Consider the following 72,089-nt stretch of genomic DNA (forward strand, 5'->3'; position numbering starts at 1 on the left):
ATATTTTGGCTCACTGGAAAGAAAAGTGAGAGCAAATCCAGAGTGGAATGGATTCAGGAAGATGAGAATTTTCCTTTTCCTGGAAGTGGTCAAAGAAAAGTAAGATGCCCACTTGACATTCATATTGTAGAGTAGTTGTTATAGGGTTTTTTTTTTTTTTTGGCATGGTATAATTTTATACTACAGGTCTTATGAGGTCAGTTACATTCACATGTGACCTTATGATTTCTGTTGAAAAATACAGTCCAATCTTCAGTCAGGCTAGATCAATGTCCTCTCTCTACTGTTTTCTGTAGATATGATCTTACCCTGCCCACAATTTCTTTATCTCAGTGTTCTGTTTATTGATGGTTAGAGAAAATTTGTGATGTTCATAAAATATTCATTTCTAAATGTGTGTGTTCAAATTACAAAAACGATCTGAATTGGAAGGAATATTCGAGGTCATTAGCTCAAAGTGCTTTGTCTTGCATTGAGGTAGAATGTGGAACTAGTGACTTGTCCAAGATCAGAAAGGTAATAAAGGGGAAAGGTAGGAACAGAACCTAGAAATTCTAATCCAGAGCTTGGTCAGAATCAGAGTTTTTCTGTTTTATATTCAGGGATACTTGTATCTTTATGTCTTTTTCTTGTTTTTCTTTCACAGCAGAAAAGTCAGACCCATGGTACCAGGAAACCAAACAAAATTCAATGAATTTGTGCTCCTGCGATTTTCTGAAAAAACAGACCAGCAGGGGCCCCTCTTTGGGCTATTCTTGAGCATGTACTTGGTCACAGTGATTGGAAACCTGCTCATAGTGTTTTCCATTGGCTCTGACTCTCATCTCCACACCCCCATGTACTTCTTTCTTTCCAACTTGTCCTTTGTGGATCTCGGTATGGTATCCACTACAGTACCCTAGATGTTGGCAAGTATTTTGACACAAAACAAAGTCATTTCCTATGCTGACTGTCTTGGCCAGATGTTCTTATTTATGGTTTTTATTAGCATGGACCATTTCCTTCTCACTGTAATGGCCTATGACCGTTTTGTGGCTATCTGTCACCCTCTGCGCTATACAGCCATCATGAACCCCAGGTTGTGTGGCTTGCTGGTATTGCTTTCCTGGATAATAAGTCTCCTAGACTCCCTTCTTCACAGTCTGATGGTAATACGGCTCTCCTTCTGTACAGAACATGAAATTCAGCACTTCTTTTGTGATCTTCCTGAAGTTCTGAAACTCTCTTGTTCAGATACTTTCATCAATTTTTTCTTGATGTATTTTGTTACTGGACTTCTGGGTATAGTCCCCCTCACAGGAATCCTTTTCTCTTATAGCCAGATCTAGTCTTCCATTTTAAAAGTCCCATCTGCTCAGGGGAAGTATAAAGCTTTTTCCACTTGTGGATCTCATCTCTCTGTTGTTTTCTTATTCTATGGCACAGGGCTTGGAGTATATTTAAGTTCCTCAACTACTGATTCTTCATGGAAGATCACAGTTGCCTCAACAATGTATGTTGTGGTCACCCCCATGTTGAATCCCTTCATCTATACACTAAGGAATAAAGACATAAAAGATGCCCTTAAAAGGCTCATTAGCAGAATTGCCTCCTCTTAGTGAAAGGGTTAGCTCCAAGTACAGGAGAGCAGAGTACTTCTGAGGAAAGTATTGGGAGGCAGAACTGTTTTCCCAATCAAATCCATCCTCTATTTGATCACTAGAGTAATTTTCCTAAAGTACTTACCATATCATCCATCCTGAGGAATGAATGTCAGTAATTCCTTATTCATCTACAAATAAATATAAAATTCACTGTTTGACATTCAAATCATTTCATAAACCAATTTCCTTTTACTTTTCCAGTTGTCTAATACCTTATTCTCAATGATATATTCTTATATCCAGCAACACTAGCCTCTTAACAGTTCCATGAGTAAAACATTCCACTTCTTGATTTTAGGCATTTTCTAAGGCTGTCTCCCATGTCAAGAAGACTCCTACTCCACTCCACTTCCTGGCTTCCTTTCTTTTGATTCAGAGACTTTAAAAAATAATCCCCTTTTTACTAGAAGCCTTTCTGTCTCTCTTAATTGTAGTTCCTTCTTTCTTTTAATATTTCCTATTCATCTGTATATAGCCTGTTTGTATATATTTGTTTGCCTGTAGTCTTCCCAATTAGATTGTAAGATTCTTGTGGTCAGGGATCATCTTTTGTCTCATTTTTAATGCCCAAAACTTAGCAGAGTATCTAACACATAAGTGTTTAATAAATGTTGGTTGATGAATCTCAAGGTCCCCACTATCCTTGCTCTGTCTTTCTTGCTGACCATATATGATCATTATATTATTCTCTTTATTACTGGAATTTCCCCCATAATTATAGTAGACTGAATCTCTCCTGCTTCTTCATGACATTTTCCAGCTCAAAAAATTTCTGGAAATGAAGCAAAAAATATGAGATTTAAACTTCAGCCTAGCATTTATAAGTTGTATGCCTTTGTGAATCAATTTATATATTTATCCCTCAATTTCATCACTTCTGAAATGGAAATTGGAAGACCTATGACCTGATCATATGAAATGTTTTTTTTCCTCTATGAATCAAATCAAATATTGCATACAAAAGTATTTTGTAAACTGTGAAATATACATAGGTGTAGGAAAGAAAGAAAAATAGAGAAAATGAATATAGGATTTCATCAGTATGAGAATCTAAATCCCATCTCCTACAGGCCTTTGCAGATGACTATTATGACTTACAGTGCTTAATTAAAAATTCATCACATGGTGGCCAGCCCTCTCATGGTGAGCTTCTTTGTCCTTTGCCTGACGCAATAAGTAAATTCTTTCTAATTTAGTTGGACTTGGCAGAACTGGAATGCTGATACCATAGCCTTTGATCATCTCCATTTGACAATAAGACATTACATGGGTACATTTGTACCAAGTCCTATGGCTTTGTGATCAGCTTTGCCATCATTACCCTTAAACATGATTCTGATCTTTTAACTACTTACCTTAAGATGCTTCACTGGCTCTCTACCATAGGTAGGATAAAATGTCTTCTCCTGTGACATTTAAAACTACCCATAATCTAAGTCCAACATGTGTTTGTGGTCTATTTTCATATAACTGTCTCAAGATACTGTACATTCCAATCAAACTCATCTACTTGTAAGGATGTGCCATATGTCACCTCATAGTCTTTTAAAAGACTTTTGCCATGTGTGGAAAAGAGAGAAGCCCATATGCATTTTTCTATTTTCCATTCTGAGCTCTATAGCTGAGTTCAAGTGCTAACATCAAAAACAGCTTCTGATCCCCCCATTTGATTCCCCAATTCCCCAATTGTTATACCCCATTTCTATCAAATTTGCTGCATATTATTTATCTCTATATACATCTTGAATTTTTCCTGCCCCCAAAGAATATAAACTGTTAGAAAGTAGAGACTATCTTATATTTGTCTGGTATGCAAAGTACCTAGTTCAGTACCAAGACAAAGTAGGCATTTAATAAATGCTTGACATGAATTGAATCATCCTTGGCTCTCTTTTTAATGAATTTCAAAAATCATAGGAGAGATCTGGGATCTACTCCAGTTTCTTACATAATGAGATAATCCTTTTTAGATCTAAAATGTCACTCAACATTTGAATTCTTTCAATTATAGGGAACTTATTATGCTAGTATTATATTATATAATATAATATGCTATTATATGCTAATATGATGCTATTATGCTATATGCTATATATAGCTATATATATGCTATATGCTAATATACTAATATGCTATGCTATATTATTATATAATATAATATGCTAATAATATGCTATGTTTGCATGAGTTTTGTTTGTACAGAAGCTTTTTAATTTGATGTAATCAAAATTTTCTATTTTGTGATCAATAATGGTTTCTAGTTCGTCTTTGGTCACAAATTTCTTCCTCCTCCACAAGTCTGAGAGATAAACTATCCTATGTTCCTCCAATTTTTTTTATAATCTCGTTCTTTATGTCTAAATCATGGACCCATTTTGATCTTATCTTGGTATACGGTGTTAAGTATGGGTCCATGAATGATGGCCTATTTAAAAGAAGTAGTATATGTAAAATGTGGGGCATTTCATCAGTGTCTATTAAGATATAGTCTTGCAAAGAAATCTAGGTGTCAGAATGAAGAAGGAATGTAGAAAGCATTGAGATGGACATCAATGAATGCATAAATAAAAAGTTTTTTTAATTATATGCATTAATGACTGATTGGACAGAAAGAACAATTAGATGAATCCTGAAACATATTACAGTATATGAATGTGGTATGATAATAAGGGCATATTTCCATTCTTTGAGCTGCTTGAGCTTTTGTATTTTCCAATCCCATCTACTTTCATTTAGTCTTTTCTTCTGCTTCTGTATACAAACTTGTTTAATTCACCACCAACCAATAGAAACCTCTTCTGTTCTATTATCTTAAACTAAGTACTGCCCATTTTCTTTAAAAAGTAGTGTCCATTCAAAGGGTATGCACAATTATAGTCCTTTAGGAAGAATTCCAATTGCTCTCCAGAATGGCTAGATCAGTTCATACTAAAAATGCATTAGTGCCCCAATTTTCCTACATGTCCTCCAATGTTCATTACTGTCTTTTCTCTCATCTAAATTATCTAACTCACCTAACATTTTAGGTGGTACCTCAGAGTTATTTTTAATATCCAATTCTCTAATCAATAGTGATTTGGAGCATTTCTTCATATGACTGTGGATTGTTTTAATTTCTTCACTGAAAATTGTCAGTTCATGATCCTTTGACCATTTATCCCTTGGGAAATGATTTGTATTCTTATACATTTCTCTATATATTTTCAAAATGAGAAGACTGAGTTGTTTAATATATTTTTGTCCCTTACATTCTATCCAAGAAGTTTCCTGTGACTCTTTAATTCATTCATACTTGTCTTTGATCCTTCAAAAGCTCATTTATAACTTGTACTTCACAGTCTAAAAGATATTTTTGTTGTTCAGTTCTGTCCAATTCATCATGACTACATTTTAGGTTTTCTTAGTGGAAACATTAGAATGGTTTTTCATTTCCTTTTCCAACTCATTTTGTGCATGTGAAACTGAGGCAAGCAAATTTGAATGGCTCACTCATTGTCACACAGTTCATAGGTATCTAAAGCCAGATTTGAACTCAGGAAAATTAGTCTTATCTCTCCAGGCTCAGTACTTTGTCCACCAAGTCATCTAGTTGCACAAATGCTACTTATATCTTCTAATTATTTCTTATATTTTTTATGTAGTATCTGTATGGAAAAAAAAAACTTCTTGAGGGCAGTTTTTATCCTATCTTTAATAAATAAAATTGGATAGAATAAAATGATGCCAGTTTTTAGAAAGACCTTTGAAAGAATTTCTGTATTAAAGAAATCAGGATTACTGAAGAGTTTAAGAAAGAGAAATGTTAGAAAAAAATTTTAATACTCTGTTTACAGATAAGTGGGGAGAACTAATCCTAAAATCAAGTAAGTTAAGATGATACTTTGATTGGATTGTTTGCTGTCTTGGAGGAAGGTGGGGTAAAAGAGGGAGGGAGAAAAATTTGAAATTTAAAATCTTAAATAGGCAAGGATGTTGAAAACTATCTTTACATGTGGCTGGAGAAATAGAATAATATTGGAGTATCAAAAAATTTAGTGTCCACATACTTGCTACCCATTTATTCATTCTCCATGCCCATGCAATCCAATTTTTTATGTTCACAACTCTATTTATATTCCTCTCTCAAATACAGCATATGTAAGCTTTTTCTTAATCATTCCTCAGAAAGTGTCTTTAAAGCTTTTTTGACATGGTTCTATTGGTTCTCCTTCATCTCTGACTGACTGATCCTTTTCATTTTTTCTCTTGGCTCCTGGACTCTCACTTCTTTATGGACATTCTGCCCAAGATTCTGTGCTTAGACCATCACTACTCCTTCCACTAAGACTTGAGAAAGACTTTATCTTAAAAGAGTCATATTCTCCCACTATACCTGAGGCTATTAATCTTGAGCTATATCTTGCACTTAGCTCTGAAAACTCTGGAGGAGAGACTGAGATTGGTGACTTTGCATTGCTTTGAGTCACTTAAATCTACTTCATATGCAAGTCAAGACATCACCCTCCTCTTGTCCTTGGTCCTCTTCAAAAAGGAAGGATGAATAAAACAATTTCTTTCTATGATCTCTCTGTTGGTGAACTCATCCACTCAACAGCAAAAAATTTTGGAGTTGGAAGAGACATCAAATACTATCCCATACATAAAATGAGTAATATCTTCTACAAATATCCAACAAATATTCTTTCCTTCTATGATGAAAGCTTCCTAATGGAAAGTCTACTTTGAGTTGGTCACCCATTCCACTTTCAGAAAATTTTTAAGAAAATCTTTCTTAAGAGCAAGACTAAATTTGCCTCTTTGCAATTTCCAACCTTTGCCTCTGATAGCCTATGATCCTTCCCTTTGGGGTTAAACACAGCAAGTTATAACCTTTTCTTTATGGTAGCAATTCCAATACTTGAAAATGTCTATTATTCTTCCCTTCAACAAGCAAAATATTCCTAGTTCCATCCATCACTTCCCATATGACATGGATTCAAGGTCTTTCACAATCTTGCTTGCTCTTCTCTTCATGCTATCCAACTTGTCTAGGTCCATCTAGAAACATGGTGCCCAGAAGGAAACATAATATCTGTGATGAGCCAGAATACAGAGATAGCCAAATCCTTAATCTTACAATTTATACAGTCTGAAGGAAACCAAAGATTGCATCAGCCATGGCAGTTGTCACATCATATTGTCAAATCATATTGAATTTGTAGTCCACTAAGATCATAGTCTCTTTCTCAGACTACTTACTATCTATCTGCGATTCTTCCATCTTATATTTGGCAAACTGAAATTTTGTACTCAAATTTTAGTTTTTACATGTATCCTTATTGACATTCATCTTAAGACGATTTAGCCCAATGGTTTAAACTGTCAGAATCATTTTTGTCTATTTTCATCCTATGTGATAGTTATCCTTCGTCACTTTGTAAATCATCCACAAGTTTGGTGATTTTTATCCAAATCACTGTTTTGTTTTTTTTTAAAGCAAATGGCACAAGGCTGAAATAAAAGCCTGGACAATCTATTGGAGAGCAATGAATCCAACCATTCTGGAGAGCAATCTGGAATTATGCCCCAAAAGTTATCAAACTGTGCATATCCTTTGATCCAGCAGTGTTTCTACTGGGCTTACATCCCAAAGAAATGTTTGTGGCAACCCTTTTTGTAGTGGCTAGAAATTGGAAAATGAATGAATGCCCATCAACTGGAGAATGGTTGGGTAAATTGTGGTATATGAATATTATGGAATATTATTGTTCTGTAAGAAATGACCAACAGGATGAATACAGAGAGCCTTGGAGAGACTTACATAAACTGATACTAAGTGAAATGAGCAGAACCAGGAGGTCATGATATACTTCAGCAACAATACTGTATGAGGATGTATTCTGATGGAAGTGGATGGATATCTTCAACAAAGAGAAGATCTAACTCAGTTCAAATTGATCAATGATGGCCAGAAGCAGCTACATCCAGAGAAGGAACACTGGGAAATGAGTGTGAACTATTTGCATTTTTGTTTTTCTTCCCAGGTTATTTTTACCTTCTGAATCCAATTCTCCCTGTGCAACAAGAGAACTGTTCAGTTCCGCACACATATATTGTACCTAGGATATACTATAACATATTTAACATGTATAAGACTGCTTGCCATCTAGGAGAGGGGGTGGAGGGAGGGAAGGGAAAAGTCAGAACAGAAGTGAGTGCAAGATATAATGTTGTAAATAATTACCCAGGCATGGGTTCTGTCAATAAAAAGTTATAATAAAAAAAGAATAAAGTAAAAAAATGCATAGCAGAAAACAAAAGAACAATTTATGAGGAAATAAAGAAAACATGGACATTCATGAATATAATTTTTCTACTAATATATGTACTCTCTTAAGTTGATAATTTGTTGCAATGTATTTTAAACAAAATATAAATAAATATTAATATCATTATAAAACAATTTCATTTGTCTTTTTACTGAGCCAAAAATCCTACATCTCTCTTTACTTTTGCTTTACTTGCACTTTACTTTTATTGGAATTCAATGCTGCCTACTTAGAGATGGATGAACTATCCTGCTGATAAACCCTGTAGAATTCTTGTTTTTATTTTTAGTAGCTTCTTAATTTCCTTATTATTTTCATCAAATTTAATGTTTGTAAGTGTTCCAGCCCAGATAAGAAAATACTGTACTATACACCAAGACTCTGAAAGCAACCCACTCCTTTTCTGCTCTACTGTTACCAATTATGTATTGTCTCAGTTTTCCTTCCAAGCTTGCAACAAACTGTTCATGCACAGAAAAGCACTCTTATCTATTGATGCTGAATGTTCTGATAGTCAAAATGCCTTGGGGCCACCACTTTTGTTGAATGTGAATGTTTAGTTTGGAAAAGATAAGTCTATGAGTCTATGACCAGTCCAGCACTTTGCACCACACATCACCATCACTCTCACATCCTGTCTCTTTTCCCCACAATGAAATAAACTATTAAATGCCAATGTTTGCTTTGAGGGTGCATCCATGAAGTGTTTTTGCATGTAGATAACTCAAGTGAGGAGATCATAAGAGCGACAAGTTTTCAGTAGTAAGTGACCATTGCTATTGTTCTTCCCTTCTAAAAACACTGTAGCATGTCTGATAGTTTGTACCTACTCAGCTATCAAATTCACCCAGAATTATACATTTGTCCTTTTTTGGAATATTGATGATGGGAATCTCCAGGTCTTCAAAAAATTCTTCTTTGACCACATCAGGGTTTATCACAGTAGGAGCATATGCATTGATGATGATGGAATGGTACCTTGCAGATGGCAATTTCATTGTCATGACCCTCATTCATTCCTTTGGGAAGTCATGCAAGCTTGTTGACTAGATTAGATCTGATTGTGAAACCTGCACTACCTTCATGGCTTTCTCAAACATGGTGGCCACTAAAAAAATATGTATTCAGTTCCAAACTTTGGTAAGTTGGCCTGCATTTGCCAATCTGATTTCACTCGATGTTCTCTTGAAACAATACTTGTTCATATTTCAGATACCCTGGATTTTGTATTGTCCATAAGAACATGTATATTCCATGGACCAATAGTGAGTAGATTCATCTTTGCAAAACTTATACTTTTTTGTGCTCTGACCACAGGGGTAGAATACCTACCTTCTTTGATAAGCAGACCAAAGATAGATTAGGTGAAGCAGATTAAGGCAATTTTTCTAGCACCTTTCTCATTCCAGAAGGTGAGCAGTGCCAGTCTTTAAAAAGGCTATTTTGTACTATTTTCATTTTGTTTTTTCTTTCTTGTGGTTTTTTCCCTTTTGTTCTGATTCTTCTTTCCCAACATGTCTAATATGGAAATATAACCTATATCAGCTTTCTTGTCAATTTGGGGAAAGGGGAGAAAAGGAAGAAAGGAAGAAAAATGGAAATCAAAGTCTTATAAAAGTAAATGTTGAAAGTAGAGAATTTTTAAATCCAAAAATAAAGTTAAAAGACTGCTTAGACAGCCAGGGGTTTGTCAAATTTCATTGCTACTTCATTGTATTGAGATGACCCTATTGGCTGGGGTGCAAGGTTGTGACTACAGGTCCAAGTGTATCCACACCTATTGCTTCATCACTTATCTGTTGCTACATGATTTCCAGGCAGATAAAAATGGTAAAAATTGGTATGGATAACATCTTTTGGCTTGTGCATGAATTGGATTTAAGTGAAACAGAGTTGTGAGAAATCATCAACTTCACTCTCTCTTCCAAAATGTAACTAAAGAATGGCCATTTCAAAAGCAGTGAGGGCTGTAACACCATATTTAACAGCTTAAGGATCTAGTCTCTGTTGCCTATAGTCACCCTTAACAGGGTACTAAGAAAAGATATTTTTCTCTTTCACTGAGAAGTTCCCTTAATCTGGAGAATTTCCAAACTCCTCTGATTTAGATGCTAATCCGTCCATTCAACTCCAACACTCATTTCATAGTAAAACAAAACAAAACAAAACTCACAACTCACAATAAAAAATTCAAAGTCTATCTCCCCCCATTAGTCCCTCTACAATAGATTTTCTTATGCTTTCTCTGTCATGAATCTCTTTGGCATTCTGATAAAAATCCACAAATCCCTTTTTAAAAGAATGTTTGTTTCCAAAATTCATAATTGAAGTAAATGTTACATTTCAGTTAGCAATCAGTGAAAATAAGTATTTAATTTCTCCCAATCTCCTCTTTACAGGCTATCTGATATCTATCCATATTGTCATTGTAGATCCATGTGCTCCAGGTTAAGAAGCCATTCTCACTGAAGAGGTTGTGAGAGATCAGTTAGTTTCCCTCCTATGAACCTTCTACTCTGTAAATCTGTAGGTGCCATGAAGAACCATAAGATCTAATAGCTCCTCACAAAATATAAAGATTCAATGCTCTCTAATGACCTACAGGAGTCTGCAGCTCCCTTGACTTTCTAGTCATCAAGGCAATGGTTTCTTTTCAATGAGAAAGTTTTTAGCAAAGATACTAAAGAATCAACTATCTCAGATGAAATCCTTCTATGTTTTCAGCCTCTGGCTTCTTGAAACGCCTCTTGTTCTAAGTTTCTCTCCCTCCTTCTTCTATATCTTCTGAGATTTTCTTTTTAAAACTTCTTCTCTGATCTTAAAGAAGGGAAAGGGATCTGTATATGCAAGAATGTTTGTGGCAGCCTCCTTTGTAGTGGCCAGAAATTGGAAACTGAGTGGATGCCCATCAATTGGAGAATGGCTGGATAAATTGTGGTACATGAATATTATGGAATATTATTGTTCTGTAAAGAAATGACCAACAGGATGATTTCAGAAAGGCCTGGAGAGACTTACACGAAATGATGCTGAGTGAAATGAGCAGGGCCAGGAGATGATTATATACTTCAACAGTAATACTATATGATGATCAATTCTGATGGACCTGACCATCTTCAGCAATGAGATGAACCAAATCAGTTCCAATGGAGCAATAATGAACTGAACTAGCTACACCCAGAGAAAGAACTCTGGGAGATGACTAAGAACCATTACATGGAATTCCCAATCCCTATATTTTTGCCCACCTGCATTTTTTATTTCCTTCACAGGCTAATTGTAATTTCAGAGTCCGATTCTTTTTGTACAGCAAAATAATGGTTTGGTGATGTATAATTATTTTGTATTTAATTTATACTTTAATATATTTAACATGTATTGGTCACCCTGCCATCTAGGGGAGAGGATGGGGGGAAGGAGGAGAAAAATTGGAACAAAAGGTTTGGCAATTGTCAATGCTGTAAAATTGCCCATGCATATAACTTGTGAATAAACAGCTATTAAAAAAAAAAAAAAACTTCTTCTCTGGAAAAGGATTCTGGGAAGATGGCAGAATAGGTCAGAAAATTCCAAACTCTCCAGATTTCCCCACAAATAAGACAAAAAAGCACCTCAGAGTGAACATAGAGCATTAAAAACCAATAAGAGTTGGGACAGAACAGTGATTCTCCTAGGACAATCAAACAAGAACTAAAGATAATAGGACTGATGTTTGGCCCATGTGAAGGGTAAATACTTTCAAATTAGCTTCACTGAAATAGCAAGTGTGAGAGCCCTGGGGCTAGCTTGGCTAGAAGATAGCCTTTTCCGTAGCCATAGGAATTTTCACCTTCCAATCAGAATGGGAAGTCCAGCAACTGAATTGGGGAAGATTGAGGGAACCTCTGCTGATAAGGGTTGCCAGGTCCAGTTGTGCTGCTGAGAAGGCCTTGGGCAAGAAGGATTCAGCACATACCTAGTGAATGAAGAAGCAGTGGGCCAAGGATACTTCTGGCTATGAACACTTAAAGGAGAGTGAAGTTCCTGATTCCAGACTAGAGGCAAGAACTAAAGAAAGACCTAAGGCCAGAGGCATCATCATCACCACTCCAGGACTAGGGGTGATTACATTCACAATCTACTATATTTTTGGTTAAATAAGCCGGCAAAGAAAAGAAGAACTCAACCATAGAAACTTACTGTAGGAATAGGGAAGACCCAGGATTCAGAGGAAGATACTGAAATGAATAAAAAAGACTCTCCTACCCCAAAGAGTAATGTCAAATGGTCACCTGCACAATAAAAATTCATTAACAAATTCAAAAAAGAATTTAAATCTCAAATGAGCAATTGAGAAAAAATTTTAAAAGAACAATTAGAGAAAAAGAAGATTATAAAAAAAAGAAAGTCAACCAACTAGAAAAGGAGATTCTGAATCTTAAGAAAATGTTGCCTTGAAAACTAGAACTGGGAAAAACAAAAAATTAAAAATTAAAAAAAAAGAAAAAGAAAAAAAAATTAAAACTGGGCAAGAGAAATTCACAGTTACAAGAGACCAAGAGATAAAAAGAATGAATATAATAAGAATGAAAAAATAGAAGAGAAGGTGAGACATCTCATAAGAAAAATAACTGATGTGGAGAACAGATCAAGAAGAGAAAACACAAGATAATTGGACTAGTTGAAAGCTGCTCAAAAAAAGGATCTTGATACAATAATAAAAAGGAAATAATTAAAGAAAATTGTCCTGAAATGTTAGAACAAGAGAGGAAAGTAGAAATAGAAGAAAAAATCCATCAATCACTACTATTCTGCTACTGAGAAGTTGGATCTCTTCCTCTGAAAACTACTTTTGCATATCTTTTGACCATTTATCATTTGGGGAATGGCTCCTATTCTTATAAATTGGAATCATTTCCTTATATACCTTAGAAATAGGACATTTATCAGAAAGAGATTCAATAAAGGAAACCTACAGATGCATAATATCCAAATTCCAAAAACCCCAGGTCAAAGAGGAAATACTAAAAACAAGAAGAAAAAAAAGGAAATTCAAACACATTGGAGTCACAATTAGAATCTCACAAGATCTAGCAGTGGCAACATTAAAAGACCACAGATCTTGGAACACCATGTATAGAAGAAAAAAAGATTCAGGGTTGCAGCTGAAAATATCATACCCAGCAAAGTTAAATATAATCCTGAACAATAAAAATGGATATTCCATGAATTGCCTAACTTTCAGGATTTTGTAGGGAAAAGACTTGACCTTAATAGAAAAGTTGACATACAAGACCCAAGAGAAATATGAAGTAAGCATCAAAGATTAGTGTCAAAGGATTCTATAAAAACAAACTGTTTATATTTTATACATGAAAATGTAAACCATATGTCTAATATTGTCACTAGTAATTGAATAGTTTTGGGGGGAAAGATTGGGTTAGAGCTGAGTGTTATGTGATCTAAAAAATAAAATCATGTAGGAAAATGTTTTAAAATTATGTTATATGAATACCATATGAAAGCATGACATAGAAAAATTAAATGGGGAAAGAAATTCTGGTAGTTCTAGAATTCTAGAATTGTATCAGGAATGGATACACATATATCTAGAAGTGTATAAAAGTCTTAGAAGACTTTTTTTTGGAAAGAAATGTATTTTATAAATAAACAAGAGAGTGGGGAAATAAGGGGTTATAGAAGGGTGTGTAGATTAACAGGAATGGGATAAAAATAGAGGAAATGGGTAGGGGAGGATAAGGGAGGGATCCTTGCAACATTTTATTTTGGGGGACTTTTGCCAATCTGTCAGGAGGTAGAAGCTCAGAGTTGTTTCAGTTTGCATTCCTATAATTATTAGAGATTTGGAGCTTTTTTGCATAGGGCTATTAAGAAGTCGTATCTCTTCCTCTGAAAACTACTTTTGCATATCATTTAGCCATTTATCATTTGGGGAAGAGTTCCTATTCTTATAAATTGGAATCATTTCCTTATATACCTTAGAAATAAGATATTTATTAGAAAAACTTGCTCCAAATATTTTTCTATTTAACCTGATTCTCTTCTGATTTTAGATGCTTTGACTTGTTTATTCAAAACTTTTTAATTTTATGAAATCAGTATTGTCCACTTTACTTTTTATAATGCTCTCTATCTCTTTTTAGTCATCAACTCTTCCCCTCTTTATAGAAATGACAACTAATTTCTTCTTCACACTTCTAATTTTGTATGATGTCACTCTTTTATTTTTATTTTTTGGTTATACATATACATTCATGTTTACATATTTCCATATGAGTTGGGTTGGAAGAGGAAAATCAGAACAAAGAAGGAAAAATCATGAGAAATAAGGGGGAAAAGATAAAAATGGTGCATGATGATCCACATTCAGACTTCATAGATCTCTTTCTTGATACAGGTGGCATTTTTAATCCAAAGTTTATTGAAATTGCCTTGGATCATTGAATTGATGAGAAGAACTATGTCTATAATGGTTGATCTTATGATGTCATTGTTAGTATCTAAATCATGAACCCATTTGGAGCTTACCCTGGTTTACAGTATTAGATGTTAGTCTAAGCATATTTCTGCTACATTAATTTCCAGTTTTCCCAACAGTTTTTGTTAAATATTGAATTCTTGCCTCAATAGCTGGGATCTTTGGGTTTATCAAATACTAGGCCTTCATGCTTATTTACTTTCATATATAGTATACCTGGCTTATTTTACTAATCAGCCCTTTATTTCTTAATCAATGTCAAGTTGTTTTGATGATTATAATTTTGTAACATAGTTTTAGATAGGACACAACAACGCTTTTTTTCTTCTTGTCTTTTTGAAATTAATTTTTTGTTATTCTTAAAATTTTCTTCTCCACTTGTAGTATTAACCTAGGTGTGGAGGCCTTCACACAGACTTAAAGGCACAGACTTAAAAGGAAGAAATACAGAAGTTTATTACTGCTCAGAACCTTGATTTGAACAAGATATAAGAAAAGAGGAAATATAGTATAAAAGTAATGTTTAATTAACAAACACAGTGATCACCAAGATAATATGAGAAACAGATAGACAACATACAACATACATCATCACTGCTACAAGGAATCACCAACATCTGAATTCCTTGGCTAGGAGAATCTATTGTAACAGCTATTCAGAGTCTCGAGTAGGAAGTTGTTAAGTGAGTTGTACAAGGCTTCTTGATTGAATTCTTAAAGTCCTTTTTCACTAAAGAGTTTTTATAGGCTAAGAACAAAGAATGCACTACACTAAATATTTTGGTTTGTGCTCGGTGTAGAACATATAAACCAGGAGCCTCAGCTAGGTAGATTTAGAGCTGGATATTCGGAGAGATTCAGAGGCAGAGAAGACAGGCGGGAGACAAGCTCTCAGAACTAAGGAAAGAAACAGACCTCTATGAAAGCTAACTGGCCCCCAGAAAAGGAGACAAAACTTTGAAAGAGATAATAAAGGATTTGGACTTTAACCCCTGATTACTCATGAGGTGATTACTGAACTGAAACGAAGGCTGCTCCCAGAGACACCCAAGAAAACCGAAACAGAGAACATTACATTTTTGAGCTTGCCGCCAAGGCGGTGTGAGATGAAGTGAATGAATCCCTCTGAATCTACCTGGTTGAGGCTTCTAGCTTACATGCTCTACACTGAGTATAAACCAATCATCATATCACTAGAAAACCATTATTTGTTGTAAGATTAAGTCAATCATACCAAACCATGCTAAACTAGATAACCATTGTCTCTGTCAATTCCCCTGACTTGGCACTTTGTTTCAAGTTCAGAGTTTTGGCCCATAACGGATCACAACATAGTATTTTCACTTTCTGTTGTTGTTTGCTTGAATTTTATTTTCTTTCTCATTCTTTTTTTGCTTTTGCTTTTGAGTTTTCTTGTGTAACATGATAATTATGGAAATCTGTGTAGAACTGCACATGTTTAATATATAGATCACTTGCCATCTAAGGAAGGGCATTGGGGGGAGGGAGGGAGAAGAAATTTGGAATACAAGGTTTTTCAAGAGTGAATGTTGAAAACTATCTATGCATATGTTTTGAAAATAAAAGGCTTTTTTAAAAAAAGAAAAAAAATTTATGGATGTAGGGACCCACTTGGTATGCTTTCATGAATCTCAGACATGAACTACATTGAAACTTTATTTTTAATTTTTCCTTAAAATAAGTTCTGACAAGGTTGTTCACTATCACTATTACTATTCAATATTATATTAGAAATGTTAATTTTGGCAATTAGAGAAGAAAAGAGATTAAAGGAATTAAAATAGGTAATAAGAAAACCAAAGTATTACTCTTTGCAGATGATATGATGGTATACTTAGAGAATCCTAGAGAATCAACTAAAAACTACTAGAAACAATTCACAGCTTTGTCAAAGTTGTGGGATACAAAGTAAATCCACATAAATCATCAGCATTTTTATATATTGCCAATAAAATCCAGCAGCAAGAAATAAAAAGAAAAATTCTATTTAAAATAACTATCGATAGTATAAAATATTTGGGAATTTATCTACCAAGGAAAAGTTAAGACCTATATGAACACAACCACAACACACTTTCCATACAAATAAAATCAGATCTAATCAATTGATTAGAACTGTTGGGAAAATATCAAGTGCTCATGGGGAGGCCAAGCAAATATAATAAAAATTACAACACCTAATAAATTAATCTACTTATTTAATGCTGTACCAATCAAAGTCCCAAGAAATTATTTTATAGATCTAGAAAAAAATAATAACAAAGTTCATCTGGAAGAACAAAAGGTCAAGAATTTCAAGGGAATTAATGAAAAAAATGCTAATGAAGATGGCCTAGCTGTGCCAGACCTAAAATTATATTATAAATCAATGGTCATCAAAGCCATTGGATACTGGCTAAGAAACAGAATAGCTGATCAATGGAATAGGTTAGGTATACGGGACAAAATAGTAACTATAGCAATCTAGTATTCAACAAACCCAAAAACCTTAGTTTTGAGGATAAGAACTCACTATTTGACAAAAACTGCTAGAAAAAATTGGAAACTAGTATGACAGTATTGACTCACACTTAACACCATATACCAAGATAAAGTCAAAATGGGTTTACTATTTCGACATAAAGTGATATTATAAGCAAATTAAAAGAACATAGGATAGTTTATCTCTCAGATCTGTGGAGAAGGAAGGAATTTGTGTCCAAAGAAAAATGGAACTCATAATTGAACACCAGATAGATAATTTTGATTATATTAAGTTAAAAAGTTTTTGTACAAACAAAGCTAATGCAGACAAGATTAGAAGGGAAGCAATAAAGAGGCAAAACATTTTTACATTCGAGGGTTCTGATAAAGGCCTCATTTCTAAAATATATAAAGAATTGACTTAAATTTATAAGAATTCAAGTCATTCTCCAATTGATAAATGGTCAAAGGATATGAACAGAAAATTTCAGATGAAAAAATTGAAACCATTTTTAGTCATATGAAAAGATGCTCTGAATCACTATTGATCAGAGAAATGCAAATTAAGACATCTACACACCTCTTAGATTGGCTAAGATGACAGAAAAAATAATGGCAAATGTTGGAGGGGATGTTGGAAAACTGAAACACTAATACATTATTGATGGAATTGTGGACAGATCTAACCGTTCTGGAGAACAATTTGGAACTGTAATCAAAGAGTTTTCAAATTGTGCATACCCTTTCACCCAGCATGTCTCTACTGGGTCTGTATCCCAAAGAGATCACAAAGGAGGGAAAGGGACACACATGTGCAAACATGTTTGTGGCAGCCCTTTTTGTAGTGGCAAGAAACTAAGAACTAAGTGGATGAATGGATGAATTGGAAAATGGCTAAATAAGTTATGGTATATGATTGTTATGGAATATTATTGTTCTGTAGGAAACGACTAGCAGAATGATTTCAGAGAGGCCTGGAGAGACTTACATGAACTGATTCTAAATTAAATGAGCAGAAGATCATTGTACACAGCAACAACAATATTACTCAATGATCAATTCTGATGGATGCGGCTCTCTTCAAAATTGAAATGATTCAGATCAGTTCCAATGATTTTGTGATGAAGAGAGACATCTATACCCAGAGAGAGGACTGTGGGAACTGAGTTTCATTTGCAACATAGCATTTTCACTCTTTTTGTTGTTGCCTGCTTGCATTTTATTTTGCTTCTCATTTTTTCTGGTTTGATTTGATTTTTCTTGTGCACAAGATAATTATATAAATATGTATGCACATATTGGATTTAATATATATTTCTACCATCTTTAACATACATTAGATTACTTACCATCTGGAAGGGGAAGGGAGGAAAAAATGGAACACAAGGTTTTGCAAAAATTAATGTTGAAAAATTATCTATGCATATGTTTTGAAAATATAAAGCTTTAATAAAAAAGGAAAAAAATAAATTCTGAGACATGAACAGAACAAACAAAAGAAGAAAAATAAAATCCGGGGGTTCAGTCCTCAGGATTGGACCAATGACTTGTCATTTTGGTGACTTTGGGGATCTCTGGATTACTATAATAATAGTAATAATAGTAACAATAGGAAACAACAACTATATATATATATATATATATATATATATATATACAGATTTATGTTAGTATTTCCATTTATGTACATGATTTCATTTTATCCTCAGAAAAATCATGTGATATAGGGTTTATTATCAATATTTTATAGATTCAAAAACTGATGATGTGATAAATTAAGTGACATCAAGAGATACAAAGCTAGTATATATTAAAGGCTATATTTAAAACCCAAACTTCCTAATCAAAACTAAGCACTCTATCCACTATACCATACTCTTCCCAATGAAAAGTTGGAATGACAAAAAATCATTAATATTTTATGTATTAAAATTAAATAAAATTAACAAACAAGTTTGGTTAGTTGAGTTGAAGTTCAGTCTTGAGCCTTTAACAAAATATTTTTGCACACACACATACATATATATGTATATGATAGAAAATAGATGTATGATCTTTACCATCTATAATATTGAGCCAAATCTAATTAGATGAAATTTATGAAATTTAATAGAAATAAATGTCTGGTCTTAGACTGAGATTCCAAACAAATTAAATTTATAAGCATGACATGGGGAAGACAAAGTAACAAAAGCAATATGTATTGTGGTCTGTTAAATGATGTAGAGATAAAAAGAGAAAACTTTAATTATATCTGAAAGCTATCTATATCAGTTTGAAATTATTTTATATGGAAGAGTAATTAGACTTATTCTGTTTGGCCCCAGAAGACAGAATGAGGACAAAATGAGGCAAATCCACCAGGACATTGATTTTGGTTCAGTTGAAGCAAAAATTTCCTTGCAATTAAAACATGTGAAGTCCTCAAAGGCAGTGGATTCTTTGTTGGGAACATAGTAGATAATTCAGATTGACCTGACAAAGCTCTTGAGATCCCTTCTTGCTCAGGATCTTCAGAGTTTGTTAATTTCCCCCTGCAATGTTGGACAGCTCTGATTGTTAGGAAATTTTCTACCATAATTTCCTGCCCCTTTGGGGCAGGAGCTGCTCAGAAACTTGAAACACAATTATATGATTTTTCTAATGAAGAGTTTGGGGGATCAAGCCTCTTAGGCACTAGAAATTTCAAATATGCTTCCTTTTCCTCTCCAAGACCAGATACCAGCCATCTTAAGTCAGAGAAGAATCTACTTATGTCTCCCAGAGATATCATTCCAACTGCCTGAAACTCTCTACTTTTTGTGGATCCCAGAGTTTCTGCCATCTTCATCTTCTATTGGAAATAACAGATACGGTCAGGCAAACGTGTTCCCTTGGTGATGTTCAGTAAGTGATTGGAAACTGGAAGTGTTGGCAGAGGAAAGAGAGAAAAAAGAGGTGGGAAGTAAAGGGAATGAGAAGTAACCTGTTGTTGGTCAGAAACTCATGAAAAGTCAGCAGAACTCAAAATACAGTCTAATTCAGATAATAAAACAAGATAACTTGATCCACTCCAGGGTTTGCTTGAAAATGCATCCTAAGGCCAAGTTTGGAGATAAAGCAAAGTAGAATAAGCCTTATACTCTAGTCAGGCTCAAGTTTTATTTTTGCTGTTAACTTCTAGGACCTTGCTCTAATGATTCTTTTCTTGGTCCCTGAACTGCAAAATAGACATTAAAAATTCCCTATTGACATCATGGTGTTTTTTTGAGAGTCAAATGAGATCATCTTTGTGGGATTTTTTAGTGACCTTAATTCATTTCAGCAAGATAAATTCATATTTTTATCATAATAGAAGAGCTATAATTCCAGTCTGGCCTAATCCATCTCAGCTAAATATAATTCAAATGCCAGGGATAATCTTTAGCTTGAAGTTTCAGATGCACTAATGGGAAGCCTAGTAAAAAAAAAAAAAACAGAAGGGTTGTGTTCCTACTTCCAGATACAAGAAACTTTAAGAAAGACCCTTTTCATTCAAACCATAGGTGATTCCTATATTCTTGAATTCCACCAACATCTGAATGGCACAGTAAACTGAGCCTATCATTCAGGGAAAAGGTCACAAGTCAGGGAGAGTAGACAAAGGGAGGGGAGATGACAGAAAGCCTCCCTAACCTAATAGCAACTGTTATTTCTATGCACATTTTTAAAGATTTTCTTAATTTTATCACATGTTGTCTCTCGGTGGGGCAGCTAGGTGATATAATGGATAGAGCAACAACCCTGAAGTCAGCAGAATCTGAGTTCATATCTGGCCTCAGACACTGTGTGACCCTGGGCAAGTCACTAAACCCCAATTGCCTCAGGAAAAAAAAATGTTGTCTCTCACATATATAATTTCCTATCAAGATATAATTTTTATTGCTTTTGTCATCATATCCAGTTTGTCCTCTTGGTATTTTTTCTTCTTTCCTTCTGCTTTTAATATGGGCTAGACCAGATGATCCGAAGTTCTGATTTTATTATATTTATTTCATCCTCTTTCCTATCTCTCCTTTTTTTCCACCTTCTATTCCTATTTCCATTGCCCTGCATACTAAGATTTTTGCTTAACACACTTATTACACAGACAGAAAAATAAACCAGTATTCCTTGAGTTTTACTATGATTAAGATACAAGAAGTGTTTGGTGCCAGGTTATTTGATAGTATACAGTGCAACCATACTGTGAACTAGAGACTCTGGACAATTATCAATTAGTTACTTTATTTATCTGCCTCTAAGATTGTAGAGAAGGCTGGGATAGAGAGAGACAGAGAGGGAGAAGCCCAAATAAAAGGTAGAAAGGTTTTAAAGAACAGGTAAGATTGGATATGTGATATTGAGGCAGGGAGAGAAAAATGCTTTCAAGAATTCAAAAAGTTTTGTTGAACCTCAGAGAACAAAACTAAGGATAATGCAAGGAAATTAGCAAAAAAATATTTTGACATGATGGAAAGAAAAACTTTCTATTCTATTCTAATTGCAATAAATATTCTAATTCTAATTACAGCATTAAAGCTCTCAAAGAAGCACAAGCAGACATTACACCATGTCTAGGAGGAATTTCGTGAGGATTCTATGAAGGGAAGAACAGGATCTTTAGGAAAAGGACTTCTACAAACTCTGCTACCTTTTGAAATAAGAACTCCCTAAATTTCATCCCACTTTCCCCTGAAGTACTGCTTTTTTTTTACTTTGGAAGGGTGATTTATTTTATAGAAACTGTTTCTACTATACAATCTTAGAAAAGGCTTCTTTCTAGAAATCAGTTATCTGTCTAATTCATGTCAACTCAAAAATCAATAGAGGAAGCACATTGGTGGAAGTTTATAAATATTTCAGATCTTAAACCTCATGCTACTCCCTAGAACTGTGATGACAGACAATTGTTGTCCTCTAGAGATTCAATTTTCTGGTCTGAGTATAGATTAGACAAATAATCCCAAAGTATATTTTACACATGTGAAAAAAGACTTGAGGTCTTAGTGAAGGATAAGCTAAGAATGACCTGTATGCCAAAGGAGTCTTGGACACAACAACCTTTCTGTGAGAGACTTCTCTCTTACTAGCCATCAACTCCATCAGGGTCTATTCTTGCTACTCCCACCAATATCATCTTCCAAATGAGGAATAAACTGCTTTTCTTTATCTCTCCAACATTCTCTCTCTCTTGGATTTCAAGATATCTCCCTAAATAGATATGTGTGCTGTTTCTAGCACTTCTGTGCTAGTAGTAGCTATCTTTAAGTATTTGAAGGACAAGCAAGAAGTAATAGATGTGTTTTCCTCAATCAAAAAGGACGTGGCAAAAAGACAAATTTGGACTTGTTCTCAGAAAACAAACAACCAGCAGACAAATTTCTTAAAAGTAAAGCTTACCAAATATGTATCAGAAAGTGGTGCATTCCTGCTCATGGGAGATTTTCAAGCAACAATTGGATAAAGATTTCTCAACTGTAAAATCACCTTTCCTCACCTTTCCTGCTGTGTTTCTGAGTCTGTAGATTTCAAAGTCAGGACTCCTTGCCCAGGGTCTTCTCATCCCCAAACATCATGCCACCTTCCTTTTCCCATTGGTGAGTTCCTTCAGAGAATTTTTCATTATCCTCCTGACTGTTCTGAGTCTCCTGACTCTGTCATCATACCCTTGTACTGGTTCCTTCCCTCTCTCTGCTTCATTCGCCTTCTTAGTTGAACTTTTATCCTTAACACTTAGCATACTGTATATATCACAAATAAAACCCTGCAAGAAGAGATACTAAGATATACTCCATTAAAAAAATACTCCATTTAAAATACTCCATTAAAAAAACAGAATAAAATATATGTAAGTACACCTGCTAAAAATAAACCCAAGATCCATATGCACAAAATTATTTTTTAAATATCATATACAAATAAATTCAGAGGTAATGTTTAATAAATGTGTCCTGCCTGGATAACCATGTAAAAAGATCTGAGCATGTATTTTATATAGCCACATCAAATTTGTCATCATGGAGGGAGAATTCTCATTTAGGTATAGGTTGGACTAGATAAGTTCTGAGATACCTTCCAATTATGAGATTCAGTGCTCCTGGAATTTTCAGAGAGTATTCTTCCAGAAATTTTATCTCTTTTATTCAGACTGTTGTTGATTTTTCTCATTAATATGCCAGGTGGACTGTCCTTGTTTGAGATTGTTAACTTTACTCAAAAATATAAGGTGAAGACCTGACTCCATTCTCTCTATAAATACTTTCCTAGACTAAATAACTCTATTTTAACCTGGATCTGTCTTCCATTAACAATATTGTTACCCTGACCCACATTTTTTTTTTCAAAACCACATACATCTTGAAAATGAATGAAAAACATAGCTCAGCATAGATCAACTGAAATGGACTTCAGATAATAAACATCAGAGTTTTGAGGAATTTTAGAATATGTCAGAACTGGAAGATGTTATTTTCTGGAGCTCCCAAAACCCTTCTAAGATTGATGGAGCAGAGTCTCAGAAAGGGGCCCTTTCCTATGTACAACCCTTAGGCTATCTTAGAGGAGCCTTAGCAATACAGAATCACCAAATACTGGAGAGTTGAATTCATCCACTAATGATTATGTGTAACTACAGAATATAAGATGAGGAAAAATCACACAAGCCTCTAGAATCCTCCCTCACACAAGATCATGATTCATTTTTAAATTATGTAAAGGAAATTAGACCTATTGAAGAAAATAATTAGGGAAAAACATCTTTAAGACTCCCAACATTCCTCACTCCTTTTGAACACAGGATGTTCTCACAACTGCCTGATTTCTCAACTGAACCCTCTTGTTAGCCAGAAAGCAAACACACATGTAGGAGTAAGTGGCTAATTCTCATGGTGGTATAGCTGTCTTGGAGGGTGGGCACGGTTAGATCAGTACAGTGTGCAATCAGGGACAAGGGGTTGGGGGGAGACATGGTAGTGGTGGTTTCCTGGGAAGTAGAAGTGAAAATGTTGGTGTTTCCTTTACTTTACCTTCCCTTCTCAGCAGCTATCTAGACTAGAGCAGTAGTACACTGACTCCCAAATCAACCTCTCTTGCAGTTTTGCCATGTCACTTTACAGTCTTGTCAGCATCTGACAATGTAAATTCCTTGTTTATATTCTTGTTTATATGTATGTATATATATATATATATATATATATATATATATATATATATATAGTGTGTGTGCGTGTATGTATTACAAAATTGCAAGAGATATTTTTTTATTTCTGGTAGGCGAAACTGGTTGTGAAAATAAATTATCATCTTGTGATTTACCTTATACAGAAGAGAATTTAGAGATTCAAATTATTATAAAGTATGTGATGATCTTGATACTTCTATAAAACTAGCTTGAACAGCTGGTACCACATGCATTTATTTTTATATTGCAGTAAATATCAAGTATATTCCACTGCTTCTATTTCTGCAAAAGTCATTTCTACTTTAATTGGTATGGGCCACGCTCAGACCCTGAGTCTTAGTGTAAGAGAGATTCTGGCTGCATTGGTAGATAAGAATATTAATGCTATATGCCACAAACTTGGGCTTGTTTAACGTATCTGAAGAAATTTTTAGGGAAGAGTTTTTTTTTCCCAAGAAAGATGACAGAAATAAGAGACAAGCCAAACAAAAGCTGAATTTTTATAGACAGTTACTTGTTAATTGGTTTCTAGTTGAAATGGTCTAGTCACCAATGCTTCACTAGTGCAGTTGCTTATACATTATTTAAAGGAATTTAACTGTTAAATTGTTCTCTACCTTTAATGAAATAGACCTCTTTGAAAACTGCAATTGTGTGTATGTTTATTTTTATTTCTTTTGATATTTGATATTACCATTTGATGAGATGGACTTGTGAACATTTTGACATGATATAAAAATCTTGTCAATTCACTTTCATTAAAGATACTTTGGGTATCCTAAAACAGTACAGATATACAGATAAAACATGTATTGTTGTGCCTCCAAGAATTTTCAGAGTTAAAGCTTTTATAAAGTAAAATGAGTTAATCTTCAAAAATGATTTAAAGTTTATAATAGTAAATTCATTATGAGTCAGCAGTGACACTGAGACAAAATAACCTAAGGGAAAATAATCTATGTTAAAGGAGATATAGCTTCCAATAAGAAGAAGTTGATCATCATATTGTCCTTGACCATAGAGTGACCTCATCTAAAGTATTGTATTTAGTTGTAGGTACAACAACTTAGAAAGGATATTGATAATCTGGAAAGGATACAAGGGAAAGCAATCAGGATGATATGTAGATCAGCTGAAGGAATAAGAATTACTTTGCCTAAAGAAGAGAAAACATGCAATATGGACTATCTTCACATTTTTAAGAGTATGTTATGTGGGACAAAAAAAGGGATTTGTTCTGCAAGTATTCAGAGAACTTGAAAATGTGAATATTTTGGCTCAATAGAAAGAAAAATAAGCAGAGTAAAATAGATTCTCTCAGAAAACTTGAGTCTCCCTTCCATGGAGGTCTTCAAAGAAAAGCAAGATCCTCAATTGTCAGATATATTTTTGTACCGGTATTTTTTAATAAAATTTTGTTCTGTGTTTTATGCACTCTCTTTCGTTTCTATGATTTTATGATTACAGATGAAGAATAGACAGCCCAAACTTTGTCATTCAAGATCACTGTCCTCTCTCTTTACTATTGGAAGTAAGAGTTGACCTACCCAAAGTATCTCCTTCTTTATGTCAATGTTTAATGGTCTCTGGTGCTAAAGAAAATTTGAGGTGGTATTCATAAGATTATCAGTGTAGTTGTTCATATTTCAAAGATTGTCTAAATTGGAAGGAATCTCAGAGACCATTGGGTCCAAGTTCTTTCTCTAATATGGAGTTGAAATGTGGGAATAGTGACTTGTCCAAGATTACAAAGGTAATAGATGGCAGAGCAGAGAAATTCTAAGTCAAAGCCTGGTATTCTTTTCATTTCATATGAAAGGATAACTGTATTTTCATGTAATGCTCTTTTCATTTCTTTTTCCAAGCAGAAAAGTAGTTCCATGGCACCAAGAAACCAAACACAATTTACGGAATTTATCCTCCTGGGATTTTCTGAGAAACAGAATCAGCAAGGGCCCCTCTTTGGACTATTCTTGAGCATATACTTGGTCACAGTGATTGGAAACTTGTTCATAATGTTGGCCATTGGCTCTGACTCTCACCTCCACACTCCCATGTATTTTTTCCTTTCCAATCTGTCCTTTGTGGATATCTGTGTGGTAACTACTACAGTCCCCAAGATGTTAGTGAGCATTTTGACACAAAACAAGACCATTCCCTATGCTGACTGTCTTGCCCAGATGTACTTCTTTCTGGTTTTTGCTGGTTTGGACAATTTCCTCCTCACTGCAATGGCCTATGACCGTTTTGTGGCTATCTGTAAACCTTTACGTTATGGAGCTATTATGAGCCCTGAGGTCTGTAGCTTACTGGTTCTCCTTTCCTGGATAATAAGCTTTCTAAATTCCCTCCTTCACTGTCTCATGGTAACAAGACTCTCCTTCTGTACAGATTATGAAATTCATCACTTCTTTTGTGATCTTCCTCAGGTTCTGAAACTCTCTTGTTCCAACACTTTTATCAATAATATCTTAGTTTATATTGCGTCTATACTGTTGGGTTTTCTCTCCCTCACAGGAATCCTTTTCTCTTATGTTCAAATTTTTTCTTCCATTTTGAAAGTCCCATCAACTGGAGGTAAGTATAAAGCCTTTTCTACCTGTGGATCTCACCTCTCTGTTGTTTCCTTATTCTATGGCACAGGAATTGGAGTATATTTGAGCTCCTCAATTACCCACTCTTCCTGGAGGAGCACAGTTGCTTCAGCAATGTATGCTGTTATCACCCCTATGTTAAATCCTTTCATCTATACACTAAGAAATAAGGACATAAGAGATGCACTTAGGAGGCTCATTAGCAGAATAGCCTCCTCTCAGTGATGGGGCTAGCTCCTGGTTCTGGGAATAGTACACTAATACTTCTGGCAAAGATATTGGGAGGATTCATCAAATCTCTTCTCACTCAGATCCATTCTCCATTTAGACACTACAGTGATTTTATTTAAGAACAATTCTGATGCTGTCACCTCTCTCCCTCCCTCAACTCCTATAGTGCAATGAATCCCATTGTCTTCCTATTGCTTCCAGGATCAAATTAAAAATCCTCTATTTGACATTCAAATCCCTTTATAATCTACTCCCTTTCTAGTCTTATAATACCTTACTCCCTACCACACACTCTTGGTTCCAGTGACATGAGTCTCTTTGCTCTTCCAAAAACAAGACACTCCATTTCTTGGCTCTGGGCATTTTCTTAAGCTGTCCCCCATCTCCAGAATGCTATCTCTACTCAACTCTGCCTACTGACTTCTTTTACTTCACTTTTTAAAAATTTACTGGAAACCTTCCCCAACTCTTCCTAATTCTAGTCCCTTCCCTTTGATAATGATTTAATTAATCATTATTGACATTCATTAATTCACTAATTATTAATATAGTAAGCACTATTAATCTAGAATATAGCTTGTATATATTGTATATATGGGTTTGCATGTTGTCTCCCTCCTTGAATTGTGAACTCCTTGGGGTTATAGTCTTTTGCCTCTTTTTGTATCCCAAGCACTTAGCAGAGTGCCTAGCCTCAATGTTCTTATCTTACTGGCTCTTGTTGACTACAAATGACCTTGATCTTATTCTTCGTGGACTTTATTCATGGAGTTTCCACTAAAAAGTCATATGTTTTTAATACCTAATGCTTCCTCAAGACATTTTCTAGCTTTAAAAAATTCTGGAAGTGAAGTAACAAGGCCATAATTTTAGGCCTCTGCCCACTTAAGAACTGTATTTTTGGATGAGTCATTTAATAGCTTTATCCATTAATTTCTTTGTTTCTGAAATGGGAGTTGGAAGATCAGCCCTGACTATCTGCTATGGTTGTTGCTTTTTACGTCAAATCAAATATTGTATATAGAAGTGCTTTGTAAACTATGAAATATTATATAGCTACATAAAAGAAGAATAAAATAGAGAAAATCCACAAGGGATTTCATCATTCTTCTGATCCTTAGCAGACAGACATTATAAGTTGCTGCAGTTAAGAAAAAATTCGTAGTGTCCAATACTCTCACCATGAATCTCTTTGTACTGTACCTACTACCATAGATGAAATCTTTTTAAGAACAGAGCTCTGATAATATGGCCTCTGAGAAACTAAGGCCCACTCCATTTGATAAGACATTGAATGTGTGCATCTGTGGAAAATCCAATAGCTTTCAAGATCGACTATCTTCATCACCCTCAAAAATGTATCTAAGCATTCATTACTTTATTTAAGATACTTCACTGGCTCTTTATTATAGCTAGGATAAAATTTCATCTCCTACTACATTTAAAATGCATAATCTAATTCCAAACTATGTTCCTGGGCTTATGTCATATCACTACTCCAACTACATTAACATCAAATTCACTTCCTTGTAGTGATGTCCCATTCTCTTTCCCCAATCATTACACAGGCTGTTTCCTACACATGGAACATGATGGGACTGTATTCACCTCTATATCTTGGATTTCCCAACTTCATTCATAGCTGAATTCAAACACTAACTCCAGTAAGAATTCCTGATTTACCCAATTGTTAGGGGCTTTGTACACAAAAACAAATTTGAAATAGTTCCTGCTATCTAAGACTTTATATTCTATGGGGGAAGGAAAATTCAAGATGTACATAGATTAGTAAAAATAAAATATATACAATAAATTTGACAGGCGTGCGGATAAGATTAACAACATATTTGGAAAATACTAGGAATCGGGAAAGATATTAATCAAGGAAATAGCTTTAGCAAACTTTCAGACTACAAAATAAACCCTCAAAATTCAACCACATTTCTATTTAATAATAACAAAATCCAAGAAGCAATAATAGAAAAGGAAATGTCATAGAAATAACTACAGAACACATAAAATATGTTGGGATTAATCCACCAAAGCACACAAATGACTCGTATAGATTCAATTACAAAGTATTTCTTAAGTTAAAAAAAATGTAAATAGCTGGAAGAATATACAATGCCCGTGACTGGACCATACCCAATATAATAAAGAAGACATTACTCTCAAGGCTCTCTTTTAGGCTATATTAATCAAATTACCAAGGAGATTAATTATACAAATTGATAAAAAAAAAATTTAAAAATTCATTGGGAAAAAAACCTAAAATATCAAGGGAAATGATGGAAAGAGAAAGGAATGAAGGGGAGATAGCAGTTCCAGGCCTCAAGCTATACTATAAAGCAGCATTCATCAAAACTATCTAATTTAAAATTCAGAGTTATATCTATGGAACAGATTACACAAAAGAGAAGCAGAAACAAGGGAATTCACTGACAGAGGATTTAATAAAATGGAAAACTATTAGGGGTCTTGTTGAAGATTTAGCCTGAGAAAATGAGAAAATACTAAGCTGGGTTAGTGCAGGGTCAATTTATCAGGTTGATGGATAGCAACATTGAATAAGAATGGGTACAAGGGGGACTGCTATTGGTACTTACCGATTCCATTGTGTAGGTACTCAGAGCCTGTTTTCCATCAAACTGAGACAATGATTGTTGAACTTTGCTGAAGACCTCAGGGTATTTGCTATCAAATATGAGAATATCTTGACCAGTGATGAATGAGCAGGAGTGAGCACAAAGATCTGAGAAGACCCTCCCCAGCTTTAACTTGGCTACAGTTCTTTAGGCTTATATGTGGCACTGAGAGTTTTAGGGTATAAAAAAGGAGACAGGTGGAGAAGCAAGGGGAGAGGAGTTCCTGAACATGTAACTGATTGGCAATAAAGCTGTCTCCTCTTCCCCACTCCTCTGGCTCCTGACTCTTGTCAAGAATATGGCTGGCCATGTCCAATAGTACTCTGAAGACCCATAATGGTAAGACCCTTGGCTGCCCCCAGTGGTAAAATCCAAAAAGAAAACAAATTACCTATTTATTTGATTAAAACTATTGAGAAAAGTAGAAAAGAATCTTACAGAAATTAGTTTTAACAATACATTATGCTGTGTTATACAAAAATTCCAAAAGGATCAGTTTAGTCATTTTTCATTTGTATCTGACTCTTTGTGACCCCATTTGGGATTTTCTTAGCAAAGATACTGGAGTTGGTTTGCCATTTCCTTTATCAGCTCATTTTGCAAATAAGCAAACAGGGTTAAGTGACTCAGCCAGGGTCACAGAGTTAGTGTTTGAAATTGGATTATATTGTAGATATAATGGATATTGGATATAATGTAGATAGAAACAGATCATGTCTCACAGCTAAAGAAATGTGTTGTTGATTGTCCTTATTTTTTTGAAGAGGACCAAACATCAAAAGGTGATGTCTTAACTTACTCATGAATTGAATTTAAAGTGAGGCAGAGTCATAGATGTAGTCTTAAACAAATAAGAGATAAGCAATTACAAAACATAAAACTTTACAAGGAAATGAAAATCTTTTATCATGGCAAAATTAATGTATCTAAGATAAAATTTCACTAATGAGGGTATGATATCCAAGATATGTGAAATATATATATGTATGTTTATTATATGTAAATAAATCCATATATGACTAATAACTATTCCTCAATATACAAATGGACAAAACCTGTGAACAAATAGTTCTTAAAAGACAAATAGCAAGTAAGCCAAATCACTAATAATAAGAAAATGAAAACAAGTCTGCCATTTTCACCTGTATCTTGAATATTGACAAAGATAATCAAAATGACCACAGTCAGTATTGAAGGAATTGCTGAATGATAGGCACATTCAGACTTTGTTTGTGGAGTTGTGAAATGGTGCGACTATTTTGCAAATCAATTTGGAGTTATGCCAACAAAGTGCCTAAAATGTTCATAGCCTTTGATTAAGAAACTCCATTACTGAACTTCTCATCCAAGAAGGACCATATGTCACATGAATTCAAGGCCTTTCAGCATCTTCCTTGTCCTCCTTTATTTGCTCTCCAAGTTGTCAATGCTGTTCTGGAACTGTAATGTCCAGAAAAAAATACAAGAGTCCTGATGAGGTCTGATCTTGAAGGCAGAGTACAGAGAGATGATCATCTTATTCTTAAAACTTATTTCTCTCTTAATGTAACCCAAGATTTTATTAGTCTTGGCAGTTGCCACATTGTATTGCTGAATTTGTCTTTTTGAGTTTTCAGTCCACCAAACTCCAAAGGTCTTTCATAATAACTGTTGAATGACCAAGCTTTTCCCATCTTGTAAGACTTTATATTTGTGCCTATTGAATTTTATCTTAGTAGATTCAGCTCTCAGTTGTAAAAATCTTTTTGCATCCCCACTCTATCATATAAATTTCCCCCATCCTTCCCAATTATATGTCATTTGCAAATTTGATGACTTTTATCCAGATCACTGATAAAAATGTCACATGGTCCAGGGATCATCACAGATTTCTGGCCACCAGAGATTCATTCTGGAAGAAGACCACGACATCAGGAAGGCGATGCCATCACATGCAAGGGAATTGGATTCAAGTGAGGGAGGACTGTGCAAGGTCACCTGCTTCACTTTCTCTCCAGAGCCATCTGGATCCAATGGCAAGATGTAGATCAAGATGACTGGAGATGGCCCTGCATGAAATGTAAGACTTTGGCCTTCTTAAACAGGTCTCAGTTTTCTGAGGTCACACCCATTCAGTGATTAAGGGTAGGTAGCAAATGAGGCAAAGAATCTCCTCTTTCAACTAGTCGAAAAGAAAACTAAATCAATGAATGAATGAATAAATGAATTAATATGGAAGGGGAAGATCTTCAAGATTTCTGGCCAATGCAGAAATGACTACTGTTTATATTGAATCTGAGTCTATCTGTTGACTATTGAACCATTAAAGTCTACTCACGAGTCTGATCATTCATAGTTTTTAATTTATGTAATTGTTACACATTTTGTTTCCTTGTCTAAAACAATAGTATGAGATATTGTAACACACTCTCCTTCCTAGAATCTATGTAAACTATATTAGTCTCATAGCTTTGTTTTATTTTTTGTGTATTACATAACTTCTCTGTCATGTACTATACACCCCACCTTTCATTTCCTACCTGTATGGACTACGTCTTTAATTTTTTTTAATTTAGGTATTGCCTTGGTGCCCAGTTCAGGGCTTTGATCACAGCAAGTATGCAATATGTGTTTGTTGAGATGACTTGAGTTTGGTGTTTCTGTTCTTAAAAAATAGTTTCTGGCTAAGAGTTTGGGTTCAATAGATAAAGTACTAGACTTAGAATGAGGAAGACCTGAGTTCAAATCTGACCTCAGTCACTTATAGTTGTGTGATCATGGGCAAGTCATTTAACCTCTATGTGCCTCAGTTTCCTCAACTGTAAAAGGGACTCATAGTAGCATTTCTCTCCCAGGATTGTTGTGAAATTCAAATGAGATAACATTTGTAGGGTACTTTGAAAACTTTAAAGAATTATATAAGTTCTAGCTATTGTTCATGTTTTCCCTGCTTTTTTTGTCATTATTAAATATCCCAGGAGTCAGCAAATAGGTGCAGTAGATAAGAATACAGAATGTGGAATCAGACAACCCAGGTCCAGATTTTCACTACCTATATGACCTTAATATCTATGTTACATAGTTTCCTCATCTATATGTATTCTGGATTTTGAAACCATTGGGGTTTCCTCCCCTGCACTTATCCTTGCTCTGAAGTCAGAGGACCTGACATCAAATCCTAACTCTGAAAATCATTTACAACCTATGTGCTCTTTAGCAAACCATTTGACCACTGTGGATCTTCATTTCCTTGCCTATAAGATGAGAGGATTGGACTAGAGGATAATTGAGATCCTTTTTAGCTTTAAGTCTATGATTTTATTATAACTGTTCTTTGGAAATAGTGACCAATGTTACTGAAAGAAATGAGCATTGGAGAATGAACTTGCTTTGGAGGGAAGTCACCCAGCATACCTAGGTTACTGTGGATCAAAGCTAGCAGTTTTTGAACTTCCATGGTTGTTTTTTGGTCAATATACCAGGAGAGACCCAGCAAGAAAATGTTTATGGCAGCATACTGAAGGGAAAGTTAAAGGGGAAGGATGGAAAGAAGTGATAACCTCCTTGGGAGAACACCAAAGTGGCTCTTAACCTTGGATCTTTTGATTGCCTGATTGTGGAAGCAGGAGTGTTGATCTTTCCTTCCTTCCCTTTCTTCTTCCCACCCTGCCATGGGCTTTAAAAATGGAGTGCTGGAAAATACTTCTATGAAGGCAATCCTGGTATGATCAGGACACCTGACTGAAGAATGGTACTAGCATAAATCTGTAGATTTCAGGTTTTACTGATGCAACCATTTTTCAGTGGTAGAAGTATTTTAATGTAGTGGTTTTTTCTTTCTTATATCATTCAATAAATGAGATCTACCCTACACTATTAGTGTGTAACCCTTTGGGTCACATAAAGTTGGGAAGAAGATAATCTTAGTGAGATAAGATTTTTATAATTATAAAAGACCATATATTAAGTTAAAGCCTGGACCAGTGTTTCTTAAGCTTTTAAGCCTTTTGCACATTTCAAAATTATTGAGAACCCTAAAAAGAATTAGTTTTTATGGGTTTTACCATTCATTTTCACCAAATTGGAAATTAAAATCAATAAAATTAATATAATTATGAAAATAATTTTACATAATAAAAAGGGTCTCATAATTTGAAAATCATTGGCTTAAACCAAACAAGACGTGAGGGAGTCAGGGTACTAACAGGTTGGGATTCAATATTTTCATGTGTGCAAGACGTATGGAAGCAGGATATTTCAAGCTCAAACTACTATGTATGGTTCTAAGTAATATTATTCTAGCTCTGTCCATTGGCCTGTCCACTTGTAGGGTCCATGGGAGGAAGGTGTTTCTAGAAAGAGGTGCAATACTCATACATGTAAGATTATCCCTTCCAACTTTGTATCTGTGATCCTTTAAGCATCTATTTCCCCTGAAACTATAACCCCAAGATTCTTTCTCCCAAAAACCCCTTTTCTTTACTGCAAATTTTGAGAAACTTGGAAGTGATAGAAGGCAGGGGAAGAAGCTAGGAAGTTAGAGGATAGAAGAGAGAATTTTTATTCAAGTACAGGTTGGACTGGATGGCTTCGATTCTGAGGTGTTATGAAAGCCTAAAGAGCAATCTTTGTGGTGATGGCAGGAAATATAAGGAAGAGAAAGACTCAGCCTGTGACCAAGTGAGTGTTCATTGATGGATACTTCCACCTTACATTGTTGAAGATTATAGATTATGAGGAGTGAAGAAAAGAACACAGAAGAAAGGTGGATAGGAAGATTTACTTGGGACCAAGATTAGGGGGAGGGGAGTCTGTACCAGTAAAAGGTCTGGATCTTCAAGCAGAGAGACAAAGATCATTTCTCATGCCACTCTCTCCCCTCAATTTCCCTTTCTTTCTCAAGGAACCCTAGACTAGGGACTGCTGCTACTTAGTCTCCTCTCCCTCCTCTTCCTTGCTTCCCAGGAGATGCTCTAACACTTCTTCTTTCTCTTTCTTCCTTGGGAACACTAGCACAAGGGCTTCCGACACACACAGTCCAGTATCACAGGAACACAGACTTTTCCCTTCCCCCTCTTCCCCAGAGAACATTTGTATATGTTGTTCCCTCCCTTCCCCCCTCAAGAAATCCTAGGATGAGCTGGGTTTTATTCATATCCATATCACCCCTTATGCCTAGGCTGTGAAGGTTAACTCCCAACATACTGAGCAGGAAATGAAACCTTGTATAAACTTTCATTATTTTTCTTCTAAAGGATCCAGATAGGGCCGAGCAGCTGGTGCCTTTGGACTCAAAACCAGATGGGCCAGGAACCCTCAGATATGGGTTTCTAGTCCTCCAGCTATGGGCAGTTTGACTCTGGCTCTAGCCTGGGGACCCATCAGTCATTCACATATTGCTTTCATTGCCTCCCCGAGCTCGATTGGCTCCCTTCTCCTGAGCGATAAGCTGATAAGACTTTCCGAGGCTTGGGAGGCTTAGTTCAGCATCCTGCAGCTCCAACTCCTTCCGAGACAGATGCTCAATGATGGCAGCACCCACTGAATCCCCTAGAACATTAGTGGTAGTTCGGAGGCGGTCCCTGGAGGGGAAGAGAGGAAGAAATTGATGGAAAAACATAGACTGGGAGAAGATATGTGGTTTGAAGAGATAATAATAGTTGGGAGAAGGCAGAGGGACAAGCCTCAGTTACTCCTACTCTAGAAATGTTTAGAGGGAGTATTACATAGCTAGGAACATTTTTAAAAATCAATTATGTAGTTGCCAAACTAAGAATAGAAAGCTGGATGTCCCAAATCACTCTGTAATCTTGAATAAATTATGATCCTCCTTTGGTTCTCAATTTCCTTCCCTATTGTCTCTAATGGTAAGTTCTGACATTTTGTATTCTAAGCTTTAAGGTGACTTTCAGCCCTGACATTCTATGCCCTTGTTGAAATGAGAACTGAGACTTCTTGAAAGTGAAAGACAACAAACATGAGGGCAGCAAGATGCCATCCCTGGATGTACTTACAAGAACCAGTCCACAGCTATGATGAGAGTGATGTCTTCAGTTGGGAGCCCCACTGATGTAAGCACAATGACCATGGTGACAAGGCCAGCCTGGGGAATGCCTGCAGCCCCTATGCTGGCAGCTGTGGCTGTAATGCTACCAAATGAAGACAGATCCAAGGGGACATAGAAGGAGAAAAAGAAAGAAGAAAAAGGAAAAGTTGTGAAGATAAGTCAATTTTCTTGGAACATTGTGTCCCTGAACAATAAATAATACCATGAGAAAAAAAAAATCATTGATCACCTGTTATGTGTATTTGAGAGTTCTTTTCCCTTGGTGAGAACTACTTATGATTTCTTAGAATCTTAGAGTTGGGTAGGACTTTAGAGGGTATCGAGTCTAATTTGTACTCAAGCATGAGCATTACTGTGACAAATTATTATCATGTGAAAAATATTGGACTGGGAGGAGATTCTAGGAAGATGATGAAGTAGATTAGAAAACTTTTTGTTTTCCAAATTTACTCCACAGAAAAAGGAAAATTTGACATATAATATCCAGGAAAAATAAAAATATTAAGAACCAACTATAAGAATATCAATAAGGTCAAGTTGTTTACTTCTTTCTTATTTATTTTCTTATGAAAATATAAGCAGTTCTTTTATTACTGTTGTTTTTATTTAAGTAGTTTGAAAGAAAGGCTTGGATTGAGCAGAGTATGACTGGATGATTAAAAAACAATAAAACTGTGAATAGAGAGAAAAATAAGGAATTATCTCATACAAATGAAACAAAAAAAAGGAAAAACTGATACAGAAGAAGTTAGTAGGGGGTTGGGCAGGTAGTGCTAAAACTTTACTCACATCAGGAATGGATTAAAAAGGGAACAACATACATACCTAGAAAAGCATAAAAGTCTTTTAAATTCAGAAAGAAATAAGAAGGCAAAGGAATAGGGTTGGGGGGAAACTTATAAGTTAAGGAATACAAGGGCAAGGCAGCAGGGGTAGAAGTAGAGTAGTGAGGAATGAGAGGAATAGGGTGAGAAAAGGACTGAGGGAAAATAAGGAGGAAAAGATACAAGTAGTTCTTACTTAGAATATGAATGGGATGAATTTGCTCACAAAGTGGCAAGTGATAACATATTAAAAATTTGTATAAAGATAGTGAGGAAAATGGAAAGAAGGATAATAAACAACAAATAATTCTAGCTCAGAATGTGAATTCAATAAATTCACCCATACGATAGAAACAGATAGTAGATTTTAAAATTGAACTCAATAATATGTTGCTTTCAGGAAATGTTATAAAAATGAGAGATACATTCAAACACAGATCAGGATATTAAAAAGCAGGTGTAGTAATCATGATTTCAGACAAAGTTAAACCTAAAATAGATTTAATCAAAAGATAAAAATAGAGAAACTGTACTATGTCAACCATATTAGTCAATATTGTTTTAAACTATTTAAAATAACTAGACAATATAAGGTTGGAACATTTTGGAGGTGTAGGAAAGGATGAACTGACAAATTGAGAAAAATATGGAAAGACCTAGACTTATGAAGGAAGATGCCATCCACCTTCAGAGAAACAGGACAATTGGAAATAAGCATAGTACGATCATATATATATATATATATATATATATATATATACACATATATATATGTATATGTGTATGTATATTTATGTGTATGATTATAGATATCTATGTATATATACTATGTGTATATAAATATGAATGTGCATATACATGTATTGTATATGTATGTGTAAATATGCATGTAAATATAATATAAATGAATATAAATATATATTTATATGTGAACATATAAATGTGCTTAATTGTAGTTTTCTGAGGGGTGGAGGAAGAGGAAGAAAATAAAGTAAAAAATGCATAGGAGAAAATTTTAAAAACCTACAAGGAAGCAAAGACAGACAACTCTGAATACAATATGTAGTATTTGTTATATGGGCTTTCTCAAAATGAAAAATTATTGCTTTATATTTTTAACCCTCTCATGTTTTACTGTGCACATGGCAATTTTTTCCTTTTCTTATTTTGCATTTAAGTTTAAAATATAATAATAAAAATGAGAAAAGGAAAAATAAAGATACAAGAATATCTCAATTTTGCTTCAGAAAAAAATATAAACAGATTTAAGTTGAAGGGAGGTCAAATTGGAATCAACATAAAGAAGGGTGTGACAAATGGAAATTGGCTGTCTCCTGAGGTTGTGTATTCCTGAGACTGTGAGTACTACACAGTGAGGCTGTGTCACTGAAGGTATTTATGCAGACATTGAATAGTCACTTTTCAAGGTGGTTGGAGAAGAGATCCAGCATTGAGCCAAAGGTTGCCATATGTAGATGCCTTCTAATCCCCCTTCTAATTCTGATATTCTGAAGTTTTTCACTGTGCAGAGTATTCCCTGAGAAGCCAATATGAGAGTTCTTCTCAGTCCAAGTTTCTTTATTTCTCAGTATGAATTAATCATATGGCATCCAGTTTATAAACCAGTCTCACAGGAGTGGAAAGCAGTCACCCAGAATCTAAGAATTTATCAAATTGACTCCTGCAGCTGCAAAGATCCTGGACAGTCCAACCCTAGCAAGATGTAGGAAAGACATTATGAAGCCCACCCTGAAGCAATGTATGGCTGCTATCCATTTTTACAACACCATTCATCTCTGGATTCCCTATCACTCATTTCTTCCTTTCACCAACACCCTGAAACTGAATCCTTTTAAACTCTACTTTATCCCTTTCCCCTCTAGCCAATGAGTGAATCCTCTTCACCCTCCTTCTCAATCTCACCCCCTCAATACTCTATCACTCACTCAGATTTCTCTCTACTTTCCCATCACTTAGCCCCAATCTCAATTCCACCCCATCCCCTACCACCATCAATCAATAAAGATTTTCTCTCTTCTCACAATTCTATCCATTTCCTATTCCATACCTTTACCCTCACCATTTAGGGAAACCTCTCCCTCATGTCACTCACCTGATAGTCGTGATCTGTCCCAAGTTGAGTTCATAATTGTTGACTTGGGCTATGAAGATAGCTGCCAAGGCTTCATAGAGGGCAGTGCCATCCATGTTGATGGTTGCTCCCACAGGCAGCACAAACCTGGTGATACGTCTATCCACACCAAGATTCTCCTCCAAGCATCGGAAGGTGATGGGCAGAGTTGCTGAGCTGAGGAAATAGGACTCCAGGAGCATTTCATGGGTACCTCTCAGGAGGGACCACAAAATGCCTTGGAGGGGCATGGGCCAAGAAGAGACTAAAAGCCCAGGTCCTCTGGCTTTGAGAAAGCACATTTTTAATCTTATAGACTCAATTCGTAAATGATGAAAATAATTTGGGGACCAATAGGGAGGTTAACCCAGCCCTTTGTGCAAGTGAACCAGGATGTGCTATTAATGAAGGGGTGTCAGAAAGATCTCTCTCATTGATTTCTGAGCCCCAAATCCCCACATCTCTCATGCCTTTGGCTTGGAAAGGTCCCAATCTAAAAGATGATGCATTACCTGGACAGAACAGCACAAATTATCTCATCACTTTAGCAAAACTCTTTTAGTCTTCTTTGGGACAGGGTCCTGAGGAAAGTGGGGAATGAAAGCTGTCTGGAGATGATAGACTTAAGGAGGCACACTTTTGAGGAAGTTTGAGAACTTAGAATGGGTTTAGAGTATGGAAAGAGGAAAGTGAAAGAGAATCAAAGATAACTGTAACCCAATAGGAATCCAGGCACTTCAGTTCCTTCCTAGTGGAACCATATAATCCTCAGATTTCAAAATATTAGAGGCAGAAAAAACCCTAGATGTGTTTGGTCCCACACTCATTTTGCAGGAAGGAAAATTGAGGCCTTAGCAGAGGAAGAATTGCCTAATGTCACCAGCAGATCAGCAACAAAGAAAAGATTTGAGTCTAAGACTTACAGACCTGTGGCTGTGACCCACATAGATCTCCTACAAAGCCCAGATCCATTGAGCCCAAGATGTTAGGCAAGATCCCTGAGAAGGGCTCTGGAGGTTCTGTCCTTTGACCCTGAAAAGAGATGCCTAACTCTTTGTTAATTTGAAGTTCTGATATGATATGACCCTTGAATTTCTTTCCCTAATTAGATATAGATATATATATATATGTATATATTTTTTTCTTCCTAGCTCTCCTACACAGAACTCATGAGTAGTTATAATAAAAAAAAACTACCATAACTTATCCTCCTTCTAGCAATGGATTTTTCCACCCTTCTCTAAGCTGATTATCTAATACAGTGGTTCTCAAACTTTTGTTTTCAGTATCTTTCTCCTATTAAAAATTATTGAGGATCTCTCCAAAAAATTTTTGTTTATCTGGATTATATTTATAGACATTTTCTATATTGGAAATAAAAACTATTTTTGAATTTGTAGACCCTCTAAAAGGGTTTCAGAGATCTCCAGGATTCTCTAGACCATACTTTGAGAACCACTGATCTAATATATTGACCAGCCAGAGAGGTAAAGATGTGGTCATCACTGCACCATAGTGAGGCATCACAGAAAGACCTGAGGGGAGGTTTTCCTTGTAAATAAAACTTTTTAAAATAGCTTTTGTACTCCTGAGATGTGTGTGAGAGAGTATTGATAGCAAAATAGGTGTTAGATTCTCAATAACCAGACAAGGAATAGGGGAACAAGAAAGGGGTCAGGCAGCAAATAGATATTGAGGCATATGGTAGAATGAGTCTTGGACTTGGCATCAGACAACCCAGGTTCAAATCCCTGCTCTGATATTTAACTGAGTATGAGTGGGCAAATCAGTAAACGTCTGTGACCCTCAGTTTCTCCATTTGTAAAAATGAACATAATACTCTTGCTACTCAATTCAGATGTCAAGAAAATGCTTTATAATCATTTAAATACTACACACACCACACACAAATATAAACACACACACAGTTGTGTAGTAATGCTATTTTTAGAAAAGGCAGTTATTATTTTTTTGATCTCTAATCCTCTTTCCATCCTCATCACCCTACTCTAGGCCAATTCCAGTTTGTCAATGTCTTTCCTAAATGTGGAACTAAAAATCTGGTACAGTATTTCACCTTTGGTTGGGGATAAAGGATCAGATCATGCCTGGAAAGGCTTTAAGAGGGGCTGCTAGATAACTAGAAGGGGCAGATGGAAGGGAAGTTAAAGCTGAGCTGAAGGTGAAGGAGGGGCCCATGGCTGGGGAGTCAGTACCTGGAAGAAGTGCCCATGGCTGTGATGAGGGCCTGCAGCATACCAGCGATGAAGGGGAAGGGGTTCTTGTGTGTGATGAGGAAGTAGAGGAGTGGAAGAACACCCCCGGCATGGATGAGCAAGCCCACGATAACAGTCAGTGTGTACATGCCCAGCTGTCCACCAACCACAGCTGTGTCCTCCATCTCTAGGATCTTCCCAGCAATGAGGAAGAGGATACCCACAGGAGCATACCTGAGTCCCAGACCAAAGTATATGTGTCAGAAAATTCCCTGGTTTCACCCCTAGCCAAGGTCAAATTTTCTTTTTTGGGAAACTGCTACCAAGTCTTGTTGTCTAGCTCCCCAGGACCCAGAGCCAAGAGTACTGATACTTGTAGTTAATTTCCTAACAACATTTTTAGCCAAGTCTGGACCTCTGCCATTATAGGCATCCAAGTATCCATTAGCCTCCTTTCTTCCCTCCCCCACTATTCTACAAGTGGAAGGATAGCTATACAATCTTTGAAGCTAAAAGATTTGAGATGAACATTGGGCATAGGGTTTTCTTCCAAATGAGTGGTCCTGCCTCCTTCAACATCTCCCCTCCTGCCAAGGCACCATTACTGCCTCAGAGCCAGGTTCAGCCTTCAGAAGCACTCAACTCACATTGTCCATTCCCTACTACAAGAACAAAGAAAGTGATAGAGTGACAGCCCTGGTTCTCTCTCCATTTCCCCTTGACCTCCTCTCTCCTTCTTCTTGGTCCTGCCAAGCCAAGCCCCGCCCCCCTCTTTCTCTCTCTCTTTCTCTCTCTCTCTCTCTCACCAGCTCTATTCCTATCAGATTCCTGGTATAATCCCCCAAAGTCACACACTTAGGAAGTGATAAAGTTAAGACTTAAAACTTTTATTTTCTTGTTTCAAATTCTGTGGTCTTTTCATTGCATCACCTTGTCCTTGATTTAGGGTTCCCTTTTAAAGGATTCTTTTTTAAAAGATTCTCCTTTTAAAGGAGACAACATAGTGTAATAGAGAAGCTACTGGCTATGAAGCCAGAAAACATGCCCATTTACCTATCTGGCCTCTAGGTATCTGGGGGGCGCTGATAGGACAAGTCAGTTCTACCTGATGGAGCAGGAGATAGAGCACTGGAATCTCAGGTCATAAAGCCCTGATTTCAAATCCCACCTCAGACACTTAGTAGCAGTGTGACCATGGGCAAGTGATTAATCTCTGCTTGATTCAGTTTCTTCATCTGCAAAATGGAGATAACAGTAGCAAGAAATTGTGTCTCAGGGTTGTTATGAGAATGAGAGCACCTTCAGACCCTGCAGGGCTACCCCTACCTACAGAAGTTCATTCAGCTGACTCCCTTAGCTGGGACTCTTTGTCTCTAGAGCTCCTTTGGAGTTTCTATTCTAGAACTTTCATGAGTAAAAATAATGGAGAAAAGGAAGTAGTATCATAGATTTAGAGCTGAAAGAGATCTTGGGGATCATTACACTCAATCCTCTCATTTTACAGATGAGAATATTTGTAAAGTATGTTACCAAACTTAAAGCTCTATAAAATTCTAGTTATTATTACTAATGATTAATATTAGCTGAATCTCAATTTCCTCATTTGCAAGGTGAGAAGGTTGACCTAGATCAGGGGTTCTCTACCTGGGCTCTGTGAAATTAAACAGTGAACTTGGGGGCAGGGGTGTAAACATCTATTTTCACCAACCTCTAACTGAAACTTAGCATTCCCTTCCATTATGAATGTAAGCATCAAACTACAGGAATATTAGCCTTCACCAGACTGCCAATGAAGTTCATGACATATAAAAAAGATTAAGAACCAATGAATTACATAAAAGTCCCTTTACAACTCATTTACAATGAATTGTAAATCTCATGAGAAGAGTACATTTGTACAGGAGATTAGTGAAGCATTTGTCAATGTAAACTCACTTTGAAACAGCTTCCCCCACCTGTGAACATTGCCCTGCATTTGTTAGGGCCAATATAAGAAGAGGAATTTCATGAGGCTGGAAGCAAATTGCCAGGAACTAATAACATAAAACCTAATCATATTACCTTTTGGAGTTTCTGAAAGGTCAACTCGTTGCATGGAATAAAAACAAGGGAATAGACTGCTGGATGATCAATTGAGCAAGCAGGATAAGTGACCAAGAATGTCAGTCACTTTGGACCCCAAACTAATGGGGGAGGGGGGCAAATGATGGTGGCTCAGCCTATCAATGACATCATGGTAGTAGAAGCCAAGATGAGGGCACACAGTAAGCCAATTGGAGATGCATCATGTACAGAGATTGCCACCTGAGTTTGCAAAAGTTTTCTGGGAATTACTGGGAGCCAAGGATGCTGATCTGGCAATCAGCTAAGAAAGATCAGGAGTTGACTGGTAAAAGGTTTTCTTCTTCCCACTTGCTGTGAAAGTTGAGGGCAGGATTACAATCTCCTCAAAAGAGTACTGGGAACACTTAAGCAAAAAACTGGAGGGAGAGGTGAAAGGGGCAAGGTTCAGATCTTTACCACAATGAGAAATATGGTCTGGAGTTTTAATAATGTTTCTTCAATTTTTATTCCTTTCAGTAAATTCATTCTATAACACAAACATGTATTTCTTTAAGTCATACGGATTTGGGAAAAAGATTAGAATCTTAATGGAAAATGGGAGTATGAGCCAATTTTGAAAAATAAAATATTATGTGACAATTTTTTTTACATTTTAAATACTGTATTCGTTAGCCAGGATAGAATTTCAACAGTCATTGAAAGACTAAGGGTGCTTTCTCAGCTCATGCATAGAGCTGAGGGTTATTATTGATTATTGAAGGCTCCCAAAAGTATGTTCTAGAATCGTGGGGATCTCTGAAACCCTTTTAGAGGGTCTACGAATTCAAAAATAGTTTTTATTTCCAATACGGTAAATGTCTATAAATATAATCCAGATAAACAAAAATGCTTTGGAGAGATCCTCAATAATTTTTAATAGGATAAAGACACTGAAAACAAAAATTTGAGAACCACTGGTTTAGAGCAACTCCTAGCTAATAATGGGCTAAGAGTACCCTCTAGTGGCATAAGTAGAAATTGCTCATCTAGTATCTTTCCAATCAAAACTATATAAACTATATTTTTGATAGTTTTCTTTCTCATGCTTACAACTGCAAAAAGATCATTTCATCCAATCCCCTCTTCTTACAAATAGAGGAAATGGAGGGGCAAAGAAAGTAAGGAACTTCCCCAAAGTTACACGGGGAATAATTTACTGATAGGAATCGTGCCCATACCTTAGAACTCTAAATTATTTCTTTTTTTTATACACAGATGCTACTTACTTTTCTCCAATGTGCACACATGTGGTAGGGGCATCAGCCCAAAGAAAAACTGCTATGATCTGCAAAATTCTTGCATCGAATTTCTTAAAGTGCAATCATGATAGGTTTCATTTCTATAGAATTTGATGATTTTATTAAGCTTTGACAACAAATGTGGGGGGCTGATAGGGTAAGTATTATCCTTATTTCTTTCTCTTTATAGAGGAGGAAATTAAATCTTTGAGAGTTCAAGGGATTTGTTTTCCCATAAGCATACAGCTGTCAATTATGAGATAAAGACAAGATCTGAATCCACATTTCCTAATCCCAAAGCCAAAGCTCTTTCTACTTCTGCCCACATACTCCTACACCAAATGATGTCTCACATTTGCAAGTGTATTTTGCTCGGAGGAATATAAATTTAAGAGTTAGAAAGAACTTTAGTAGTTACTTAATTCAATACCTTCATTTTACAGACAAGGAAACTGAGACTCAGAGAGATTAACCAAGATCACACAGGTCACACAGAATGGCAGAATCAGAATTGGAAGCCAGGTTCTTTGACTTCAAATGAAATACTGTTTCTACTATACTAAAACCTATTATATTTTCTTTCTTTTACATTTTGATCCCATTTTGTAAACATACTTTTATATAAAGCAAATCTGTATTTCTTTTAGTCACACGAAGCTGGGAAGGAGAATGACTGTTAATGTGAAATAAAAGCATCAGCCAATTTTGATAATTTTGTTAACTATTATAGGATCATTATATTTACATTTTAAATCCTAAATTCAATGAGCCAAGATGGAGCCTAGAGAGGTGCTTAGAACTCTTCAAGCTATGATCATGACTTTGAGATCTTCCAAAGAGGAAAGCCTTTGCCTAATAACTTGCCCCGATAATGTGCAAGCTTTAAGTCTATTCTACCCATTCACTTCCCAAAGCCCTGAGATCCCATGGCCTTCACTTCACCAAATAGTCAGGCCATATCCCCAGGGAACAGAGTTCACTAAACCTTTATGCAGTCTCCTCCCTTACTTAACTACCACCCTAAGCAACTTTATTCTTCTCTCTCCCCAGTATCCTCCCCCATTCTGAATCATACATCTTCACGACTGTCCTCTTCTGATATCCTCTCCAGCTTGTGGTTGTTCTCCATAATTAGATTCCCTACACCCCAATTTAAGTCCCTCCTCCCCACCCCATCCCATCAGCTTGTGAGTCTCTGGCTGATCTCTGTTTGGTGTTCAAAGCCCATTATAATCTATTCCTCCTTCCCACCTTTCCAGGCTTCTTATACTTTACTTCTCCACATTTACTCTTCAATCCTCCAACACTGTATTCCTGGCTATTCCATGAACAAGACACTCCCTCTATCATTTCCAAGCATTTTCTTTAACTGACCTCCATGCCTGAAATGCTCTCCCTCCTTAACTCTACTTTCCTGACTTTCCTGATTCCCTTTAAATCTCAACTAAAATCCCACTTTCTGTAGAAAATCTTTCCCCACACTTCTTAATTCTAGTGCCTTCCCTCTATAATTGTTCCCACTAATCATGTATATAACTTGCTTTGTATATATTTGTTTACAGGTTATGTCCCTCATTTGGCTGTAAGTTTCTTGAGGTCTTTTTTTTCTTTTTGTATCCCCAGCCTTAGCACTGTGCCTGACACACACTAGTAACTTAATGTGTATTGATTGGTTGCTTGCCAATAACACTACTCCTTTAGTATCTCCATCCTTCTCATTCAACTCTGAATCTTAACCCCTTCCACCTCAAACTCTAAACATAGAGCTAGCCTGCTTCACTCACCAGATAATGACACCAACGAGTCTCATGATGGCTTCGTTGAGGCTGTTGAAGAATACCTTCAGGGCATGGCCCTTTTGTTTCATGCTGCCAGTGACCAGGCCAAAACTGACTGAGAATACCACCAAGCCCAGAGCATTGATTCCACTAGCTGAGCCAGGTACAGGCACAGTCTCCTCAAAACTCATTACCTCTTGTAGGGTGCCAAGGGCACGGGTAACATTGTCCAAGACACTAGTACCATTGTCCATTAAAGAAAGAGGTGAAGGAGAGATACCCAGTTCTGTTCTGTTTTCCATCTTCATGACAGTCCTGGTCACCACCCTGGTGCTGTACTGGGTCTTGAACTGAAATCAGAAAAATCAAGCCCGGCCCACTACTAAGAACAAGTTTTACTAAATGTTTTCAGTGGTCTCTTCTAACTTTGAACTACTGTAAAGTTTCAATATTCCCTCAACCTAGAGCTTCAGCCTTCATATTATCTTCTATGTAGCACATGAGACCTTATTTACATTTAATTTAATTTGAGGTCATTTGGTAGGTGTGTTCACCTATACAGGTGTCCTAGGGTCCCCTGACCAATCCTTAGAAGGACCTTTCTCCTTCCCTCCCATCCTTGGACCCCCTGACTACCACCATCCTTATGCCCAACTTTATCCTCATGAACAAAACCTTGACCTTCTTCCCTCACCTGTTTGAAGCAGGCTTCCACAAGATTGGGTGGGAACATATTCCTGCAAAGAATCAAAGGTAAGACTAAAACATAAAGAATAGTATAACCACAAAACATAGAATCTCAGATGTAGACAAGACCTTACCACAAAGAACATTCAAAAACATAAATGGAAGGAATTGCAGATTATCATAGCTACAAGTACTTTAGAACCCAGAACTTTCTAGTTGGAGAAGAACTTAGCTATCCCCAATCCAAATCCATCATTTCATAGGTGAGAAAATTGAAACTGAGACAGAAGAAACAGTTGACCCCAGATCACCTAGCTGGTAATACAAAAGTTCTAAAGGCGTTTTATTCCAAGTCTAATACTGTTTCTAATATGTCTTACTGCCTCCAGCTGAAGTAGTGAGGATGGAGAGGGACCAGAAATAAGTAAAATCTGATCTCTCCTCCATCTTCTTTCTTAAAACTGTACTTTAGCTTTAGTCCCCATCTATGGAAACTAATTTTTCCAAGGTAACAGGTAGCATATTTACTTCTAAATCCAATGATCTCATCTAGATTATAATTCTCCTTGATCTCATGAAGACTATATTAGCATCACTGATCATCTATCTCACAATTTATCTCACTACAAGAAATACCAAAATTCGAGTACCTCTACACACACACACACACACACACACACACACACACACTTTCCTGATCACACCTGCTAACAACTAACCTTAAGTCATGTTCATTGAGCTGAGGATAATATTATATAAAAAAGCCAAGAGCCCAGCAGCCCTGACTTCACAGCTATTACAAGACTTAGGTGAGAAGGTTTTACCCTAAGGCACCAAAATCTAGAAAATGCTAATATTGTCTGCATTCAGAGCAAAACAACTATGTTTAGTACCTCATTAGCAAGAACAATTAAGAAGTTACAGTTAAAAAAAAAAATGGCAACTTAGGTGAGCTTCTTCATGGACTGGCTCCCCACACCCATTGGGTGGTGTCACTGCATCATTCTTCCCCTTTAATTGAATTTGTCTTAAAAAGCTGATTTGAGGACATTTCTATGTTTGCCTGGATGTCAAAATTGCTAACTCCAGCTCTGTCTGACCTGTGAGGGTCATGGTCTTCAGTCACAGGATAGCCTCTGAATAGCAGCAACTTAGCTTATTAAATAGCTCCTCTATTCTCCAACTCCCTCTAGCAGGTGTTATTGATATGATTTTCCTGGTCCATCCTCAACCATCCTTCTTTTCTTTACAACCCAGCAATCCTTTGCAAGCTGCTCTCACTTTCATATTAATATATATTTGCCTCTATATCAAAGAATATAGTCAATAGGGCACGACCATAGATAATCAGAAGATTTCTTTGTTCTGAGGAAGGGTTCCATGGATTGGGGGAAGGAATTGTAAGTGATAAAAATAGTTTTAAGCATCAAAAAACTTTTTTTTTTTTTTTTTGCTGAGGGAATTGGGGTTAAATGACTTATCCAGGGTCACACAACTAGGAAATATTAAGTGTCTGTGGACAGATTTGAACTCAGGTCCTCCTGACTCCAGGACTGATGCTCTATCCACTGCACCATCTAGCTGCTCCCAAAAAAGTTTTTTTTAACTAAATAAAATAGTCAAAATATTTGGATTTAAAGTTCAAGTTCGATCACTTGTTAGCTGTGAGACCATGGGCAAGACATTTAACTACTCAGAGACTCAATTGTAAGTTCCCTGAGGACAGGGTCTGCTTTTAGAAGCAGAAAATTTGGTTCTAATCCTTGTTCTGTTCTTACTATCTATGTAAGATTAGGCTAAGTAATTTCAATGCTCTGGGTCCCAGTTTCCTCATATATAAAGTGAGAAGATTATATCAAATTGCTTCCAACTCTAAAAGCTAAGAATCCTTGTGATGCCATTTCCCTAACTATTCACACAAGAAAAACCAACTGGATAAAAAAATGACTGTTGTCCAGAATATGATATGCAATTGGATACATAAACTACAGAGCAGGCCTTTCAAAATATAGACCTTAGGCAGTTATCATAAATGGACAATGAACCAAATGTATTATTGAACAAAACAGAAGAAATTGTTTTTTGGGAAATTGTATAATGCTTTTAATGAGTACATACTACTTCAGAAAACAAAGTCCATTTCAAAAAAATTATTCTGGTGATGTTAAATAGCTTTGATTCATTGAACACTATAGTAGCAACAAGGAATTAAAATGTGGGTCATCCATAGGGTCTTTTTTTCAGGATATGGTAATGAAATATTGGATACAATGTATTATCCATAAAGAATTTCAAGGAAATGCATTGTAAAGAATATCTGAAAAAGATATGATGATCAAGCCAGTCAGCCAGTCAACAAGCATTTATTAAATGTCTGCTATGGGCCAGGCAGTTTGCTAAGGGTAGGAGATTCAAAGAAAGACTACATATAAAGTAATACTCCTCTCAAGCACCTTGCAGTCTCCTGGACTCAGAACAAGGAATATCTGATGGACAATCAGCAAACTATATCGATATCTATGTATTGTCAAGAAATCTAGATGAAACACTCCAGCCTGGGGTGGAAACTATGATAGATTTATATAAAAATAAGGACCAAAAATCATCCAAGGTGAAGAATAGAGAGAATACCCACACTGACAATAGCCCAGATTCGGTGACATTTTTTTTCATTAACATACTTTCTAAAGAGAATTTACAAGTTTGGGATTCTAGGCCTGAGATTTCCATTAACTATTCATGCAACATTGGGGAAATCATATCACATTTCCTCCCTGTTTAAAAAACAGTAAGTTGTTGAGCTAGTAGGCCTTTTCCCCCCTATCCTATTCTTTTTTAAATTAGGTATGCCATTCCATAGCTATATTCTAGTTATAATTTCCATCTCACAAAGTCTTTTATCTTGAGCTATAGTGAGGTAAGACTAGACATATCTGAAAAACTGCTGTGGGGGGTAGGATTAGATTTGCTCTTGTCTCAGAGATAGAATAAAGATCAAATTAAAAAGGAGATTTCAGCTCAATATGAGAGAAAAATTAATAGTCATCCAAAAGTGAATTGGTCTTCCAGTGAGATAAGTAGTGAACCTATTATTATCTACCTTAAAAATGAGGAAATTGTGATGCAGAGAGGTAAAATCCCTTTTCAGAATCACAAAAAGAATAGAATCAAATCATCAACTAAGCATAAAGTATTTATGGAATATTTTCATATGTTCAGTGCTATGCTTGGTGCTGAGAAACATAAGTCTCAGTAACTACCCTCAAAGTATTTACAGTAAGCTTAAAGAAATGACTTCCTCATGAAATAAGAAAAGGAATAGCATGGAGACTACTATCCCAAGCTGTCAGATCAACTGGCAATGAAGAAAGAAAGAGTGTAGAGGGCCAGTATTGAATAAGTCCATGTACAGGAAGAGTTCAGTTCAGATATTACTTGAGACCTGCTCTCTGTAAGGCCTTCACACAGCTCAAAGCATTGGCTGACCATCTTCCCTTGACAGTGATGAGAAACATGCTTGAGATGAATTTAAGATAACTTAGTGAACAATGCATGTAATTTGCACAAGTCATCACAAACTATACACTTTATGACTGTTAAATAAGTACTTTGTAACTGCTAATTGCTACAATTTATGATTCTGTTAGATAAGTAGATTGTTACTAATAATTGTTCCATTTTATGAGTCTGTTAGATAAGTAGATAATTACTGCTAGTTACTGTTTAAAGTTAACAACAATCTGGAATATTGGAAATGATATATCCCTGTAACCTTGGAATGTATACTAAGTAACCTGAAAAAGTTCGGTGTTATTTCAATATTAGGTTAGAGCGCATATAAATCCTGGCTCTCAGATCAATAAGCAGAATTTCATAACAGATTCCTGCTTGGCTCATGTAATTTCATGACCACACTCTCCTTATTCAATGGAACTCCCACCAAAAAAAAAAAAAAAAAAAGATACATGCCTGCTGGTCTTGGGGGATAGGAAGAGGAATGTTTCTGGATTTGACAGGAATAAGGAACACTAACCTGACAAGATCCATGAAGGCATCAGCTGTAGGGATGGATTCAATACGGCCCTCCCGATGCAGCCCTTCCTTTGATCCTTTCCCAGGATGGATGATAGTGACCATGAGGATGCCAATGAACACTGCAATGACCGTTGTCACCATGTAGTAAACAGCAGCCCGCATCCCCATCCGTCCTGAAGCCTTGTTGTCCAGAGATGCCATACCTGGGAGAAACCACAGTCCAGCTCTTTGCTCTACTTTTTCCAACAGATCAGTTCCTCTGTGTCACCTACTTCACTTCCCCCTAGTCTACCCACCATTAATACTATTCTTTCATTGACTTTCTTCCCCTTACCTATCCCTACCCTTATCCCAACAATTCTATGCCTACTCCTTATCCAAATCCCACTGGACTCCTCAAATCCCACTCCATCCCTGCTTCATTAGTTCTCCTCAATCCTAAGCAATCCTCATCTGACCTATTGACCTGCCCTCTAACTGTGTCCCTTTTCTACTGGTCCATCCAACTTTACCTCTCCCTACCATTACTGCACAATCTTCCACTTCTCCATCGTCCTATTCATAGACTTCCTAGCTCTCCTCTTGCTCAAAACATGCCTTGATACTTCTGGCTCTAGAAAGCAGGCATTTTATCCTGGGTCAAGAAGCAGGACAAGCCATGCTCCAACTTTCCCTTTGCCCCAGACATAATAGGCAGTTCCAGGGACCATTTCATGGATGGCCTTACTAACGAACAATTCACCAGATAATCTCTGACCAAGTCATTTTTAGGGATACAGAGTTATTTTTATCACAGAGAGCCTTAGAGCTGAATTTTCTGGAGATCAGAGTTAAGTCCTAATGAGAAGAGCCCTAGACTGGTATTGTCCAGTGCCCTACTCCAAAATCATGTAGGAATCATGCATATATATTCTTTGGCTGTTCATATTCCCATCCTAATCTCATAGGACCAATCCAGTTTTCCCAAAACCTCAAAATATACACAGACATACAGACCATGTAGACTATCGCTGACCACCCCATCTGAAAGCTACATTTTGACTCCCTTTATTCATAACCTCCATCAATATTTCCCTGATTCTATTTTGACTTTTTGTCTTCATAACATGGCTGCATCCCCTTCCATCTTCCATTACCCTTTCCAAAAATAAAAATAAAAAAAAATCCCCCACACGCTCTCACAACTTTATTAGTGAAAAGATGTGAGAAGAAACAAAGAATAAAAGGAAGTGTCTCCTTAGAGTCAAAGGCTTTACTCTTCCATGGAAAAGTAAAGAGCACTTGGTCTAAGTAGTTGGTATAAGTCACGTTTTAAACAGGAAAACTTGCATCCCTAGACAGAATAATACTCCAAGTTGGACATCGGTTTTACTCTAGGTCAGCAATGACTCCAGATTCAAGGATCTGTGAGTATTTTTACACAGTCATGGGCCAAAACAATATCCCCAGGTGTGGGACACTGGGAAGAAAGTGATAGTTCTGGAGGTGGGTATAGCGCCTCCTTACCTGTGATAAGGCTGGAGACTATGAGAGGCAAAACCAACATTTGCAACATTCTCATCAGCAGCTCTCCAGGAAAAGAGAAGTATTTAATCTGTCGATAAGTCAGTTGATAAGGGCGGAGAGCAAAGGCAAGGCTGATCCCTAGAGAGCAAGACAATTGTGGTAAACAAAAGTAGTAAGAAATTATAGGTCTCCTAGATAAGCAGCTTAAGGGCATCTGTAGGGGACTGCTTAAAGGAAACTAACCAAGCTGCAGCCATCAAGACATCCCTAGAAAAGATCTCTTCAGAAATCAAATTTATGCAGTGAGGGCACGGAGATAGTCTGTTTTCTAGTGTTTACAACCAGCCCAGTCTAAACTGCTTCCCAAATTTCATCAATATAGACTTAGATCTAAAGGGTCATCCATCCAATAAACACCCACTCCCTTGCCAGAAGTGTCTCTACCACTCTCCCGTGCTTACCTATGATCACAGCACTGACTGTGAGAAGAATGAAGGCATTTCTTCGTAGGAATCGGAACAATCGCTCCCGGTTCATAGTTTGGATTTGCAACCGGGTTCGAGCAGCACGCTGTTGCATGGAGTCCTGCAACCCTTGTAGCCAACTTTGCCTCCCGAGACGTTGGGAAACACTCTCCCTCAGGAAAAGGCTATTGGCGTGGCTACTCATCCTTAGAAACAGTGCTTTGGAGGGAAAGCACACAGGGAGCCCCAGCTCTGGGGAGAAAAGAGCAAGGGCTGAAAGGAGGGCAGCAAAGGTAAGGACGCGGAGAGAGTGGGGAAAGAAATGAGAACGAGGGATGGACAACATGGAAAGAAATACGTTTTAAGTTCCTCCACATCCGGAGGTTGGCTGCATATAAGGATGCATGAATCTATGAGAAACTCAATTTAGAAGGTTGAGGTAGGAGTGGCCAGAACGATGAGATCCAGTAGCTAGCTTTACAGAACCCTGCGTGAGACTACTAACTGAAATCACAGAGTTCATTTTATTTCAAGCTAAAAATGAAAATGGTGATACTATCTGCATTAGAAAAGTCTCTGATGATAGTAAAGAAAACTCTGGGACAAAGATTCATAACCTTTTTTTTTTTTTTTTATCATGGAGTCCTTTGGAACTCCTTTGGGAAACCCATGGACACCTCAGAATCATGTTTTTAAATAAATGACATATAAGATTACAAAGAAAATCAATTAAATTTAAATACAATTGTCAAACTATTTTTTAAAAATAAGTTCACTGATCCAGTGATCCTCTCTTAAACTGGTCTAATACTCATGAATACTCTCATGAGAATGTGATACCAGCTGGATCACATAGGACAAAGCTTCTTAAGCTATGGGTCGCAACCCATATGGGGTCACATAACTGAATGTGAAATTGATTTATCAGCAAATGTTTAATTTGTATGCCTATTTTATATAGGTATACAGATATATAGGAGGTGCAGCTTTAGAGCCAAAGACAATCGGGGTTTTCCTTGGGAAACTAAGGAGCAGTTGGTCTGAATAATTTGTGTGAGTCACATTTGAACAAGAAAACTAGAGTCCCTACACAGAATAATACCTGAGGTTGGATTTTACCTAGGTTGGTATTTTATATACTATATTATATACATAGGGTTGCATAAAAATTATGCTTTATTATCAGCAAATTATGATTTATTAACAGAAAATATTTCATTTGATTGCCTATTTTATATACCTACATAGCTGAAGACACATAAAAATTTCTCAGGCAAAAAGGAGTCACAACTGGAAAAACCTTAAGATTTCCTAACATACAAGACTACTTTATATATCTAAGACATAACATATATCTGAGCCTCTTGACCTTTCCATTCTTTTAAGTGGCTCTGATAGTCACAATTGCATAATATTAACTGAATAAATCCAAAATTGTTGCCTTTCTAGTAGGCGCCTATTTTCTCCTCAATGTTTTCCTATTTTCCTATTGTCAATTGAAAAGAAATTAGGCTACCATCAATATTACTCTTTCCAAGCTCTTTAAAGGATACTGTTGGTTGAAGAATATTCACATTCTCTCCTTTTCCTAAGGGTCATTCATAGCTCTTTCCTTCTAACAAGTGAAGCCCTTGCCTATCAATTATCTTGTAATTAAAGATTGCTTGCAAGAGTATTCCACCCTCTTTGTCATTTAGACTTGGACCAGATGATCACAAGATCATCTGAAGAGATGAATAGAAAGGATTAATTTCATATTAAGGATATAAGCTTTAGAGCTGGAAAAGACCTTAAAAGTTATCCAGTCCGAATCTCTCATTTTACAAATAAGGAAAATGGGATCCATAGCAGGTGGGATGACTTCCCCAATGCTATATGAGTTTTTTAAAAGCAGAGTCAGGATTCAAATCTATGATCCTAACTTCAGAGTCAGTGCCTTTTCCATCATGCTACGAATCTCAAATGTTATTGCTACATCCTGAGTCAATGAACTAAGGAGGGGAAATACAAATGTAGCATTTCTATAAGTATTACTAACAATACTAAACCAATCTAAAACCACCTACAGATCTGTTCCATTTCAAGTGTGCTCTCCTTCTAATTATGTCTACAAAAGCTCCTGGAATTATGACCCTTAGTTGGATTAAATTAATTCTCTCCTCAAATTTCTTTGCTTGTCTGGTGAAAAACAATTGCACTTAATCTTTTCACATTCTCTTCTACAAGTTTTGGGGGTTATTATTGTTGTTATTTTTGTTTTTAAATTGATACTCAAGTTTTTTCTGCTTATGTTTACCATGCTTCTGGATTTATCAAGTAGATCACGTATTTTTTCAAGAGGCAGTTTTATGCTTCCTCTGACTTTCTCCTGGTGGTAACTCATGGATACCAGTATTTCTCTAAGAAATTGAATCAGTGTCTACTTATGTCTATTTTCTATTTCAGGGAGTCAACCACTTGCTTAAATTGGGACCATTAAAGCTACTATAATTAACATAGTTTCATCTCATTTTTCTCCTTTATTAATTTTCACATTAATTTTGGGTTTTGCTCCAATTGCTCTGTGAACTGACTTCACAGAGAGTTGATTCTCAGATGATGACTTCCACATCAGTTGTCAATCATTTTCTATTAAATATTTTGTCAATTTGTCCTGATGGATGACATAACATGGCAAAATACTAGACTTTAACCTGTGAAACTGGAGTTTCTGTCCCTCATCTCTGACATTTGTTAGTTGTGTAGCTATGGGCAAATTGCCTAACCTTACCAAGTCTCAAGCAATTATGGAACACCTGCTTAATTTTTTGTCACCTAAACATTTTACAATCTGCATTAGTAAAAGCATTTTTCTATTTCTATGAAATTAGAGATCTTTGACTTTTAAGGAACAGTGAAGGTGAGAAGTTTAAGGTGCTTGAGCTGGGATCAATCCAAGGAAACTTGAGAAAGGAAAGAAAAAGTTACAACTTACTGGACTATTGGGATAAAGAAACACTTTCAAATAACAAACACATTGGACCTATTCACTTACAGGATTAGCCAGAATTTTACACACACACCTAAACCCTCTCAAAAGCTCCTTTTTCCCAAAGATCACTTTCCTCAGGGGGAGGGGTTTTCTCTTGGTCAATTGGAAAACCTGGTATTTGGGTCCAGGAAACAGAAAGTCCATTATGATGTAATGTAATGTAGATATAGGTTTCACTTCCAGCTAGGCTATTTACACCTGTGTATTTGGGAATTCACTTTCCCTCTCCAAGCTTCAGTTTCTTTATCTGTAAATTGAGAGGACTGGATTGAGGGATCTCTAAATTCAGATGAGGATCCCCAGAATAAAGTCTCTTGGGATTGGGATATGCATATCTGGTCAGTCCTTGGGGCCCCCAAGGCATTCTAAAGTCACTCTCTTCCACACACATACACTTTCAGGCACATCCCCTCCCCCTAGCCCTCAGGCATCCAACCCCTTTAGCCACTGGCAATATCAACTATTTAAGACTGCTGCCCTCTATGGGCCCCAAAAATTTCCTTCAAATAGCCCGAGGCACAGGCAAATGTACACAGAGGAGAGAAACAAAAGCAAGGATGGGGAGGGACATCAGGACAGGAACTTGGACACAGAGACAGAGAAATGAAGGTAGAGATAAGAACCATGGCTTTGGGGATGGAAAACCAGAGGAGGAATACAGATATGGAATTAAGGACATGAATATCAACAGAGATTAAAGAGAGGGTGGTAATATAGAGGATGATAAAATGGCAATAGAGTCATGGAGACAGAGAGAGAGACGTGGACATGAGGAGGTTGGGGACAAGAAGGAAAGACAAAGACACAGAAATGAGGATAGGGACAGGTATACAGAATTAGGACCCTATACACAAGGATACTGTATAGAGAGAAGATGAGGACATATAAATTGGTACAAGTTTGAAAAGCTGGGTGCATGAACATGGAGATAAGGACACAAAGGTGCACGTAGGGACAGAGAGATGCAAACATGAACAAATAGATAAGGACCTAGAGACAGAAATGGGCATGGGCACAACTGACAAGTGGAAACAGGAACATGGAAATAAGGACAGAGATAATCATGGACAGAGAGAGAGAAGAGAGAGAGAGAGAGAGAGAGAGAGAGAGAGAGAGAGAGAGAGAGAGAGAAGGAGATAGATAGATAAACAGACAGAGAGGTATATAATCATACATCCACAGGAAGATGGGGCTCTGGACACAAATCAAGTTGTAGATATAGAGATGAGGACTTGGGCATTACGAAGGGGGGACATAAGCACAGTGATGAGGACACAGCCACCGAGCCAGAGAGAGAGGAATAACATGGAGTATGTGGATGGGGACACAGGCATGAATACAAAGACAGAAAAAGGGAACACACAAAGATCTAGAGATGGACTCACAGATGGAGATGCAAAGGTAAGGATACAGTCATTAGATTAAGAACAAGGAAATGGATATGAGCACAGAAAGGGGGTGTGTACCTGGAGCATGGACAGAGAAAAGGAGATGTAAGCATGAAAACGAAGACGTGGGCACAGAAATAGGAACCCAGAGACAAGGACATGTACACGGAGGTAAGAACAGACACAGACAAGGGAAAACAGGCACAGAGATGGGGCCACAGATAAGGCAGCGAGAACACAGACAGACTCAGACTAAGAACAGACTAAGTCAGGAGAGGAGAAGTCAGTGTGCCCATGTGCATTCCCGGGTCCTCCCCCATCCTCCCATCTCCCCACGCCTGAGAGCCCAGGGTGGTATTTCACAGAACCCAGGAAGGATCAGACTCACCCGGTTGCCCTGGGGGGCAGCCTCGGCCCAGATGCAGCTGTACTGCAGCCTCCCAGGCAGGCTGTTCACAGCCTTGGGATTTGGTTATGGACCCAGATGGGAAAGACTGAGCACTGGCAGAGATGAGGACTTATTGCCCCGGAGATGGCTGAGCTGCGAGAAGGAGGGAAGCTCCGAGGAGGAAGATGAGAATGGGAAGCACGGAGTGATCCGGGCTGTCCCTGCACTCACGTGTAAGCTGAGGGGGAGGGAAGAAAGGAGGGGGACTGACTCTGGGGGACCAGGGTTCCCCCGCCCACCCCTGATCCTTGGCCTCTCTCCTGTAAACAGGCAGGAAGCCTCGCTGGTGGGAAAGGGGTGGGAAGGGAGATGTCTGTCTGTTGTCATGCTCTGGCTAAGCTTCAACAGCTCCTATTCCTTCTCTTCTCTCCTCTCCTCCCCCATACACAAGATGCTCTGGGAGGAGGAGGAAATACCAAATACAGTCTTCCATTTTCTGGAAGGACACAGAGAGTTATGGATTCATAAAATGTTAGACCTGACAGAGATCTTAGAACACAGAGGACAATATCAGAGATGAAAGGGACTCAGTCTAGCATACCCACCAAAAAAATTACATACAAGGAAACTAAGGACCAAAGAAGAAAGTACTTACCTTACTGGAACACAAGTCTCTTGACTTCCAGATTTGGGAGTGATGATTATGAAGTGATGATGGACTGAATTGGGTCCAAACTCTATAAAACCATCTACCTCAAAGGAGAAGGGATATATGTGTGTGTGTGTGTGTGTGTGTGTGTGTGTGTATGTATTTTTTTTTTTGCTAAAGCAATTGGGGTTAAATGATTTGCCCAGAGTCACACAGCTAGGATGTATTAAGTGTCTGAGACCAGATTTGAACTCAGGTTCTCCTCCCCTCTTCAGGGCTGGTGCTCTATCCACTGTGCCACCCAGCTGCCCCATTTTTGTTATTCTTTTTGGCTGCCTGCCTGTTTGGGGAATCCGAGAGGCTTGAGAAGGGTAAAGATGGGAAAAGAGAAGATCAAAAAAGCTAATACATTAGCTACAGCCTTAGATTGCACCGAGAGGCAAAGAATGTCCAGTCTGAGTGATGGGGTATCCCTGCTCTACTCTGCTCTGGAATATTGAGTTTCATTCTATGCATCATTTTAGGAGAACATTAATAAACTGAACAGTGCCCCAGAGGAAGGCTTAAGGTCATAGATGAACTATAAGAGACTTTGGAAGTCATTTCCTCTAAAATTTTGATTTGAGATGAGAAGACCTACTATCTAATGAATTGGAGAGGGATTAGACACATCTTTCTTCACCCCAAAGAACAGAACAATGAGGGGAACTTGGAGGAACTAATCTGAGCTCAACTAGAGCTATCCAAAAGATTAATGAAATGCATCCTAAGATCATGAGTTCCCACTCCACAGACATTTTTAAATAAACCAATTCCTGGGTATGTTGTAGAGGGGATTCTGATTGATATAGATTGGATTAGACGATGACTTTTGAATTCTTTGCAGTTGGTAATGTAATGGATGGAATGCTGGGCCTGGAGTCAAGAATACTTGAATTCAAATCCAGCCTCATTTATCACTATGTGTCTCAGTTTCCTGATCTGTAAGATGGAAATAATAACTGAATTTACCTGAAGTGAGAAAATTTTTATAAAGCTTTTTTATTAACTTTAAGGTGCTATTGCTATTGTGATCCTGAGGTAGTTATTCCTCATTTTCTAATAGCTAAGATCACTGGGGGATGATCCCAGTTCTGGTGGTGTTTCTACTCAGGCCAATCTACAGAACAGACACTTGAGGGATATCAAAATCTCTGGCAAATTTGATTGTGTTAGAAATGCCCCTAGGAATATCCCCTGGTAGTCAAAAGGTAGTCTTACTGCCCCAGAGGCAAAACCAGCCTAGCTCATATGAAAATAGTCCACATCTGACCCAACAGGGCTTGTCACCTGTATTTACTAGTTTGGGGGTTTGTCATTGTGCATAGGTAAAGCTTAGAGATAAAAACTGAGGATAATTGCCATTTGCAGAATGCCTTAGAGTTCTTGCCATTCACAATAATCTTGTAAAGTTGACAGTGAAAGTCCCTTTTACACAGAAGAAAACAATCTCAAAAAAATGAAGAAAAACTTCTCCCAAATCATAGTTAATTGGTGACAAAACCAAAACTCAAACCCAGGCCTCTTCTTTCCAATCCTTTTAATAACCTTGTTATTGTTGCTAATTTTGTTTTTGTTTTTGTTTTTGTTTTTTACCAGAACTATGATTTTATTGATGCAGAAGATCATCTGGTGAGGAACCACCTCCACAATAGAAATGGACTTTTTTCTGCAACCCGTCATAGAGTTGCATGGAGCAGTGAGACACTAGGTGAATTTCTCTTCTCACAACACCTCTGAGGGAGGTAAAACCAAAACTATTACACAGATGAGGACAGTGACATCCAAAGGTGAAGTCACTTGCCAAAAATCACAGAGCTAATAAATGTCTGAGAACTTGAACCCACGCCTTCTGACTGCCAACACAGACATCTGTCCCTTACTCTAAGGAAAAAAATTGAGGCTAATCCCTCAGTGGGGAAAGACACAGAGCTAATTATGGTAAACTCCATCTGGGCCATCCCTAAGGCCCCCAGAGCTCATTACAGGACAGAAACTCATTATTAGATGTTGGATTGGTTTTTCAATGTTCCCATCAGGGACCCAAAACTCAGAGGCTAAAGTAAGACTCAGCAATTGCAAGGGTAGCAAGGAGTCCCTCCCTCCTACCATCTATTCTTTCTCAGCTGTGCTGCTAGAAATAACCATCTAGGTCTTAGCAGAAAGCTGAATTGAAACTCAACTGAAATCAAAAGCACAGGGACAAGTAACAATCAGGAGGTTTGAAGAAGTCTTAATTGAAAATATTTTAAAATAGTTTTCCCACTCCTAGAGATTTTTCCCTTTTTCTTATTACTGTCTGCTTCTTCTGGGTGTCTTTTGATGTACCTCTTTTTCTTCATTATCCCATTTTGTGAGTATCCCTGAAGTCTCTATCTTCACTCTCTACTATTCACTCTCTCCCTTGATGAACTTATCCACTTCCATTGCTTCAAGATAAATTATTTCCAGATCCATCTCTGACCTCTGAGCCCTATCTGGTCCTGAATTTTCCACTTCCTTACACCATAACACTTTTCCTTGATACACTGTATCACAGGATTTCAAAATTTAGTTTCTCCAAGAAGGACTTAGCCCTGAGCCCAAGTCCTGGCTTTTCCAAGTAGCTTTCCAGGAAATCCAGTTCCCTGTCAAAATTAACACAAGAACACTTTGCCCTTGACCCTGAGGCTTTTTCTTTGTTATTTTCTTTATTTTCACTGGTCATAGAACCTTAATTTAGTTCACTAAATTTTAATCCAAGATACTGTGCTTCTTGATGTAGCTCCCTACAATTCAATATCTGCTGCACTCAATCCCTATTTCATGCCACACAAAGAAAGCTTAAGAAAACTAGAAATTTTTATCCTAGAGAAGTTTGTGGGAAGTGGGGGATAAGATATACATTTTAAAATACCTGAAGAGTTTTCATGTGAAATGTTTGTTGATGCGTTTATTGATGTTTGTCCAATAGAGCTGAACTAGAAACACTAGAAGGTTAAGGACTACAAGGATGCATGTTTAAGATTAATGTAAGGAAAGATGAATTCTAACAACTAACTCTGCCTCAAAATACCTTGGGAAATGAAGAGTTCCCTATCACTGTAGGTCTTTATAGTTGATCTCTTGTCAGGTGTTGTAAAGAATATTTTTTTTCAAATGCAGCTAGCTTCTGAAATCTCTCCCAAGTGTGAATTCTGTGAGTTTTACAGTTAATAATTACTTGCATTGGTACTAAGCTAGGTAGAATTCCCACAACTTCCAAATAGCACCAGTTAGTTGATGAGGCCAACAGCACTATGAAGATTCACGTTCAGGACCATGGATAACAACAAATTACCTTGTTACTAATAACAGATTTAGGAATAAAGGGTTCACAGGAAGCAAAGAGAGAAAGGAGTCCAAAATAATCCCACAACTTCTAAGTAGGGAGAGAAAGCAAATCATGTTGTCACTGTCAGAAATAAAGTTGGAGCAAGGTGATTCAGGCCATTTCCAATGGTCTTTTGATGGAGAGAGCCATTTGCACCCAAAGAAAAGACTGAGGACTGAGTGTGTAGTGTGTATCACAAAATAGTATTTTCACTTTTGTTATTGTTGTTTTCTGGCATTTTATTTTCTTTCTCATTTTTTTCCCTTTTTAATCAATGTTTTTTATTGTGCAGCATGATAATTATGGAAATATACATAGAAGAATTGTACCTGTTTAACATATACTGCATTACTTACTATCTAGGGAAGGAGTGGGAGAAGGGAGGGAGTGAAAAATTTGGAACACAAGATTGTGCAAGGTGAATGCTGAAAATTATCTATGCATATGTTTTAAAAATAAAAAGCTTTATTTAAAAAAAGAGAGTTGGAAGGCACCTCAGAAGATATCTAGTATAACCCAAAGTTGAGGAAGAATCTTTTTATCCTGGATTTGACAAACACATGACAAACATGAACATTTGCAACAACAAACAGGACAAAATCTCTTATCAACAATTTGACTTTTTAATAAACAAGTTTGATGAATTAGTTTCAAAGCTATCTTGCTTATCTCAGTCTCCTTCTGAACCTTCTTCTAGTGTCTTCTGTGCACTTTTTAAATGTTTCATTGGTTCTCTTTCCTTTTATTGTTTGGGCATTATCACCAGTTCTCAGTTCTAATACTCCTTCCATTTAAGAAAGAGGAAAGGAAGGAAAAAAAGAGGGGGGAGGGGAGAGAGAGAGAGAGAGAGAGAGAGAGAGAATTCTCTTTTGACAAGCAGTCAAAAAATACAAATTGATTCTTGAATGTTTTTAAATTTGTATCACTTTCAGCAGCTTGTCTATCTGCATATGTCTGGCTTTTGTCATTCTTCCCAAATTCATTTTCTTAAATGTGATTGCTGCTTAGTCACCTAAAACACAGGAATCTAAGTCAAGAAAGGAATGAGAAAAATTGTGTTTTTAAAAAACCTAGTATTAATCTGGGATTTAATCCTATGACCCTATGAATATTAGGTTTTGAAAATAAGTGAAAGTCCAGGCATGCACACAAGTTCTTTCTTCTCAAGTAAATTATAAACTTTCTAAGAACATCCTTAGAAAGGACGAGTTATGTATAGAGATAGAGATAGATAGATAGATTTTTAATGAGGGCCTATCACTTCATATTTATCACAGATTTACTTGACTCTCAAAATGTCTCCATTAGGATATACCTATTTTAGGCTTTAACAAAATTGAAGATCATAAGGGGGATAAACAATGAAATGTAAGGGAAAGATCTTTTAATCATTCTGTATCTTAGAAAGGATTCTTGATTTAAGTAACTTAATTATATCTAAAAAGACCAGCAGAAACATTCAACTTACATCTTGGCTAACTGTTTCGATAGTTTGTTTCCAGCCACCAATTTGAAGATCTAAAAGAAATCTAAAAAATGTACTATAAGTTAGGGCGAAGTCCTAAGGGAACCCATCTCTGAACCAGAAAGAAATGTAGAATAAAAGAGGTTGTACTTGTCCTATTCCCTTCCTTATAGATGACAAACCTCAGAGTCCAGACCCTGAGGGAGCTGAACTGGAAAGAATTCTGCCAATGCTAAAATGAGTCTCCCTCCTTTCTGAAATTACACAGTAGCCTTGCAAAAAGAATAGTAATAGCAGCACTAAAAGAATATCAAATTGAATCTAAAGCTGGAGGTAATTGAGATGATGATGATGATAATAACATATTTATATTATATTTTGTAATAATTATAGCTTATATTCATACAGTATTCACTATACCATAGAAGAGTAAGTCCAAGGAATTCAGCCAATCTACCCATCCAGCATTGATGACAAACCTATGAAGAATTATCCCACTAGCAAAGCAACCCACCTGGATCAAGACATTCAGAAGATTATGTCAAAATCTCTAAGAAGCTAACCTAGAAATTAAGTTATTTGCCCCATTGTATCTGACAGAAGATCAACCCATCTAGCAGAGATGCTAACTCTATGAAGAGTAAGCCCAGTTAAGCCATCCATCCAAGTGAGATGCAATGTTCTGTAGAGAGCCAGCACAACCCACCAGTAAAACAACTAGTCTATCACTGATAGAACACCTCCCGTGGTGAACATCAGGAAATCTACAAAGAGGACATCAAGTCCCTGCTCTTCTGGATTAAGCTGAGTTACCCTGGCTAAATTATTCCTTAAATGTCTCAAAAGCATTGTATTTTGTTTCTATTACTCCCCCCAAAAAAATCTTTTATGTATTTATGGAACAGTATGCTTCAGAATATTGAGAGGATCACTTTGTTATGGCATTTTCTGTGAATATATTTTCCTTTTTTAGATTAGATATATACCATTATTTTAAGTATATTTTCATATTATCCATGTTGCAGAAAAAAATCAAAATAAAAGAAAAAAACCATGAAAAAGAAAACAAAAAGGTGAGTATAGTATGCTCTAATCTACATTAAGTCTCCATAGTTTTTTCTCTGGATGCAGATGGCATTTTCCATTCCAATTCCACTGGAATTGCCTTGAATTGTTGCTGAAAACAGCTAAATCTATCATAGTTATCATCACACAATGTTGTATTGTCTACAATGTTCTCCTGTGCTCACTTCATTCAGCATCAGTTCATGTAAGTCTTTCCAGTCATTTCTTAAATCAGCCTGTTCATCATTTCTTATAGAATAATAATATTCCATTACATTCCTATATCATAACTTATTCAGTCATTCCCCAAGTGATGGACATCCACTCAATTTCCAATATATTTTTCCTGAAAGATATCTGGAAGATAATTGTTCATGGGAATCATTATTACTTCAGTGAGTGAGTCACCCATGGAGTTACTCCCTAGAACTTTCTAAAGGTGTGGATCCAACCTACTGGCACCAGTGAGATTTGGGGGAGTAAGCCAGAGGGGAAGCTACATTTGCAAATTGATTCCATTCAAGACCTATTAATTGAATATATCCTGAGTGCAAAGCGCTGCCAAATGAGGAAGCTTCAAAGTTTAATTAGGACCTGGTCCTTGTCCTTAAGATACATAGTTTCTTCAGAAGCTATATTATAACACATAGTAGGTCATATGTGTAATAGAGAAATGCAAAATAAAGTACTCTCTGAGATACAAAAGGGAAATGCTGCTACCAACTTTAGGCATCAGAAAAGATTTTCTGGAGGCAGAGACATCTGATTCAGACTTTTAAAAATGAGTAGGAATTCAATAAATGGAGAGTTGGAAAAAGAACCTTGCAAAGACAGGAAACAGCACCAGCAAATTCACTGAGACATGAGAAAGTAGTCAAGTTTAGCTGAAGCCTAGAATGCATGGTGGAAGAATGGGATCTAAGGGAATAAAAGGAAATGAGGCTAAAATTGTCACCTAGAACCAGACTGTGAAAGAACTTGAACACCAGAAGAAAAGTTCAGAATGTGATTAGTAGGCAATAACAGAAAGCTTTTAGGGAACCTTGAACAAAGAAATTATATCTCCAAATCAATATGGAAGAAAGATACTCTAGCAATATGAAAAATAGATTTGAAGGAGCAAGAAATAAAGATTAGGAGACTACAGAAATAGTCTAAGTGGATAATAATGTAGGTCTTAATTTGGATGGCAGCTATGGAAATAGAAAGCTGGAGCGTGGGGATGATTAGATGGAACAGCAGTTGTGGAGGTAGAACTGATAGGAATTGTGTCAGATTACCAATGATAAATTATAAAAGAAAAGTCAAAGATAACACCATGTTGTGGATTTGGCAAAGTACATATTTATCTCACTCTGGATGCAAAATGATGTTGTCTTTATGCTATGTCCACAGAGCATCCAACAGAAACAAACACTTATGGAAAAGAAATATCTTAAAGTTCTCTTAGTTTTCCTACTGTAGTCTAAGACCATGGACATGTGTTCTCTTGCACTGCTATGAGAGGGAAGCGGCAGACCTACTTTCCACCCAAAGACTAGTCATATCTCTATACTGCATTTGCAGGGTCCCCCACTAGCTCTTGACTCTTTTCTGAGGGAAGTGACCTTATTTCTCAAAGATAGAACTGATTCTAGGTCACATCCCCATGGAATGCATGAGCCAACAATATGCTTAACTCAAGGAGAAAGGGAAGCATTTCCTAAAAGTAGATCCTGATGCCCCAGAAGAGAAGCCACAAGGGGCCCTGGAAAGGGGTCTTTGATAATTAACTGCAGAGGGACAATGCAGAAACTAAGTCCATGCTTTATTGAGAGAAAAGGAAAAGGGAAAAGTAACTAGAAAATGGTTAAGAGATGGGAATATGAATTGACTCTGATACCAACTAGCTGTGTGCTCTAATCCTTGTTTCTTTGTCTACAGTATGGGAAAACATATTAAATTACCTTTAAAGATCCCATCCAGTTCTGACAACCTAATTCTATAAAATCTGCTTCTTAAATCTTCATCCCTAGAAAACATTACTGAAGATCATAAAATCTTGGGAGATAAACTGTGATTTTCATCACTCCCAATTACTAAAGATAAAGAAAACAGAAGAGAGAATGTTTGAGACTTGGGAAGTAAAGAGCTAATTCTGCCTTAGGAAGCTCTCATGAGTGAAATTCTGAAAATACAAACAGAAACAATTTTAATGAGGAAGAAGAAGGGTAGTTGTCTAAAAAGAGTAATGAAATGGACATGTGCTGAAATGAAATAGTGGGTGACTAACAAATACAGACTAATGCATACATAATCTCTGTATCAATCGGCCTGTTTTTCTTTGTTAAAATGAAGAATTTCTTGAAACAGGAATATTAAGAAATTAATGTGTTAAAAATTCATCCTAAAGACTTTTTAAAAAAATAATAGAGAGGGACAGTTAGTTGGTGTTGTAGATTGAACACCAGCCCTGAAGTCAGGAGGACTCGAGTTCAAATCTGGCCTCAGACACTTAACACTTCCTAGTTTTGTGGTCCTGGGCAAGTTATTTAATTCCAATTGCCTCAGCAAAAAATAAAATAATAATAATAATAGAGAGACTAAGGTGACTATACAATATGGAAGCAGGAATTGAATATAGATTCTCCCAATAGATCTCCCAAATATCAAACTTGACCTTATACCCTAGCTTAAGCTCTTTTAAATCATCCACCTCAACTATCCTAAGAGACTTCTCTTTCCCCTGCTTCCTCTTCCCAGACTTTACTCTTCTATTTCATGCTTCTGAAACCCCTAGTCTGCATTCTTCTGAGCCACAAATCCCAGGCTATTCTCAAACTGCCATTCCATTGTTATTTATAAATTTCTCCTTATCCTATCTTTTCCATTTCTTACACTCATGAAAACTGAATATTGGATGTTCATTTTCTCATTCCCCACTCTTTATTACTCACTGATATTTCCAGGCATCCCCCTTGCTACTAATACCCAGAGACTTCTCTTCATTTAAGGTTCATAACTTTGGTCTATATGATACAGACCAGACTTGCTGGAGGCCCTGTCTTGCTCTACCTTACCTTCTCATTGTGGGAATTATTCCATTTCTCTGGTCTTAAATCTCTGCATCACATGCTTCAAACATCTTCTTGCACTCAAGGACATATGGTCCTCCCTGCACTATTCCTTTAGTACTGGAAACTGGGCCAAAAGAGAAGAAGTAAGCAAATTTCTCCTGTCACTTATAGATTCTCTCTATACTATCATTATTCATCACCCTTTTCTTTGAGGGTGATGAATTCCTTAATTCTTTCCTGAATTAAGGGAGACCTGAGTTCAAAATCAGCTCATATTCTTAATAGTTGTGTAACCCTTGTTTACCTCAATTTCATTTTCTATATAATGAGGGTAATAATAGCACCTAAAGATATTATTGACCTAAGGGGATATTATGACCAAAGGGGATAAAAATTATAAATTTCATTTATTTCTCATAACACTGCTATAAAACAAGTGTTACATATACTTTCCCATTATCCCCTTTACATCCCTATTATCCACTTTACAGGTGAAGAGAAGGAGCAGAGGGAAATCATATGATCTGTCCATATACCAAATTAATAAGGATTCAAGAGGGATTTGAATCCAGTCTTTCCTGAATGTGCCTCTCTTCCTTTCTCATGGAGTTTACTATCAGGTTCTCTATTCTCCTCTCCATTCCAAGCACTGCCTTCTTGCTCAGAGATTTCAAAAGACATACAGATCTTCTCTTAGACCCAATGCACTCTAAATTACTCCCTCATCACTTAACAGGTATCTCTCTGAACCATACTTTTTTGTTTTGTTTTGTTTTTTGCTGAGGCAGTTGGGGTTAAGTGACTTGTCCAGGGTCACACATCTAGGAAGTGTTAAGTGTCTGAGACCAGATTTGAACTCAAGTTCTTCTGATTTCAGGGCTGATGCTGTATCCACTTCTTCACCTGGCTGCTCCCTGAACCACACTTTTAACCACATCCTCTTCTTTACCCCAAGCTCTGGCATGCAGAAAAATTTGAGAATGCCTGCAAAAGAAGAAAAGGTTCTCTAGATGAGTGACAGAGAGGTTGTCACTCCCTAGCTTCACCTCTCTCCAGAGTAGGCTCTGGGGAAGCAGAGAGGAAATCCTTGACAGGGAGCCAAGATACATGTCTCCCAATACTCTGTCCTGTTCTTATTTGTACTTTTCCCCTTTTGGTGATCTCATTTATTCCCAGTTTCAAGTTTCAAGTTTCCTCTCTATTCAGATTTCTCCCAATTCTATCTTTAGGATTCTAATGTCTCGAATTCAAGTCCTTTATCACCAATGACCCATCTTACACCTTTTCCTGTATGTTTCCATAGCCTTCCTAAATTCAATATTTCCTAAATATTTGTAAGTCATTATCTTATCTCCAAAATCTTCCTTCTTTCCAATATTATTGTTTCCATCAAAGGAGTCATGATCTTTTCATTCACCTAGATTTGTAAGTTCAATGCCATTCTTTAATTTTCTCTCTCCCTCACCACTCCATGTTCAATCAATTTCCCCACGTATTGATTCTAAATCTATAATATTTCTCAACCCCATTTCCTCACTCCATTTCATCCTCTCCATTCTACTTGGCTCCTACTTCAAGTCCTCATGACTTCTAATCTAAAGTGTTGCAATAACTCTAAATTTGTTTCTCTGATTCTGATCTCCCCTCTCCAATCCATTTTCCTGAGAATTGACAAAATATACTGCCAAAAGTGCAGGTGTATGTTGCGCTTCTGCTCAAAATTCTTCAATGGCTCCCTATTTGCAGTATGGTACATGCAATGTCACCAGCCTCATACTCAAAGCTTTTTCCAAAGTGATGATATGTCCTAGAATCTAGGCACCTCCAACATACAGCAGTCTTCAAGAACATAAGATTATTCCCATGTCATTATGTGACATCAAGAAGGACATTTAAAGGAGCATATACTCCTCCAATGAAGCTTACTTTGCTTCCTTCTAAACTTCTTCAGATTTTACTATTATTGTTATTGGCTCCACCATTCACTCATATTCATAATCTTTTTCTTGACACATTACTTGTCATTCATCTATGAAAGAAATGGTAGGCTTAAGATTTGACAATTGAATGGATGTGACGCTTGAAGGAAAAAGAAGTTTAAAGGATAACACTAGATTGTATTAGGAATGAGTGGCTTAAGCAATGAGTAGGTGGTAAGAAAAGGAAATAGACGATAAAAGTTTAGCAGTGAAGGAAGAGAAATAAGATGGGAGCTTGTGGTTAGAAGTTTGTAAGATAGGAAAGATTTGAGCATATTTGCAAAATGAAAGGAAAGAGGAAAGGAGGAAGAAGGAAAAGGACAGGGAGGAGGAGAGAGAAGGGAGGAGAAATAGAAGGGGAGATCCTGGGGAGACAGGCAGGAATGGAATCAAGGACACAGTTGGTTCTCTTTGGCAAAAAGAGTCACTTCTTCTGAGAACAGAACAAAACGGGTAAATAGAAGTAAATGCAGGGATGAGGAAAGGGGCATCTGCCTTGTATGGAGAGAAAAGGACAGGACGAGATGGAAGTCTGGGTGGCAGTGGGAGGAGTAGGAGGACAGAGGAAGTGTTCCCCTCCCCCACTTCTGGAATCTCTTCACTATGTTGTAGCCCAAGTCACCATGGTGATGAGAGGACCAGAGTTCAGAAGACTCATTTCATCTGAAGGAGAAGAAACGAGTCTCTTGTCGTCCCTTTACCGTGGGGTCCCAGCTTGGGCCATGCCTCTGTTCCTGCATCCCCTGAAGCTGACCCCTGATGATAGGGTGGGTGCCCCAGAATGGCGACAGCAAACTCGAAATTTAGTGAATGCTGCCCAGCAGCTGACAGACCGATGCAACGAAGCCGCGGTGGCTGTGTGGAAACCCCCGGACAATGCCTCAGACGCCAACCTTACCCCGAGCCAGCGCCGACAAAAGTACACGGCCCCCTGGCGTTTCCGTGTAGAGATGCTAAAGGGTGGTGGGACTGTGGAGCAGCCTCCCCCCGAGGAAGGGGTCACCCTCTGGAAGGCGAAGATTAAGCCCCCTGCGTGGAAGGCAAACATACCCCTGCCACTGCATAGGGAAGCCCGGACTATGAGGACTAATGAGTATATCCAGAACTACGTGCGAGGTGCCAGGCTCTTGGCCGCTCGCCTGCGCCAGGCGGCTCATGAGATCAACGTGAAGATCCAGGCCCTCATTCGACAGAGAGAAGTCATGGACCACAGGCTCAGTGAGATACGAAAGGGTCTGCTCATCAATGAGCAGAGCAGAAAACTTCGGCTCTCCCGGCCTGTCTCAGAGCAGGTGAGACCTCTAACCTCCCTCGCAGGCCAGGCCAGAACAGAGAAGTCAGACAGACTTTCTAGGTACCCAGAATTTCCACGAGGTCAAATAGTCCCTACTGTCATTAGATTTTCAGATCAAACACCTTCCACTCGAAATCCCGGAGGACGTAGTCCCTCCTAGAAACCAGAATCTCCAGGATGCCAGATTCCCCACATCCATCTCACTCTCAAGAGGTCACAAACGTCCCCCCCCCAGATACCCATGGCATTCAGGAGATGGAATAATTCTTTCTCCTCTTCCCTTCTCTTCCCTCTCAAAAAAAAAAGGGGGGGGAAACAGTCAAACTTCCAGCCACTCACAGCTTCCAGGAAGTAAAAAAAAAAAAAAAAAAGTACTCCCCATCAAAAACTCCCAGGATAACACACAACCGGACCAGTCACCTATACCTCCTTAGAGAGCAAACATCCTTTCTCCTTACAGTCCCAAATTCACTAATTCTTAACCCCCCTTATTCCCCAAATCAGATATTCCTTCAATTAACATGAGACCAACTGTCTCCTCTCCCCTAAACTCTCAAGTCCAGCACACCTTCCTAACCTGGCACTGGAGAGCAGGTCCTTCCTTCCTCTCCCTAAATGACAAACATCTCTTCCTTCTCTTTCTGTAGGTCCCAGACAAAACTGACACTCAGCTCCTGTGGGAGAAAGAAGAGCTTCGGGGCCTGAAAAGGAGAGTGGAAAAAGACATGGAGACCTCAGAGACCTTGCTAAAGGTAAGAGAGCTATAAGTTCTCTTTTTCTCTCCTCTCTTTTCCAACCTACCCCTTTGGGATGAAATTACTTTTGGTAACACACAAGGGAAATCTCCGAGAATGAGCAGTTAATTGGTTATTACTTCTGAATAGTATGGAGATTTGCTATAAAGAGCTTTGGTCCTAGAATCCAAAAATCAAAAACCTGAATTTGACTTATGCTTAAGAGATCTTGAGCAACTGACTTCCTGTTTCTATGCCTCAGTTTCCCCACTCACAAAATGGGGATACTTGCCTTATTCATTTGTTACTAAAAAGAGCTGGAGAATCTCATGAAACTGTGCAAAGCCATTCTTTTACAAATCCCTAATTTGCTATCCCATTCATCAGTTGCTATTTCAAACCCTTTCTTGCCTCCTGAGCCTTCTGCTCACCTTCTCAGCTGCAGATCTCACAGCATGCTTCACTGAAAAAAACTGAAGCCACTCTCTGAGAGTTCCTTCTTCTCTCCTCTTCTAATATCACTGTGACTCTTCTCTCACTTCCTTCTCCTTCACTTAAGTTATCTATGGCTATCATCTTGGCGAAATTCTTTGAGAATTTAGCTTTCTCTCCATTTTCTCTCTTCTAAACTCTTTGAAATCTGACTTATTTCAAAATTCAAATGAAATTGCTCTTTCCAAAGTGATCTCTTAATTGTCTTTTGTAATAACCTTTCCCCAGTTCTCATCCTTCTTGTCATGTCTGCACCCTTGATACAACAGATCACCTCTCCTCCTGGATATTCTCTTCTCTAAGTTTTTGTGACATTCATTTGTTGTTTCTCGTTTTCTGCTTGTCTGATTACTCTTTGTTCTCTTTTGATGTTATTCATCCAGGTCATGATCATTAACCTGTAATACTGTGACAGCCTCAGGACAGCATAGCAGACATCTATCCCATATAGCCTGTACCTGTGGTCCCATAGCATTTCCAAATGAAAACATTAAAGAGTAGATAGAGACTATCCAAGAAGAGTCTGCCCTAGGTCTTCTCTTTTGCCCCTTTGTTGCTCTACTTGA

At 37.1% G+C, this 72,089-nt stretch overlaps 3 protein-coding genes and 1 pseudogene across 3 annotated transcripts in view; 3 read left to right on the top strand and 1 right to left on the bottom strand.

Moving 5' to 3' along the window:
- Positions 1 to 662: 662 nt before the first annotated feature.
- Positions 663 to 1,598, top strand: LOC100922020 (annotated as a pseudogene).
- Positions 1,599 to 20,314: 18,716 nt separating this feature from the next.
- LOC100924887 (olfactory receptor 7D4-like) lies at positions 20,315 to 26,912 on the top strand. The gene is made up of 2 exons (XM_003760971.2): positions 20,315 to 20,334; positions 25,967 to 26,912. The coding sequence occupies exon 2, from the start codon at positions 25,974 to 25,976 to the stop codon at positions 26,910 to 26,912; it is 939 nt and encodes a 312-aa protein (XP_003761019.2). The 5' UTR covers positions 20,315 to 20,334; positions 25,967 to 25,973.
- A 7,391-nt stretch (positions 26,913 to 34,303) lies between these two features.
- Positions 34,304 to 57,560, bottom strand: SLC1A6 (solute carrier family 1 member 6). Its single transcript, XM_023496973.2, has 10 exons — positions 57,399 to 57,560; positions 52,589 to 52,843; positions 52,128 to 52,265; positions 50,620 to 50,824; positions 46,594 to 46,636; positions 45,906 to 46,249; positions 40,781 to 41,014; positions 38,547 to 38,741; positions 35,557 to 35,691; positions 34,304 to 35,124 (listed from the first exon to the last, which is right to left on the bottom strand). The coding sequence occupies exons 2-10, from the start codon at positions 52,794 to 52,796 to the stop codon at positions 34,932 to 34,934; spliced, it is 1,695 nt and encodes a 564-aa protein (XP_023352741.1). The 5' UTR covers positions 52,797 to 52,843; positions 57,399 to 57,560; the 3' UTR covers positions 34,304 to 34,931.
- A 12,080-nt stretch (positions 57,561 to 69,640) lies between these two features.
- Positions 69,641 to 72,089, top strand: part of CCDC105 (coiled-coil domain containing 105) — an 18,119-nt gene continuing 15,670 nt past the window's right edge. Inside the window, exons 1-2 of the mRNA XM_003760972.2 lie at positions 69,641 to 70,295; positions 70,945 to 71,049. Of these exons, the coding sequence (XP_003761020.1) occupies positions 69,726 to 70,295; positions 70,945 to 71,049 (675 nt within the window). The 5' untranslated portion in view covers positions 69,641 to 69,725. The remainder of the gene's footprint in view (positions 70,296 to 70,944; positions 71,050 to 72,089) is intronic.

This window comes from Sarcophilus harrisii, chromosome 1 (assembly GCF_902635505.1).
Source record: "Sarcophilus harrisii chromosome 1, mSarHar1.11, whole genome shotgun sequence".
NCBI lineage: Eukaryota > Metazoa > Chordata > Mammalia > Dasyuromorphia > Dasyuridae > Sarcophilus > Sarcophilus harrisii.

Coding starts and splice junctions, on each gene's coding strand:
- SLC1A6 (XM_023496973.2), bottom strand. CDS start 52,796: ATGAGTAGCCACGCCAATAGCCTTTTCCTGAGGGAGAGTGTTTCCCAA. Junction 52,266..52,588: donor AGTCAGTGCTGTGATCATAG/GTAAGCACGGGA, acceptor CTTGCTCTCTAG/GGATCAGCCTTGCCTTTGCT. Junction 50,825..52,127: donor AGTCTCCAGCCTTATCACAG/GTAAGGAGGCGC, acceptor GGTTTCTCCCAG/GTATGGCATCTCTGGACAAC.
- LOC100924887 (XM_003760971.2), top strand. CDS start 25,974: ATGGCACCAAGAAACCAAACACAATTTACGGAATTTATCCTCCTGGGA.